The following is a 71,343-nucleotide window of genomic DNA, read 5'->3' as shown; positions in this document are numbered from 1 at the left end:
CAATAAGCTAATCTTGTTGGTTAACAAAGGAAGAAGCACGAAAAGGTACCTTTAGCAGGAGTACGGTCCCTAACTGGAATGTGAAGGCACCATACATCAAAAACCCTACCCAAAGGACAACAACAACAACATCAGTAATGATAAAATGAGGAATATCAAGAAACAGAGAAGCCATGCTCTTGATTTTAGTTTAGGTTTCTCTTTCTACTATAGAAGTTGCAAGCTTCTAAAAAAGTGAAGAATTTGAAGTCACGCACACTCCAAGTTTCTTGTGGTGCCGAATGAGCCCAAGTCCAGTACCATCAATACCTACAAAGGTTTTTAGTTTCTCAAATCTTGTTAGCCTTTTAGTGTTCCATGAAAATGACATTAATTCTAAAAATATTATAGAAACTGGTTACAACTCAACCAAAACGGTATCTTTGGCATCATCAGTCATAATCAGTGCCGTCCTAAACATTTACTAGGCTTAAAGTTTATGTGGTCCTTATAGTTGTAATAAAACTTGCCAATGAAACAACGTATATAAAAAAAATGTGTGTGGTCTAGTTCGAACCAAGTATAAAGATGACTAACATCTGTTGGTTTAGATATAATTTTTTTTAAATGTAGCTTATATATTTTATTCACATAATTTATGGCTTAAAGTCAATGATTGAAGGTGCTGCCATAATCAATAATAAAAGCTGCATTCATGTTGATATTATAACGATATGGCTGGTCTGGTGAGAATCCACCATGTGGGTCAACTCCAGAAACCAAAACCAACCATAGTCTATCATTGGAGATCTTTGATAATGTAGATGTTTTAAAATGACAAAAGTAAACCGGATTTCTTACAGACAGTACCGGAGATAGTTCTGTGATATGGTCCGGTTATCAAAAAACAATGGATAAGACCGAAAAAGATTTAGAGGACGAACCAGGTATGAAAAGGAGTAGAGGAGAGCCTTTAGCCTGAGCTGCACACTCCAACGGTGAGAACCAACGAGGCGGACCATCATCACCTCCGACGAAGTCTCTCGCTTCCTCCAAGAAGTCCGACAAGCACTTCCGCAGATCGGGACTCGCCGTCTCCGCTCCCGAATACGGATTCTCCACCAGCTTTACTACCTTCGCTCCGTCTTCATTCTTTTGTATCCTTCGAACACCTACATGAGTCTTAGATGCTACCGAGTTAATGGCGGTGACTCGATGCGTTTGTCGCCGTGGTTTTGACTTCGAACTGGGGAAAACAGCGTTGCCGACGACTCTTTCTGAGGAGACGGGAGAGAGACCGAAGACGGTGCCAAGTAGTGTAGCCTCCATAGGAGAGAAGCTCGAGAGATTGATGAGATGGTAAGAGTTTATGCGTTTCTCTAGCTCTTGAAAACGAGAATGAGAAGCAGGACAAATGCATCATCCAAGCTAAGAGCCAAGAAAGTGCGCGGAAAGAAACTTTATTATTTCTTTTTTGAAAACAATAATTATTTTGGAAATGATACACGAGGAAAGGACATATTTGTATTTTTATATAATTAAAGAATTAAAAGTTGGTTGAATTATTAGACCATAATTATCGGGAGAATTTCTTAAGGTGGAGTTTTTAGGGGAGTATAAGAAATTGTCTCTTAATTTTTAACTAAAAAAAACTAAGAACCAACTCTTATATAAAATATTTAAGAGCTGGTTCTTAGTTTTTTTAGTTAAAATTTAATAAACGGTTTCTTATATTCAGATAAGAAATCCACCCTAAAAATCCTCATTATCTTAGATTTGTTATAAAGAAATGAATCCAGTCATCATAAACATGATTAAAGCAGAATACAAATCTTAAAAGTAAGGAAAGTAATTTTCTAGTCATAGAAAAGAATATAATATAGAGAGGAGGCTGAATACATTATCATTAGGTATTTGAGAAGTATTTATACAGAGAGATTAGTAGGGTATACTGTACTATATACTAATTACACAAAGAGACATAAAGTATATCATATTTCCTTAACATATAATTATGAACTTGGGATAGCTTACCCAGAGTAATTATAATTAAGAATAATAGCAAACCTTTTTTGAAAGTTGGTTCACTAAACTAATGTTTATCAACTGAAAAAGTTGTTGATTGAGGTTATTAATCGCTACTCACATTTATAAAATCTTTACACTGTTTGATTCGTTTTGCCTTTTATTCTTTAATTCGCTTTACTTTCAGACATTTGAATTATTTGATTCCCAATTTATTTTAAATCAAACAAAAAAAATATTGTTATTTTCTATGTTTCTTCCAAAGGATTTGGTAAAACAAAAATTCCGGTTCAGTTGAACCGTTTAGAAAAAGTAATTGATAGATTTACTGCGGATGGTGGCGATGGATCTTACAGGCTTCAATCGTTGATGATTTTTCATCTAATCGTGATGGAGTTCTTGCTGAAAACTATGGTTAATTCGAAAGGCACCATGAAATTCTAGGGAATAGTAATCTCTTTGACTATGTTATTATCAATAGATAAATATAAAGAGTTGTTTTGTCTCGGTGACTCCTACTGAAGTATTAGGGCATCATTATCGGTAGGGACTTTTCAGGGTTCTTAATTTTTTTTTTTCCTGATTTAAAAAAAAAAAAAAAAAAAACAATCACGGGCCGCCACGAGTCAGTGGGGCCCGCAAACAGTACAATGACCAAATGAAAATGTCTCTTAATTAAGAAACTTCTCTCCTCGGTTTTACAATTTTTGTGGTCCCCCCCTTAAGATCCGACCTAAGATACACCAATAATCTTGCTCTTAAAAAAAAAGTGGCAATCATTCTCAATTCAATCTGAAGCGTGGTGTTTTGGGATTAATACGAAAATTATCTCCTTTAAGATTTAACTATTCCAGAAGAAAATATGACGTTTTTATATGAAAAATCTTTAATCATCCATACGCAAAATAGACGCGTGTTAGTTTACTTTGAATCTCTACTAGTGTATCAATTTTCTACTTTTGTTTTGCTAGTTCTTGTTGTTTAGAATTGTTTGCCTAGAAAGCTTAATAATACAATGTAGTGTAATAAAAAACTTATCCACCTTTGGTGAAAATTTCTATATTATTTTTGATAAAAAAATATATTTAAAATCTTTTCTATAAAATTATATATTTACTTATAATTAAACACAATTAAAGATGGGAATGGGCCGGTGGGAAACTGGAATGAGGCACATTTTAAAATTGGTATGGGATCAGAACTTGGCATGAGACGGCCTCAGAACGTGGCATGAGAAACAATAAGAGATGGATAGGGGCCGGTCTTATGTGCATGAGCAACTTATGAAAACCCAAATAGCAAACTATTTTAATGAGGTTTTTTCTTTAAAAATAAAGGTATATGGACCGATATAATCCACGTATAAGATATTATATTTAAAAAAACATATACTACATTTGATCTTACCTAAAAGGCCGAAAAAAAATTGACTTGGAAGGAGACTCGAGCTTCATGTTTATCCACTAATTTTCAGGCATTGCAGCTTGGGCGAAATAACCAAAAGGAAAATTTCGACTTAAATTTAGTAATGAGAAAAATCAAACGTAGGATCATAGATGTGGCGTAAAATCTTTAACTATCAAGCTTTAGCTCATTCTATTCACAGGATGAAGGTTCAAAGTGGAAATCAGACCACTTTATGGTTTGGTAAGTGGAATCCATTGGGCATACATGATCTCACTGGAAACAGAGGTTGTGTTGATATAGGAATTCAACTAAAGGCCATTGTCGCATCTATTTGTCATCCAAGTTGTCGGAGACAACGACATATATCAGAAACTTGTGCTCTCATAGAGCAGGTTATTGAAGTACAAAAAAAACTCTTTAACGGAAGAAGAAGATATTCCTCTTTGGAACAGAGTATTGATGTCTATAAAGAAGGTTTCAATTCAAAAACTACTTGGAACATGTTTCGATCTTCCTCACCGAGGGTCACCTGGAGACTTGTTCTAAAAATCGGGCGCTTACCCGATTACTCCACCGATTAAACGTGAAGCGGAGTGGAAGCTTAGTGAAATTGTCCAATTCAGTTACATTAGTCGCTGAGCCGCTTAGTGGGCGAGGAGTGCGTGGAAATTAAAAAAGCGTCCGCCTAATTACAAAATCGCCTGGCCCAAAATCGTTTATTCTTCGGTGAAATAAAATTTAGCCCAATTTTGATTCTTTTTCTGATATTATATAATTCTAAATTGCCTGGCCCAATTCGTAATGCTGAAATAAAGTGTCATTCTCAATAAGTGGAATCAGCCAGTTCTGTTTTGGAATGGACACCGCCAATGTGTTGCTCTTTTTCAGAATGGGAAGAATAGATCATCGAACATTAAAAGGCAATATATTTGTTGATCGTCACTGAAGAATAGAAGGATTGAAAGTGCAATCATTAATTTCTTTTGACTGTTCTCAAGATCAAACAATATTTTTGTTGCATCTCTTAAACGTTATTATAATACAAATTTTTGTATTATATAATATAAGTACGATATTATATATAAAAGTATGAAAAATTCTTCCCTACTCCCCGATATTTTCCGCCCTGATGCGCTGGACACGTAGCGAGTTTCCGAACAAGGTGTAGAGTAAAGCGATCTGGTTCACACACTCCACTCCAAAGTATAGTTTTCTCGCAACTGAAGAAAGGATGATCAACTGGAATTCGCTATAAACCCGGAATGCATATTATGCAAAGCTCCCATGGAAATAAGAGATCTTTTTTTTTTCTCGTGTACTTTCTCAAGAGAAGTTGGGGTGAACCTTTCAAAAGGTTTGCTTAATGACAGAATCTGTTGCACCTGGTTTCAGCAGATAGACAGCAAAAGCCAGAATGGTTTTTTCTATGGTATGTATGGCAAACAACAGCTTATACATTTTGGAGGGAAAGAAATGCAAGACGACATGGGGATATTCCGTGTACAACAGGCGGATGTACGTAGCATAAAATTTTGGTGGGGCAAATCATGTATAAATATAAAATATAAAACCAAAATGTAATTTTTAGTAAGAGAGAACATCTAAAATTTGGATATATTACAAAGGATGTGAAGTTTTCATGTGGGCAAGTGCCACCCTCTTATTGCACACAGATCTGCCACTGACAACAGTAGGTTTGATAAAAATTATTGATAAACAAGTCATGAATCGCATCCTTTGTCCCAGCACAAATAAGCCCAGAATTTAGTAGCTTTTGGGTACGGAAATTAAGCATTTTACATAAAATCCGCTCTTGTAAATTGAAATGACATTTTTTATATTATCATTTATCAGTGTTGTTTTAAATAATGTTTTCTTAACACAAATAATGTTTATTGTTTTGTTTGTACCAGTTCATTAATATTGTTCTGCAGTCTATGCTTGTTACAAACTTATCCAAGACGTGCCAGTGAAAAGTATGTGTGACAACGACTTATTGAAACGACAGAATAATGACATTCGAACCAAATCAAATCTCAACAATCGGTAATGAAAAGATATGGGTGATAAAAAGGAGAATCGTGTACTTTAGCAAATGAATGGTATTCTGACTTTAATTTAAAAGGTATTCTAATTCTTTGGCGGTCAAACCTTTTTATATCTTTTTTTTTTTTTTTTTTTTTGGAACAACCTTTTTATATCTAAAAGAGGTGATACAGAGAGATGTAAAGTATCGTAGAAATTTTCTTAATATGGATTCTGAAGGAAAATAAATAGAACTTTAAAATTTTCTAAGTAAGTGAAAAAGTCGAGAACAATTTGCCTATCCCAGAAGGCAGAAGCATCAATTTCAAAGGACCATATTTTCACACAATGCGAGAAGATAGGATGAGAGACCACATGAATTCATGCATATACATTTTTTGCCAATATAGGTGCCATTAAATAGAAAATTACAATGCTCCCACTTTTTCTTCTACTTTAAAATTCATAAGATTTTTGCCTCCAGTAATACCAAGAATGATCGAGAATATAAGCTTAATATATATACCTCTATATTTTCACAAAATATATATGGAAATTGTGTCTTGTAATCTTTCTCTAACAAAACAATTGTGACATATGTAAATCTACTTGTTGGTTTATATCAAGGTGTGGAGCCATTTTGACATCATATACCGACGTACATTTTCAAACCAATATCTAAAAATATGTACACATTTATAAAACCAGCTTCTTTCATGATGAAAGGAAAATATTTATTTGACGCTGTTTCATTCCATTTCCTCCAAGTATATACTTATTGGACTATAGAGTTTTCCTATGATTTAATCATGATCATCACACACACACACACACACACATATACATATATATATATATATATATATAATATTGCATGCTCGCAATATTATTATATTTTAAAAAAAAATTGCAACAAACACATTTTTGGAAGAAATTGTTTACATCGTATGATGACCAATGTGGTTAAGATATGCTAACAAGTGAAAATAACCTATTTGTTTTTCTCCTTTCGGGGCATAATACCATGCGTTAACGTTATTGATCCTAATTAACTTGAAAAGAAAATGAAAATTTCCTAATTGGTTCTTCTGAAACTCCACATCAAAGATCTGTGAAGCAAATGCATGCCAGTCCACAATTCAAACTAGATATGTCGAGTTTGCAATGAAATATGAGCAGTACGAACTATGTGTTGTAGCAGATTCTGCATCGTTAGGCTCTCTAATTCAAAACTAAACGCATACGAATCCTTTTGAACTCCCACTAAATATAGCGTATCGTCTTGTAATTAAGTCTCAAACCCAGACGACTCCATTAATCAGTCCATTCTCCAAGTCTACATATAGTACATTTGAAACCATTTGCTGTTAATGATATCTAACGGTTCTGTCTTCTATGCATCATCATATTCAAACTTAGTTAATGCTATTTAAAATCATATTCAAACAAACTAAAACACAGTTACTTCAAGTCGAGTGAGCCAACCACACCTATATTCGCTTGAATTCCATTGACCTAAGGAAAAATAAAAGCGTACAAAATTGTGAATGAACCGAGAAAAAAAAAAGAATGTTATCTTAATGACCCTAAATGGGTCCATTAAAAGGAACATATTCCGGTGATGGAGAATACAAAGTTGACCATACTTAGCCCATGCAAAAGTAAAGAGATAATTTAAGAAATCAATTGCATATATTATTCCTTCTCAGGGTTATAAAAAGGGAGTAGATGCATGTGAGGAATGAGTACAAACATATAGAGAGTAGTGAAGTGTATAATAAGGAAGAGAGGTCTAACATGGCGAACAGAGTCATGTTTAGTAGCCAAGGATGACTTGCCTGCTCTTTTTCACCCCCATGATTCAATTTTATGTACAGTTTTGGATTACTATGCTTCTAAAGAGTATAGTAATTCAAAATCTTGTTGAATCTTTGTGGGTAACAGTTTCAGGCAGTCTCCTTGGCTATCTTGACATGCTTTTTTCTTCCATGTTATACCTTCTTTCTTTGTATTTTTCGAATCCAAATAATATTTTTTTTTTCTATAAATTTACTACGAAAATCCTTTAAACAATCTCTAACAAAGTATGTTATTAGAAAACTACCACTTTTTGCATCTATTACAAATGCATGTACGTGGTGAATGTATGCATTCTTTAGAAGGAAATGTCAAAGATGAATAGAAGAATCATATTTGGTAGCCAAGGATGACTTGCCTATTTCTTTGAGAAGTAAAATGGGCATGGTGTCATGTTTAAAAGTGACTGTAGGTAGTTTCACTTCTTGACTATTTTGCTTACAGAATGATATTAGGCAGTCTCCTTGGCTATCCTTATATGTTCTTCTCTCTCATTTCAGACATTTACCTTCATCCAAATAATAGAGATTGGGAGACATACACGAAACATGTAATTTCGTGACTTTGAGATTTCTTTATGTATATATGTACGTAAAACCCAACATGTATACACACATAGTACATATATTATATTATATGTAGTCTACACTATAATGTATAATCCATAAGGTTACTGGAATCTTGCAAGACATTGAATTTGTTTATTAGGTCAATATCATATGTGACAACTACCGAATTAGACATTAGTTTTGACTGTTCTGAAAACAACTTACGGAGAATATAGTGCACACGTCTTCTTTGAGGTAAACTTATGAAATAGTTTTCAACCGATTTTTCTAGAAGTACGTACTTATCTACATCAGATCTAGTGTAATTGTTAGTTTGTTACGTTTTTACTTGATATTTAAGATGAAAAGAAAACAGTTTTTTGCTCTAGTGGTAAAAAAAAGTGTATAGTAGACACTCCGTCATTCGGGTTCAATTTTCATTGCAAGAAATTATTTACATTAGAACAAAACTTAGGTTCACCTTTAATTTCACTCCAGACTTTAAGACCAATCAAAATGACACATAAATTATTAATTAAAAAATATTAAATTAAATAAAAAATAGCTACAAAAAATAAAAATGCTAATTTTAACGACGTTAACGCTTCCAGCGAAACCCTAAACTCTAAATCTTAAATTCTAAACCCTATACCCTAAATTCTAAATCCAAATTCAAACTCCTAAACCCAAACCCTATACCCTAATCCTAGACCCTAAACCCAAATTATATACCTTAAACCCAAAAAATAGACTATAATCCTAAATCTTATACCCTAAACCCAAGTCTTAGACCCTAAACTCAAGTCTTAGACCCTAAACCCAAACCGTAAACCTTAACCCAAACCCTATAACATGTAAGTTTGGAGTTTGGGTTTAGGGTTTACCGTTTGGGTTTTAGGATTAGGATTTGGGTTTAGGGTATAGGTTTTGGGTTTAGGATTTACAGTTTGGGAATAGGATTTACCGTTTGGACTTATGGTTAAGGTTTTGGGTTTAGGGTATATAATTTGGGTTTAAGATTTACGGTTTGGGTTTAGGGTCTACGACTTGGGTTTAGGGTATAGAATTTAGGTTTATAGTCTAGTTTTTGGGTTTAGGGTATATAATTTGAGTTTAGGGTCTAGGATTAGGGTTTAGGGTATAGGGTTTGGGTTTAGGAGTTTGGATTTGGGTTTAGAATTTAGGGTATAGGGTTTAGAATTTAAGATTTAAGATTTAGGGTTTAGCTGGAAGCGTTAGCGTCGTTAAAATTAGCGTTTTTATTTTTTTTAGCTATTTTTTATTTAATTTAATGTTTTTTAATTAATAATCTATGTGTCACTTTGATTGGTCATAAAAGGTGGGATGAATTTAAAGGTTAACCCTAATGGTGAACCTAAGTTCTGTCCTTTACGTTATTTAGGTTTTCAATACAGAGATGGAACCACTTTTTTTACAGCAAAAAAAAACATTTTCATATTTGTACTTTTGTATATATTACACCATAAATAGCAAGGTTCGCCTAATTATTATAGGCCCTCCATTTCAATTTAATTGCTGTATAGTAAAATTTTTGGTTCAAAATAAATGATTTTTTAGAATTTCATTGCAAAATTTATTAAAAATATTCTCTAATTTATTTTTGTACTGGTCGCCGAATTGAGATATATTCCGGACAGAGACCATGTTGCAAATATTGTTGTGATATATAAATAGGAACGCGCAGGTCTGCATGAAATGACCACGTCGCACGTTCGATCCATGAACCAAAAGGAAACTTATAATCAAATCGTATAACTTAATATAATTGATACAAATTTGTTTGTCGATATAAAAACATTAAAATATACATTTCATTTTTGGCAATCTAAATATTCATATGTTTTAGTTTATAAGTTATAACTTGTCCATATGTTTTTGTCCATTCCATATATATAGAGGAGTAGAGGACAAGAAGCTCCCGTGACTAAGTGAGTGACCATCGGTGAATTGAAAAAAGAAGATGGAGATGAGAATGAGGAAGCAGCGTTCTGTGTCGGCTCTTGTATTCCTTGCATTGATTTCGGCTTCAATGGCAACCTCGGAATCGGAGTTCCCTTTCATGGTGGTTCACAAGAAGGCGTCTCTCTCTAGCATCAAATCAGGAGTCCAACGCGTCTTCGTCACCGTCGACATATACAATCAAGGATCCTCGTAAGTCTCACTTGCATTTTCTTTCTTAGATCCTCTTAAGGCTCACAAAACTTGTTTGGATGCTCTCGCCGATCGATATTTTTTTATCGACCAGATTCTGAATCTTGGATTTTTAATGTTTTCTCACATGATTCTGGAAATTGTATATGTTCTACGTGTTGCTAAAATATTCAAGGGACACCTAGATGTATCGTCAATCTTATCCATAGTTTGATATTCAAGTCAAATTTGGATTTCTGAATAATATCTGATGATTATGAGTGCTTAAAAGAACGTCCTGGTTGTTTGAAATTTCATAACAAACTATATTAGAAATAAAATTATTTAAAAATTCTGGTTTTGTATTTTTTTTGTTTTTTAACAGATCAGCATATGATGTAAATTTGGTAGATGATACCTGGAATTCAAATCTATTTGAAATTGTTAGTGGCAACACTTCAAAGTCATGGGCAAAGCTTGACGTGTAAGAAGTCTCTCTCATTTATTTATTTTTTTAACAAGAAGTCTCTTTCATTAATTTCGAACAACAAGAAGAAAAATTTATTAACGTATGGTTTTCTTTGTGTGTAGTGGTCAAGTTCTGTCACATTCATTTGAGTTGAAGAGTAAAACAAAGGGTCTCTTCTATGGTTCACCAGCTGTTGTTACTTTCCGTGTCCCATCTAAGGGTGTTCTTCAGGTATTTTATAATTTTTTGCTTCTGGTTTCTAGAGACTATAGTTATGATTCTTCAGAATAAAACCAAAGGAATCTTGTAGTTATAATTTTGTTATCTTTCTTGCAACTTAGGCGTATTCAACTCCAATATTGCCTCTAGATGTACTAGCAGAGACCATCCCTGAAAAGAAGCTTGATTTGGTAATGCGTCTGTCCGTTTAAAAAAATTACTTGATTCATCCACATTCTTGGCTCGTTTTCTGTAGTTAACTAACTTGATTTTTTTTTCTGTTTCTCATGGAACCCATCTTGAACGTGGCTAAAATTCAGGCAAAGGTATGTTAGAATCAGTATCTCTTCTCTCATTCTTTAACGTAGTTTATAAACAGGGGAAGACTTGGTGAAAGTTGCAATAAAATCTTTATGAAGATATATGTTACCATCATCAAAATTTCAAATGTTATACGATTCATGACCCTTTACGAAGATTTTAAGCATCATACATTCATACTTATGTTAATCTTCTGATCTGATAATTGTGGTTTTTTTTATTTGCAGAGATTGGTGGGTAGATTTGGACCTCAAGTCTCAGTGCTTTCGATTATTGTGACGTATATGTATTTGATGGTAACTCCATCAAAGGGAAGCAAGAAGAAGCGTTGAGATTAAATTTTTGATCTGGCCATTTTTCATCTTTTCGTGTTAGTAAAAAGATCCCTCTCTTTTTATTGAACCTTTATCATTTGTAGTTGACTTTTTTTTAATTCTTGTGTCTTTCGAATCAGACCAATAGGACAACCCTTTACCAAAAAAGAAAGTCAGACCAATGACAAGAGCACTTTAATTTCCACATACTAAAAATAATTATCCAAAAGAAAGAAAAAACACAAAAGGTTCAATTTTCATATAAAAACTTAACAAGAAACTAATGATCATTATCATAATGGCAAGTAGGGATCAGTCAAACGCAACTGGTGTTGGGGCTCAGAAGAATAAATTGGTGGTCATACATTGGAGGGAACTAGGGAAGGAAATGGTGATCAAATCATCAAATAAGAGTATCAAAATAATCCATCAAAACATATAGCTTAGTATATGTTGTGTATTACTGTGTGTAAGAGGAATGTTGTTTTTAAGATTGCAGAGTACTATTTCTTTTCATTTTCACATACTTAACCCAAAAACTTATGATTCAATATCTCTCTCTTTTTCTCAAGCTATACATTAATGTGTAGTTCAGGACTACTACACCTGGGTGTTGGAATGAGTCTATAAAGCAATGTATCTGAAACCATTAGTTTAAGGGCAATTTTTTAGTAATTTGAATGCTACTATTTGAAAACAAGAACTTTGGAAAGGCTTCAACTAAATTTGTATTATTTACCAAGAAATATTGGAAAAACATAAGTAGATGTCATATGCATTTTCTTGCATTAGAACCTGTAACACTTTGCATTCCAGAAGGTATTTAAAACACAGTGGTGATGAACTGATGATCAACTTGTCAAGAGGAATAGTAGTTTAATGAAATAGCATAATAACTAAACACGTAAGTAAACACTCAAGCTGAGCAACCGCTTTTAGGTTAGAGTAATCACGAAAAACCGCAATAGACTAATGATTTCATTCTGTGCATCATACTTCGTGATAATCTTTCAAGAACAGCAAATTCAATGGCACATCATTATCATTTTATCACCTACTCTCTTCCTACAAATTGGATAAAGGGAATATGGATACTTATTCAGAACTACAATTGCTTGTAGGCGTGGGCGTTCGGGTATCCATTCGGGTTCGATTCGGTTCTATTCGGGTTTTCGGGTTCAAAGATTTCAGCCTCATTCGGATATTTCTAAATTTCGGTTCAGGTTCGGTTCAGATCTTTACGGGTTCGGGTTCGGATAACTCATTTAAATTATTTTTTAATTTTTTAAATTTATTATATGCTTAAAAATTTTCAAAATTTATAAACAAATTAATATATTACAAATAAATTTGAATAGCATATGTCAAAATACATAAAATTAACATATAAATTGGTTTGGTTTAAATATTTGGATAGAGAATCAATAGATATTTCAAGTTTTTTAGTGGTTTTAGTATATTTTAGTTATTTTAGACATTTACTTTTCACTATTTGTATATATTTTTAAGTATTTTGGATAATTGAAAAATATTTTATATATCTTGGATGTTTTTAATATACACTAAATCTAAAAATAAGTAATATATTTAGGTATACAAATCTATTTCGGATATATTCGGGTACTCGAAATATTTCGGTTCGGGTCGGGGTCGGTTTCGGTTCTCTTGATACCAAAATTTTAAATCCGTTCGGATATTTAATTAATTTCGATTCAAATTCGATTTGGTTCTTCGGATTTTTTGCCCAGCCCTAATTGCTTGTTCAACATTATGTACAATTTTTTCTTTATTTGTATAATAACCTAGCATGGTAAAAACTAGTGTAGTTACTTAATCTAACAAACTAATTAAGAAAAAACAAGCAGTAGAATTGGAAATAACTAAAAAGCAATAAATCACCAGGGGAAAGTCAAAAGAGGAAAGAAAAACAGAAAGGCTTTCACAAAAGAATCAGTTTTTTCGTCTTAAATAAAACAAAAAAAGTACACCTAATTTCGGAAAGGACCACGAACGTAAGCCGACCAATCAGAATCTCAGAAGCATTAAACCAGTTCCATGTTTGGTCGGAACGAAAAAAAAAACTAGAGAATCCACACAAATGGCGGCGCATCAACCCTTGTCCCAACCACAGTCCGGTACAGATACAGTTTATTATCCACCTTCTGTCTTCCCTCATATCCATTCTCCTCCATCCGGTTATTATCGTTCTCGTTAATGATCTCTACATTGAGCCATGGCGCTTTCCGTGCAAGCCTTTTGCATCCCCCAAGAGTGACTTCGCATGACGACATCCAAAGGGATCGCATTGTTTCATACTTGTTCACATCAGCAAGAAGCGCCGCGTCCCCAAACGGACTATCCCTAATCTCTAGCTTCCTCATCTTTTTGCAACCATTCAACACGTACAACATGCCTTTGTCCGTATCCCCAGCAAAAGCTATAGAGAGCATCTCAAGCTGAGTAGCAAACATCCCAATGTAGAGGAAGACTTGGTCTGTGAGGAGACCCGAGACTGAAAGGCGTTTCAGGTTCTTGCATGCTTGCACGATTGCTCCAAAGCCTTCGTCTAGAGGTTGAGATGTGACGTGGTCGGGTTTGTGAGGCTCGAGGATGCAGAGTCTGAACCGGATGAAATTGGGACAGTTCCTGGCAACGGTTATGAGCGCTGCGTTTGTCATCTGCTGGCAGAAGTAGAGAATAGAGTGAAGCTTAGGGCAGCCTGCTGAGATGGCAACTAGACCATCTTCGGTCACAGCTGTGTTGCCTCCACCGTGTAAATCAGTTGGAAAAACCCTAAGCTCTTGTAACTCTTTGCATGTAGAAGCTACCACTTCAAGCCCTTTGTCACCTATACTATCCAGTATCTGCAAGAAAACCATAAAAGGCGATTATTAGTGTTCTAAAAATCGGTCTACGGAACAAATATGATAGAAACGTTTTTCACAGTGATTTTCCAAAAGTCGGTCTAGGCGGCATCCAGGTGTCCGCCTATAATTTAATTCTCTATAGCTCAACTATCGTCTAGCTAATTCTTGAACCAAACCACATTTTTGGGTTCAATTTCGGTTAGGAGTTTGATTTGGTAGATTTTTTTTAAGTTGATTTTCGGTTCGGTTTGGTTCGGCGATCGGTTACTTCGGTTTTCTATAAAAAGAATTATAACCAAACCATACCAAAAACCCAAACCGAACTAACCAAATTTATTTATCAAAATTTTATCGAAATTAAACCAAAATCTAGCTGAAATTCAAAACTTTGATTAAGTTCAGTAGATTTGCAAAAGCCGAACTAACTGAATACCGAAACTAAACTTAATTATTCTGCAAAATTTAGGTCGGACCGAACTAACCAAACCGATTAAACTGAACCCACAAGCCAACTATTTCTATATGCGGATATCTTTCTTATTTTAAAGAAACCAGTATCAACTTACCCATAACCGTTGGAGCTTCTTGCAATGCTCAATAAGCTTAATGAGATGGCTGCCATGGATCTCAGCTGCATAACTAAGATTCAAGGAGGTGAGGTTATGACATACAGGGTGGAACGCTGACAGACAATGAGGAGCAGCCTCTAAAAAGCCAGACAAACTCCGTAACGATGTGCATTTCCTTATAGCGGCCTGGAGCTTCAGACAAGACTCTGAATCTTGCTCATCCTCATAAGACCCTACTCCTAAGTCAACTATCTGCGGCGCACACGCCATCAACCTCGCCAATGCATCAAGCGGCACTGCACGGTTTAGCTTCAGACTCCTCAGGTTTGGAGACCTTGCAACTAGCCTCTCTAATGCCACCAGATTGGTTTCACCTTCTAGACACGCAAAGTTCAACGTGACAAGAGATGTGTAAGTCTCTGGGAAACAGCTTAGCCATTGACCTCTGTGATCATCAATTTCATTCTCTTGCAAGTCCAGATCTCGTAGATGCCTACACAGAACACAAAACTTGTAAAAAAAAAACAGAACCAAGTTTAACGTCATTACAACAAAACTTTACCTGCAGTTGGATGCAATGGAGGCTAAACCATCAGTACTAAACCCTTCACAGCTAACAAGCACCAAAGACTTAAAATTCACAAAGGAACGCGAAAGCAGCTCCAAGCCCTCGTCAGTCACAACCATACGCTTCAACCTCAGCTCCTCTAGCCCCACGCGGCTTCTCGCTAAAGCCTCGATCCAAGGCTGCACAAAGCCTCCCCATCCGTGAGGAACCAAGTTGAAGTCAGCGAAGTGAGGCTTCCCTTTCAAGGTTAAGGACTTGAAACAAGGAAACCTCCTGAGTAGCCTCTCGGGGCTTATCGAGTAACAGTTTCCGATGAACACGTTCTGTCTGCTGTATCTCTCGATCTTGAACCAAGATTTGCATACCAGAGATATTGAGTTCCTGTCTTTATGAGATGTAACGAAGTCGAAGACGTGCTCTATCACTTCATCTGGGAAGTAGTTCATATCTTCTTCTTCTTATTCTTCTCTCTAGCAGCAAGAACCTAATAGAGCGAGATCCAATCAGATCCTGAGCTTGAGATAAGCACCAGATACACAAAAGGTCTAGAAGGAAGGAGATAATATAAATGTACACAACTTCAGTGTCGATATAAAAAAAAAACCTTAATGATGATTACAAAGACGTTGACAATGAACAAGAATCATTAATACATCTATAGAATCTCTCTCAACACAGAGCTATTAATAGAAACTTTCTTCCTCCCTCTGAAAGAAGAAAGAAAAAAAAACAATGATGAAGAGATGATCAGAAGATTGATGAGAGAGAGAGAGAGAGAGAGAGATCACTACGCAAGCAAATCAAAGCAAAAGCCCAGAAACTAAAAACTCTCTTCTCTCTCTATTCTGTGTCTCTCGGTGACTTGGTAATGGAAAAGAAGTCTTTAACCAACGAAGAAGCACATCACAGTCATTAGGGGGGTCCCCACCTGGCTGTCCGAAACAAAACCGTGGTTTACTGATGATCCAACGGTGAGAGATGGTTCGAAAGAGAGATCTTGACCGTTGATGTGAAATGGCATGCATGTGTCCTTATCACTGCTTACGAGGCCATTCACCAAAGAGAAAAGGCAAGGGTGATGCAGTAGTGTCAGACTTAAGAAAACATTTTTAAAATACCCTCGTTTTATGTATTTAATTACGGAGAAATGCCACAATAGTCTTGTAATAATAAAAGAGTTATTATAATGATTAATTATTCAACTGATTTGGATGCCAAAAAAAAATATATATATTCAACTGATGTGTGATTAAAGATTGATTAGTGATTATTTTATCTGCTGTACATACCTATATGTTGGCCATTTTTTTTTGTCAATATATTGGCCATTTATTTTGCCAAAAAATGCCAAGTCTTATATAGTTTACTTTAAACTTGATTTCTAGAGATAGTACAGATATTTAATAAATTACATGCTATTTTTATCTAATCATGATGATTTGTATAATGTTAGTTATTTATTTTCCATCCAAATTTTGCTTTCTTTCTTTTTAAAGATTAGGAAACCAAATTGACTGATCAGCTACCATCAAGTTTATTGAAACTTATTAACTGGCGAATTAAAAAAAAATCTTATTAACACGTTTTAAAAGCATAAATTTCAGAATTAGGTTGGTTAATTTGAGATTTAAAAGAAAAAAATAATAGAAAAGTAAGGCTGGCCGAATTTGTCTGGCATGAGGACATACAGCACCCGTGGAGATACGTAGTCAGTCAGTAGGTGATGACATTAGCAAATTTACTATTAAATTCCTTCTTCTCTTTTTTTCTTTCTTACCAAATAAATCCAAACACCACTCCAAATAAAAATCTACAAAATATTTAAATTTAAGTTTAAAAATGGTGGCAGCAATTGCGGAAGAGTATGTTTGATGCGAAAAATACAGTGTACCTTGGTTGAAAGTTGAAACGGTGGGTTGGAATATTAAATGGTACATGAAAAAAACATGGAGGTATTATACAACTTTTGGTTAATTTTTTAGCGATTAAGGAAACATGAGAAACAATAATTTAAGAGGAGAAAAATGTCATTTTAATCATTGATTTTCAAATTTGGTTTAAATAAAAAACCAACATTTTAGTAAACAAGAAAACATTCAATTTTTATTGACAAATTATTTTAATCATAAATTATCATTAATCATATTATTTTAGTCGTTAATCAATAGTTATACTGACTAATAAGAATTTTTTTCACAAATACCACTTTTCATGTTTATACTAACCATTTTTACCATCACTTTTAATGAAGGATAAAAGATACTTATACCGTTAGGATTAACTAATCTTAACTTAGAGTTTAGAGTTGAGGGGTACGGTAAGTTTTTTGAAATGTGAAATTTAGTATTATAATAAATATATAAATAAATAATTAAACAAACATATTTTTTTTTAATAGTTTCAAACATAATTTTTCGATTTAAAAAAAGATTCAAAATTTTTTTTTTAAAAAAATTATAAAAAAGTTTGAATTTGAAAAAGTATAATTCGTAAACATAAAAAAAAATTATTTATTCTATTTTATTTTTAAATTAAATAATGATTTATTATATATATAGAGAATGGTATAGAAGTCTTTTGCCACTTAATGAAAAAGATATTTTTGAAAACGTCCTTTTAGTGGTGGTAAAGATGAAAAATAGTACTATGAAAGTGGTAAACCTGAAATTTCTCCGACTAACAATATGCCTAAAATAACTTTTAAATATGATAAGTTTTTTTCAAAAATATAAATCTGACATTTTCTCAAAAATTTAAATGTTAACTTTTAGAATAAATTATTTAGTAACTATAACATTTTATAAATATGTATACTGAATAAATAAATTTATAATTTTCATTATTTTCTTCAAAATAAAAGTTATATATTTTAATTTATATTATGAAATAGTTATTTAATATATCGATAGTTTAGTTATTATTTATATAATAATTATCAAGAAATATTATAATTGTTGACAATAATTATGTCACTTTTGTAACTATATGAAATCCTAACTGAATTATGTTTCATAATTATATTGTCAAAATTTTGAATTTTTTATAAAACGTTATTATTCTCAAAAGAATAAAATTAATGATAGATGGATTTTTCATGATTTCATTAATGTAATAAAATTTTGGATCTTAAACATTTTAGATGAAATTTTCATTAAATGCAGAAATAATCTTGTAACACATTTACATAACCAAAATATTTATCGTCAACATAAGAATCATGAAGACTAAAATGGTTTGAATTATTTATTATTTACAATTTTATTTATTAATGTTATATTTATTAAAAATTTATTTGTCAATATTTAAAATTCAGTATTTAGGAAATTGGGAATTTATATTTGTGCCAAAAAGGCATAAATTTTAAAGCTATTCTAAATAATATTAGTCAGCTGTAGTTGTTGTCTAATGATAAGGTTAGAATATTATAGTCAATGAGAATCAATGATTAAAATAATTTGTCGATAAAAATTGAATGTCTTTTTGGTTTACAAAAAAGTTAGTGCTTTATTTCAAATAAATTTGAAAATTATAATTTAAATGACATTTTTCTTATCTTAAGAGATTAAATAATTATATCATTTCAATATTCACACCAACGTGGAACAAAAGAAACACATAAGAGAAAGAACAAACAATTTTAAATCGTGACCAGTTATAGTTATAGTTATTGTTGGAAAAAAACAAGCATCTTAATTTTTGGAGATATTAAACTTTAAAATGACATATATAAGGAAATAAAGAATAAAATATATGGGTATAACTAAAATAAAAAAGGCTTTTTAACCGAACTCAATTATAGACCCACTTGCATATAATTACAAAAGGGAACACACAAAACAAAAGTATACTTGTTGGTTGAAAGAGGAGTCATTTCCTTGCCGCGTTCCACCAAACGTTTGTTTAGTTTTATTTAGGACATGAATGATTCAAACGCAGCGGTTCGGTTGCGGTTGCAGTAGCGGGAGTTTACGGATGCGGGTAATTGCGGTTTCTAACGGTTTTAAGAGATTTGTATGACTGATACTGCGGTTAAAAATTGATGTGTTTGCGGGATACTTATGACTGGTTAACTACCAAATGCAGCAGCGGTTAAATAATAAATTAACAATATTTACCTTTTATATAGATATAAAATATCAAAAATCATAATATTATAATAAATATAAAAATTATATTTAGAAAGTTATAGTTTTAAATTTTTTAAAATTACAGAAAATATTTTTATTTTAAAATTTTATAATATTAATTAAAATATAATCGATATATTTTACTATTTTATAATTCTAATTGTAAATTTTTATTAAATATTATTATTTTTGTATTTATGCTGTTTAAAAAAAAGAAAAAAAAAATTTTCACTCACAACTGCAAACGCTAGTTGGAACCAGCTTTTGAATTTAAGCGGTTTGAAACGGTTCAGAGCGGTTTGAGCGATTGTTACAAAACGCCAACAACCGTTACCAACCGCAAAAATTGCGTTTGCGGATGGTAGCTGGAAAACCAGTAATGCCCTTAGAGTGTAAATTCGGCTAAAGACCTCCTATTTATCTGGGCTATCACTAGTTAAAATCGAATGAACCAGCAAATTGAGTGTAATATACATTGAGTAATACACAGGGTAGTCTCCGGAAATACACAATACTGCATGCTTTTAATGTATAACTATAATTTTATCCACGCTTTTAAAAAACGCATAATTATTTTTGTGGAATATAGAAAGATATCAATACATTTAAAAAACAAAATTGAAGTTTGATAGATTATTTTCGTTTTAAACATAAAATTTTAATAGATTATTAAATTATAATATATTTAATTATTTAAATAATAGAAAATATTATAAGGTTTTGTTACAATTAAAAAAAGAAGATAAATGTAATTGATTTTAAAAGATATTATAAATTATTTCAAAATTAGAAATTAACAACTATAATTTAGTTTTATATTTTTTACTTTTAATGAATATCTAAGCATTCAAATATCTCTAGTGGCACAAATAATTACAACTAAAAATTTATTCCATATAGTAGTTATGTTTTAATAAAAGAAATATTATATAAACATCTTACAAATGACTCACATTGATTGTTAGCTGGATCCATACAATCTAACCCTTGCATTCGTAGTATAGAGTTTAAATGTCACATCTAACATACAAACAATTGGTTACAAGCAAATTTCATCGAAGAAAATCTCTTTATATCTATTGCGCAAGCCTAACTCATTGAATTATTGAATACCATGTATACATGTTCTTAAGTATTTATAGACGTAGCACTTCTATTTGCCCAACTACAAAAATGATAAAATGATAGTAATATGTGATTCCATATTATAAATTTCATTATTGTGAAAAACGTCCCGTGAAAACTGAAAATATATTTGAGAAATTAAGAGCAACTCGAAAGGCAACTTCAAATATAAAGTTTTGCATGCTTTAAAACCAACTTCAGAACATTTCCAAAAGACATTTTATAATTTCGAATATGAAGTTTTTTGTTTCCCAAAAAAGAAATTTAAAACTTCAAATTCGAGGACTGAACTCTATATTTGAAGCTTTACTATTTAAAATTTCAAATTTGAAGTTTCATATTTTTGTTTACATTTTGGTCCCTACAATTACACATCACATTTATGATTCTTGAATATTTTCTCGTTTATCGTTTTAATCCTTAATTTTTTTATATTTCATAAATATTTCAATTTTTTTCATAAATTTAAGTTTTACACATAAAATTAAATAAAACTTTTAAATAATTTAAAACTAGATTTAAACAACAACAATATACAAAAAAACTTATAAAATATTACATGAAGACATAACTATCACACAAATTTAAATATTACAACAACACTAATAGTTAGGTGAATTTGATCTGGAACCTCCAAAATTTCTGAAATATTTTCCAAGATGGTGGTTGTTGTTGTTTTTGATGTCTTTTCGTATAATTCTTTTTTTTGTTCAGATCGAACGTATTCACGAATATTAATATCATCGATAAAAGTTAGTTTTTTAGTAATATTTTATTTTTTTCTTTTACTTTCTTGTTCAGATCCATTATATCTATAAGTATTAATATCACTCGATTTCAATAAATTTTAGCTCGTAATCTATAAATTAAAAATGAAGAGAGTCATTTTTAGCTCGTAATCATATATCCCTTACAAAAATCATTTTATGGAATAATATTGCAATTTACTTGAAGTTTAATATTAATTATGTTATTTAACATAATTAATATTAATATAGAGTTTTGGAAACTTTAAAATAGAGTTTCTTTTTGAAGATGCTTTCAAAACATCAAGTTTTGAAGTTTTATATAGTGGAACTTCATATTTGAAGTTACTTACTTTTAAGTCCTTATACAATTTTATGTTTTTCAAATGATCTTACTAACTTATGTAGCTATCATTTTAGTCTTTATAATTTTTATCTTATTCAAATATAAATATATTAATTACAGTAAAACAAAATTACAATGTATATTTAGTACAAATTATAAAGCGAAAATACAAAAAACATAAAATTATATGAAAATAAAATTATTAGATCAAATAATGAAAGTACAAAATTTTAAGAACTTTAGCTTGTAACCTCCAAATAAAAATAAAAAGACTCGGTCATTATTCCGAAATGCATGTAATATGGTATTAAAATGTATTATCTTACTAATTAATAATGTGTTTGATATTTTTATTTTATGTTTTATTGCTAAAAAAAGTTTTATGATTTTTGTTAACATTTATCAATAAGGAGGACTATACTGTAAAACATAAAAAAATTAAAGTTAAGTTTGAAGTTGTTTTATTGGAGAGGAGCACTCTCAAATTTCAAATTTGAAGTTTTGCTTACTTCAAAAATTAAGTTACTTTCTGAGATGCTCTAAAATATGTCTAATTTTGTCGATACATGTTTTAGCTTCTTCTTTTTTTCTGACGACAAGTCAAGACATGTTTTAGCTTAAACTCTTCAGAAATGTTAATGTAAGAATGTATGGATATAAAACGGAAGAGTGGTGGATGTGCATTGTTGTTTTTGTGGATAGGTCCACTTATCTCTTGTATCTCATCATATTCTAAAAAATGACTGCCATGTGAAGACCACCAGTTCCTTCCTCTCTCTCTCTCTTCCCTTTATATAATCACATGTCAAGATTTTAATTATTACCCCCAAATTACACATAATTACTGTTTTAAGAAATGATTATCTAGCCGTTGATTGCTGGTTTCTTTCTATTGGTTAAAAAAGCAGTTATTAATGTCTTTATTATACTAAAGAAATTGAAGTACATTTTGATAGACCAGAAATCTTGGCTAGAATCAAAGCGACGAAAATATTGAATGATTAGTGTTTGATTAGATGGCCATTTCGTAAGATTTTGTGAATAGCAAGAAATAGGTATCCCATGGTGTAGCCCTTTGGTTTAATGAACCGTTTAATCAAATTACTCATCGAATTCCAAAACGACCGAAGCATAGTGATTTTTATTCTCCTCACCTCTATTCTCTATTAGCAATGATTTTGCTAGGTCGTGTGAAAGCAAAGTTCAAGCCCAAGAAGGCCCAAAGATGCTCTTATCTATATAACTGGTGGTCCTCCATAAACGCCTACTTGGTAGATAAAGGATAAAACTCTCACTGTGCATAGACATAATACACACAGCACACGACATAATAAAGATTGTACATATACATCATATTGAGTATTGACAACATTGTCACTTTTGATTTGTCACCCTACCATTTTTGTCGATCACCCTTATGAAACTTCACCGCCTATGAAACATGATTATTTTTCCAATAGCAGTAGCGGCTATAGAGTATGGATATTGGAATTCACTGTTTTTTTGTGCATTTGTGTGTTTATATACACTATAATGAAAACTAATCTAGTTTATAGCTATCTATCAAATAATACAGCACAAAAGCAAACGAAAAAAAACAATGTTTGCAGAAATATTGCAGCACAGTTCGCGAAGGTGGAAGTTCATAGCGGTTCCTCGACGTTGTTTTGATATGACAGTTGGTCTCTTCATGGAAGACTTATTGAAAAAACTCAAGGTAGAGGAGATATGGGGATTCAACTAAATGATACAGTGGAGAAGGTGGTGAACTCTCACAGAAGGAGAAGACGCAGAGGGGCCATCTGTAATCTAATTGAGGAAGAGATACACAACATGAGAACAAGAGGTCTAGATGAGAGAGACAATACTCGATTATGGAAGGCGGGGGAAAATTTATACAAAGAAAGTTTCAGCTCTAAGAAACTTGGAGACTTACTAGAACAGCCCACCCAAAGGTCGAATGGCACAGAAGTATCTGGTTTCAATTCAACACTCCAAAATACTAGTTCATGGCTTGGATAGCTATCCAGAATAGACTTCCAAAAGGCAACAGAATTTCCAACTGGAACATTGCAACGACAACAACTTGCTGTCTCTGTCCTGCGATGCTTGAAACTAGAAACCACTTGTTCTTCCAATGCTCTTTCTCGGAGGAGATATGGAGAAACCTTACTCATAAGTTACTATCTGGGCAATACACTAGTGAATGGGATAAGGTCACTCGCCTTATAAATGATCAAACACGGCAAAAGGTACATTTGTTCCTCCTCATATACATGTTTCAGGCCACACTATCAACCATCTGGTACGAAAGGAATGGGAGGCGGCATGGAGAGAAGGCTAATTCCCCTGCAGTTCTGATTAAACAGATCGACAAGCTGGTCAGGAACCGCATCTCAAGCTTAAGAATGATGGAAGATCAAAAGTATACAAACGCCATGGAGATATGGTTCCTTTCGATGATCTATTTTTCTTTTTGGATTCTAAGTTTAAGTTTTATTTTCTAAAAACTCTCGCCTAAAATCACAATCATTGTACAAATGTTTTTTTGAATAAATTTAATATTTTTTTTAAAAAAAAAACAATGTTTGGATTTGGTGTTTGTGACTGACATTTCAGCTAATATTTTCAAATTTTGTCGGATTTATTTGATTTTAAACTATATTTCTGTGTTGCTAAAAAAAAACTATATTTCTGTTGTTAAAAAAAAACTACATTTCTAAAATCAACACACATATATGTATATATGAACTATATGTTTGTCTTGCCAAGTTAGATATCGTTTCGACTATTTCTTAGAAGTACCAACTTTATATAAGCATACAAAAGTTTTATCCTGTGTCAAATTAATGTATTTAAAGAAAAAAATTAAGGTAGTTGAAAAGCAGGAACTGAATTTTTTTTTATGTCATCATCTATATTATTAAAGCAGAAACATTGCGTTGGACTTCACATTTATTTTGTAAGTTTTTAAATTAAATGCATCTTTCTACTTTATAGTTAAACCTACATTAAATCACTAATAATACTTTCTTTATACTACTATCAATGTTTCCAAACAATATACTTATTTTTTTATACTACTATCCATGTTTCCAAACAACATTATAATTAATTTTGTGTCCAAACAATATAAAATATTAGAATTCATATTTTTAATATTATTAAAAAATTTCTTTCAAATGATTTAGATAGATTAAATAATTAAAAAAATTCAAATAATTTATAAAATAACGAAAATAAATAGAACTTATTTTTACAGGTTTAAATACTACAAAAACATTTCAATCAATAATAAATTAATTAAATTAACATATTATTTTATTTATAATTACTAAATAATGGTTATATCATTGATTTAAGTAACATAACATTTCAATAATAGCCATTACATAATATATATATATATATAAACATTATAAAATTTACAATAAATTTAATAACAAAAAAATTTATGAAAAATGTTCAAAATATATGTTATCTAAAAAAATGCTTAACACTAATTGTTAACAGCAAATTTAAATCGATTATAATATAAATTATTAACAACATAAATTACACAAAACAATTATTATAAAATTAATTAAGCTATATAAAAAGGAGCAATATGATCAAGACATATTTATAATTGTTAATTATTTTAAATCTATCATTTTTCTCTATCAAAATTTTGTAGAAACGTCATAATTTCATAAAATTAAAAAATAAGGAACTTTAAAATTTGGATTAAAAAGTGACAAATTATGAAACTATAACAATTTAAATCAAATTGGATTATATATTGGTCATCCATCAGTTCAATCGGTTAGTCTCGGGTTTTAGTGATTTTTTAAATATGAATATTTTTACAAATCTAAATCGAATTGTCGGATCAGCGGATTAACCGGTTAGACCGCGGGTTTGGGTCGAATTCAAAAGTATTGATTTAAATGCAATAATATTATAAATACACAAAATTCTTACAAATTAACAAAATATTTGTTAAGTTATTAGTGAAATTATCGTCATAAAATAATCCGCGCTTGCTAAGCGCGGGTCAAGATCTAGTGGTCATTAGATTAGAATCCTACGGGGTTGAATCAAACCGGCACCGCCGTGAGAACCTACAATGAATAAAAACATCCTGATCTCTAGTTCTTTGAGTCAGCTGATTAACTCGACAGTTAAGAGATAAGTGATAAATAAAAAAAAACTTATTAAAAAACCACTAAGAAAGTTGATGTGCCCCAGTCCATGGATCTATACATGGAACCAGCTCCGTATGGAGATTAGGACGTTCTGAACAATTCAACCGAGGTTCATCCATCCAACCGTACCGATCAGACTGACCGAGCCGTGTACCGGATCGACATTGCGTTGGTCCGAAATGGAGCTAAGGCTGGAACCACGTCCAGACAACCGAACTGACCGTACCAGAGCTTGTCTTTCCCGACCATCTCGACATTCTAAGGACAATAGTCGAGCCAGAATTAGCTTGGATCGTGAAGAACCTGAAGACAGACATGGATTCTCACCCGGCGGACCATCCAGACAGTCCCGCAAGAGTCCTTATCGTTACCGCCATGCATCTATCAGGTTCGGATGAACCTGGACAATAGCCGAACGGTTTCCTTGACCAGAACGTGAACTGAAGGGTCATCTTTGATCAATCTGCATGGAAGACTGAGTCTTTGACTCATTAATAATGTTCTAGTCAATGTTTCTATTTTCTATGCCTTGTTTTCCCACAATTCTCTTTAATTCTCTTTGACTACAAGTAGTATAAATATGTAATCTATTCCATGAATAAAATCAGTCTAAGTTTGAGTTTATTTTTGTTTTCTTCTTTTCTCTGAGTGAGAGAGAGAGTTCTTTAGTTAGTTCATTGGTGTGAACCGGTTTCTTGATTTGGTGGTCAGCCAATTCATCTTTGTGTGTTGTTTGGTGGTTAGCCAACGCACTACATTCTTTCTTGGGTGGTTAGCCTTAGATCGTGGGTATATCAAGAGCCATTACGCATCTCTTGACGATTCTTTCAATCCATCTCAGTTCCAGAAGTGTCATTTGCCTTCTCAGATCATATCCAACATCCAGCTAAAGTGATCTTTCAATTCATGACGTATCAAGTGGTATCAGAGCCACTTTGGTTGGTTTGTTTTCATTTCATCTTTTCATCTTCTCATCTCTCCACAAATTCCTTTTATTATTTCTTGTTGGATCCGGGATGTTCCTTTACTCCCTTGTGATCGCCAGTTTAAAAAAATAAGCGAAAAAAAAAGAAAAAATAGTAAAAGATTTGGCTTGAGTCACTTCTGAAAAGAAATCCAGGGGGAGTGGTGGAAGAGAAACCTTGCAGGCTGAAGAGAAACCCAACCTTAAGATAGTTAAGGCGGATCCGTATAAAAATCTCTTCATTTTCTTTCTCTTTTCTTTTACCCATAAAAGGTTGTTTTGGTTTTTGATTGCTGATTTTTGACTGCCTATCATCCTTTGAACTAGTGAAAAGAACTCTGAGTGATCACCTAAAAATTGTGAGCTAAACACTTTGAGAGTGTGAGGATTTTTATTTGCTAACTCTTTGGTTAAGTGTTTTTAAGGATGTTTGGACTTCACAAGAAATCAAACCAGGCTTCAAAACCACAACAAGACGTTTTTTATCCTTTTAAAACCGTGTTTGAAAAAGAGCAATTGATTTTTGGAGTTAAGAAACAGTTTGCTTCTAATGGGTTTGATTTTGTGCAGAAACAAAGAAACCAACAGGTTAGATGATGATGAGAAGAGGGTCAGAAATGGTGATCGTCCCTTCACCAAAGCCAAGAGAAGCAACTGTGATATGCTTGATCGGAACGAGCCTCAGACTTATGCAAGTTTGGAGAAGATGTTGCATAAGACAATTTTTGCTATTCAGCAACTCAAAAAGAAGGGAAACACCAACACTTCTTCTGCACCAAAACAACATAATCTCAGACGAGGTAATCATTCTTCTCTTTCAAATTCCAGTTTGAAAACTAATGAGATCTCTTTTGATAAAAGCAAAGCTGTGAAAACCACAAGCAAAACTCATTCTAACAGGTGCTTCAAATGCCATATGATCAGTCATTATGCTAACAAGTGCCAAAACCAGAAACCGTTGGTGACTTTGGAGAATGACAAAGTTGAAACCGAGCCAGAAAAGGAAGAACTTTCAGTTTCATTGCTGATTTTCGATGACTTCAGAAATAAGCCAATGGATGGGCTAGATGAAGAATAAATTTGTGGTCATCAAGCAAACCAAGAAGGATCTTCTTCCATTCAAAAACTGGACCGAACTCAAGGTGAGCATTGTGCTGATTATAATTCTTTTGCTTATAACCCTTTTCCTTTTAATGTTACAGATTTGAGGACAAATCTTTTTGAAGAAGGAGGGAATGATGTGCCCCAGTCCATGGATTAGTACATGGAACCAGCTCCGCATGGAGATCAGGACGTCCTGAACAATTTAACTGAGGTTCATCCATCCAACTGTACCGATCAGACTGACCGAGCCATGTACCGGATCGACCCGCGTACGTCCGGAATGGAGCTAAGGCTGGAACCACGTCCAGACAACCGAACTGACCGTACCAGAACTTGTCTTTCCCGACCATCTCGACATTCTAAGGACAATAGTCGAGCCAGAATTAGCTTGGATCGTGAAGAACCTGAAGACAGACATGGATTCTCACCCGGTGGACCATCCAGACAGTCCCGCAAGAGTCCTTATCGTTACCGCCATGCATCTATCAGGTTCAGATGAACCTGGACAATAGCCGAACGGTTTCCTTGACCAGAACGTGAACCGAAGGGTCATCTTTGATCAATCTGCATGGAAGACTGAGTCTTTGACTCATTAATAATATTATAGTCAATGTTTCTATTTTCTATGCATTGTTTTCCCACAATTCTCTTTAATTCTCTTTGACTACAAGTAGTATAAATATGTAATCTCTTTCATGAATAAAATCAGTCTAAGTTTGAGTTTATTTTTGTTTTTTTCTTTTCTATGAGTGAGAGAGAGGGTTCTTTAGCTAGTTCATTGGTGTGAACCGACTTGTTGATTTGGTGGTCAGCCAATTCATCTTTGTGTGTTGTTTGGTGGTTAACCAACGCACTACATTCTTTCTTAGGTGGTAAGCCTTAGATCGTTGGTATATCAAGAGCCATTCCGCATCTCTTGATGATCCTTTCAATCCATCTTAGTTCCAGAAGTGTCATTTGCCTTCTCGGATCATATCCAACACCAAACTAAAGTGATCCTTCAATTGAGGACGTATCAAAAGTTAGCCATTCATGTGAAAGGTGGTGATTTGCTTGAAATTCGAACAGTCTCTTTGGAAAAATTTAATGGGTATCTTCAATAAGTTTTCCATAGTATATGTATACATTGATGCTTTCATGCTCCAATCCATCCAGCATTTTCCTTTCGGATCTGCATCCTGAGATTGAGTCGTAGCAAGGACTTGGTGTGTTGCTTCTCTTAATTTCTTAAACTTTAGGCTAGGCTTGCGGATTCGATTTCTTCACTTAGTTCAGGTTGGTTAGTTCGGAGTTCAATTAGTTAGGGTGGTCGAAATCTCACCGAAGTGAGCCGAGAAGAAATCCGCTTCGGTTCAGCCTCGGTTAGTTCGGGTTCAAATTTTCAATGAGAGTTTTTGGTTTTTGGAATATAATTCGAAAGTTTTAGTTAAGTTTGGTTGTTTCAATTTGGATTTTAGTTTGTTTTTTTGTTATAATTGGTACTGTTTCTTTTAAAAAAACCGAACTAACCACCAAATCGAAATTCATATTTTTTTTAGTTGTCGGATTAAACCAACTGAACTGAAAACCAAAATTTTTGGTTCAGCAGGTTTGGTTAATAACTGCATGCCTACATCTGGCTCTTACACGAGGCTTATATTGCGAACATAGTTTTTTTTTTTTGAAAAAATATTGCGAACATAGTTAAGAATATCCCAACCATATTATTTTCATTTTGCTTATTATGAAAGCGCGAGGGAGTATTCTTATTTTAGATTATGCACTTTATTAGATTATTGATTATCTATGATGTTCAAGGTTAAATATTAAAGAAAAGGCCATAAGATTTTCGTTGAACGTTTAGTTTTAATGAGTTTTTATTATATGGAAAAATTGATGTAAGAATTAGTGTTCTAATGGCATCTCCATATTTTTCCACTCCATTTTAGAGTAAAACATGGAATGGGGATAAAGATGCTTGGATTTGATTGATAATTAGTTATTTCGTTTAAAAAAATGTAGATTTAGTTTAGCAAAGTTTGATCAAAAAAAAATTAGTAAAGTTTGGTGATTACTGCAATCAAAGTGAATCTTATATAGAATAATAAAAAAATTTCTTAACACAAGTTCTGAAAATTTACAAGGTGTTACTTTACTTTTGACATATGTGTTTTAAATATCTTTTAATTGATTTACTCATTTATTTTATTATTAATTTATTTTGCAATTACAAATCTCTTTCACCATATTATATGTTTTATTAGGGTGAAATATCAAAGATTATAAATTTTCTAAATCTCTCATATTTCATTAAATAAGTAAGATTTCTTAAAACACAAATTTAGCCACATATCAACTAACTTTTAAAAATTTGTATTTAAAATTTTCAAGATTCTTCTAGCATGATAATATATTTATCATCAGTATCTTGAATATTTAATTATCTTATATTTTCCTTTCTACAAAGTTTTGTTATAATTAAAATTGCATCCTTTGTAACTATATACTTTTATTAATATGTTTAGTTTAATTATTTTTCTATAGTTTTTATATTAAATTTTTGATACGTTAAATTTAGATCATGTAAATTTTCCCTTTTATAATATAAATATATTTAAACTTGATTGGAATTTGTCTTTTACATTATGAAATTTTGATGGACTTTTACATGTCATTAATATTTTAATTAATAATTTTGAGACATAAAACCTCTTCAATAAGGTTTTTACTAAAATTTTTGATAAAATAGCTTGGATAATTTTCAACCCATTTTGATATTTTAAAACGACAATAAACTATGAGCGAGCTTTAAACTGATTTAAAAATAAATAAATAAATAAACTGAATGTTGAAGTTTATAATGGTTGTTTAGGGTGGTTTATGATTCATGAATGGAACTATTAAGAAAACACATATTGACAAACTAATTTAATTAAAATTTTCAAAGTGCGTAAATTAAATGAAGGAAAGACGGACTCTGTTATTAAACTTAAAGGACGGGCGTGCATGGTTGCCACTTGTCCATGCATTTTCTTCTGATTAGAACACAAAATACGTACTTCTTCTCTCACCTACTCACACTACTACCTCACAGAATATCTGTATGCAGTAAAAAAAAACCCATAAAAAATCTTACAGGCATATGTATTTAAATAAATAGTCTAATTAATATCGGATATATTAATTTGATTAGTATATTTACATTTCTCTTGTATTTGTAAATATATACGTGCTTGTATTTCTCCAGAATTGCTTGTAAATTAAGAATCAAATTTGGTCCGAATTGGTATAATGTGATCAAGTAAGCAAATATGATCCTCTCTTCCGAAGCAACCAAAGTCACAACCACCTGTATTGTTTGTCTTTGTATATATACTTGCTCACATTTTTATTTTCTGAAATAGATTGTATACACATACAAATATAAGTAAATTAACAAATCACATGTTGACCACTAAGTCATGAGAGTAATTACAATGTTGACTTAAACTATAATTTCAGTTCTAGAGAGAGAAAGAAGAAGAGGAGAGAGAAGGGGAGAAAGAAGACGCCATTGAATTATGGAAAAGAGGGATGAACAGAACTTTTGCAACACCTGTTCAACATTCACCTTCCACTCGTCTCCTCCTTCTTGGTTCCATTTTTTAACTTAACCTCTCTTGAAACTCTGGTTGAGTTTTACTATAATCAACGTTCATTTAGTGTCACAAGATCTCGCTTCGAACTTTGCTATATCATCATAATCTTTTTCACAATCCTTTTAAATCCCCTCCTCCAAAACCCTAGATCATGAATGTGAGTTATACAAATGTCACCCCTTACCATAAATAGTAGTTCAAAGAAAAAAAAATAAACAAAAGCTTCTTGTTTAGACAAACCAAATCTCTGATTGCCCAGCGTCCATTATAAGCCACTGTTTTGATCTGCACAACACACACAAAAAGTCTCTCTCTCTTCTCTCTTCTCTCTATCTCTATCACTGAAACCCAAAGCCATCCACCATTTGTTCTTTTTTCCTTCACACACTGTTTCCACACTTCCTTTTTACTAGGCAACCAATTGAGTTAAAGATGATGATGGATGAAGTTCATGATGAGGAAACCAAAGCATCTGCTTTAATGGCAAGTGTCCATCATCGTCCAGGGTTTGGATCCGGGTCTGGCCATGTTCATGGGTTATCGGCGTCTGTGCCTCTTCTGGGTGTTAACTGGAAGAGGAGAAGGATGCCCAGACAGAGACGATCTTCTTCTTCCTTTAACCTTCTCTCTTTTCCTACTTTGCCTCCTTCTTCCTCCCACGTGCCAACTCCTCTTCCCGCACGTGTAAGTCCCTCCTCCTCTCTCTTGTTTTTTGAGTTTTATTTTTCCCCTCGATATTATTTATTATTTATTAGTTTTAAAAATAAATTAAGCCTTTAATGATTCTCTTTATATCTGTGTGGATCCAAGTGAAAATATTTAATATTGTGTATATGATCTATGTATATTTCCATTTGACTGATTCTAAAATAGATTCAATGTATCATGTATGTTATGATGTAAAAAATAATAATGATGTCAGAAAATAGACACAAGAAGGCTAAAATTTCTCTTCCAAAAGGAACTGAAGAACAGTGACGTCAGTTCTCTCCGCCGAATGATACTCCCCAAGGTACCATCTCTGATTTGTATGATCATGATAGATTATATATTGAAGATGATGATGATGATGATGGTTGATGCAGAAAGCTGCGGAGGCTCACTTGCCGGCCTTGGAATCCAAGGAAGGGATACCTATAAAAATGGAAGATTTGGATGGTCTTCACGTTTGGACCTTCAAGTACAGGTATGTACTTATAATTTCATAATACCTTCATAATTTAATTAATTATACCTAATTAATTAGTGATATGTCATAATGTCATTGTATAATCGAATCAACTATTCAATTTCATAAGTTACAAATTGGTTTTAGTTTTGATATCTATTGATATACTTGGTTGATCGCTAGTTTGGGTAGTATATTCACTTATTCATGTTTTTTGGTATGAAAAAACAAATGATTACTTATCCATGTTGCTCCTAATATCTTTAATTTGTTATCTATTCAAGTCTCCATAGTCTCTAACTACTACTATCACTAATTCACTCTATATGAGCTTTCAAATTGTCCCTGTGATGGCATATATAATATATTATCACTTATTTAAGGACCGACCTTAATAAGATCTTAACAATTGGATCTTGAGTCTTGGCCTAATGTTGTGATCTTTAGGTACTGGCCAAATAACAATAGCAGAATGTACGTGCTAGAAAACACAGGTACACTTACTTGTAACCCTGAATAATAATCAGATGTAATTCTCTTTCTAACTGTATCATGAATCAACGACTAAATCATTGTTAAAATACTCAATTTGAGCTGGGTTTTATTTCCAGGGGACTTTGTGAATGCTCATGGTTTACAGCAAGGTGACTTCATCATGGTGTACCAAAACTTCTACCCTAACAATTACGTACGTAACACGTCACCAAAATCCAAAATCTTTTGTCATGTATACACTCAAATTTATTTATTTATTTATTTATATATTCAATTCAGGTGATACAAGCAAGAAAGGCATCAGAAGAAGAAAACTTAACAGAGATTGAAGAAGACGACGTTTACACTGACTTAACAAAGATTGAAAACACTGTGGTTAACGATCTTCTCATCCAAGATAATAATCATCATTACAACAGCGACAACGGAAAATGTTCTTACTATTATCCCATCATCGACGACGTCACCGCCACAGCCACTACCGCGTCTTTCGTCTACGACACGACGGCTCTAACCTCCAACGATACGCCTCTCGATTTTTTGGGTGGACTCACGATGAGAACTAATAATTATTACTCCAAGGTTGGATCTTTAGAGGGTTTTGGCTCAGTCGAGAATATCTCTCTCGATGACTTCTAGAAAATCGGATCGAGCTATGGGCTCATGATGAATATTCTTGATGGTGATCAACTTTTTCTTTTACAAGATATATATAAAAATGCAGTGAACAAAAAGGTGTTTTATATTACAGTATGACGAGCATAGGAGCCGTGGAAGTGTTTTGTACTTGATGAATAATGTAACTATGTCTATGTGTCGCGGCTTTAAGTTATTAATCCTTGCCCGATATGAAAAGCAAAACACAGTTTTCATTTTGGGAAATTTGTTGTTTCTTTTTGTAAAAGCAAACCAATTTCGTTATATATATGAACTTGTCTTTTGAAATCGTGTTAAGTCTTAACTATTCATTTAACCATTAACAAATTATTCTTTATTAAACTGTTTTGGAAATTTAATTTTTTAGTTTATAAGGCTTAATCAAATTTAAATAGTGTTAGTGTTTACCCCTGATCAATCAAAACTCCGTGCAACATTCAAAAGTTTGCGATGGATCCAAAATCATATATATATAGGACACAAACCATTTGGATATTTTGCTCAGACTCTTTCAACATTTCCCCCATTCTAATTATCCTTTTACTAACGAAGAGATAAATTTCTAATTTCTAATTTTCTTTTAATTTCTGTAGAAAAATGTGTAAATATATTTTAGGTTTTATGCAGAATGTTTAAGGGATATATAATACATTTATACATTAGGGATTATAATTGTAGTACAATTAACATTAATTTTTTGGATTTTTGATATTTTGTGTGTTGATATATAATTTTAACTATTCTTATTTTAGACACATTTAAGCATTTTAAATAGTTTGAATATATACATTATTTTTTTTAATATATTGGAGAGACTATCTTGAAGATGTAAGAGTTAATGAAATGGTTTAAAGCCTAGGAATCAAAGGAGAACGTGAAACAAGGAGGAAAAGCTTCAAGTCTCACATCGGCTTGGAACGGGTTCACGAAGCCAAGGGCAACTACCAAGTGAAGACCGCTGCACCCTCAAAGGCTCATGTGCATCCTGCTGGGAGGTATCTAAAAGCAATCAAAAGAAAGACTAGGAAAAGACAGTGAGGACACATAACAGTAATATCTTAGCGGTCTACAACAGGGGCGGATACGGAAAACAATTTAATATGTAGCACAATTTATATATTTATATTCTATATTTATTAAAATATTAAATATAATTTACTTCATTAAATTATTATTTTTAAATATACACTAGTCACAACAAGTTTACATTTTATAAATTTCAAAAATAGATCATATAAAAAAAGATAATTAATTTTTATAATTTTAAATGTTCCACACATTAAGTTATATAATTAAATTATATACAGAACATAATATGTTTATTACAAAAAGAATTATTTATTCATTTTAATTTTTTAATATTTAATCTAAGTAAAGAAAATATTAATAAAAATAAATTTTAGAGTGAAATTTAAATAAGTTATATTTTTTATTTGTAAAAAGTTATATTAGAAAAATGAAAGAAAAGAAAACAATTGTAAAAGAAAGAAAAATAAATGTAGGTAGCAAAATAAATGAGAACTATTACCCAGACTTCAGAGTGGATTCTATTTCGCGAACTTGGAATTCACAGGCACTTCGGACATTGGTGGACCCACATGATGTGAAAATTATAGAAAGTATACCACTGGGCAGAACCCAGATGGTAGATAGGGATGAATGACATTTCACAAACAATGGAAAATATACGGTCAAACCAGGATATCATGTAGAACAGGTTTACCCAGACAGGGACAAACTGATGCGCCTCGGATAATAGACCCGGACCAGGATGATGCGACCATGGATGAGCCAGATGATTCTTCCACGAAGGACAAACCATTATGGATTGGTGAGCATACTGATCTAAAACCAGCTGATGAGACTGAAGACGAGCTGGAACCAGCTGAAGAGAGTATGCATGAGCTGAAACCAGCTGAAGTGAGAGTAGATGAGCTGGATGAGCTGAGTGAGCTAAGTGACACTAGCTTGGAGCTGAATGAGCTAAGTGACACTGAAGATGGAGCTGGTTTAGTTGTTGGGCGAAATGAGCCTTTTACACCAAATTCGACCAGACCTTTCCTCAATTTGGATCGGTTTTACACCAATTTGGGTCGGTTTTCCTCAATTTGGGTCGGTTCATAACAAATTCAATTTGGGTCGGTTTTACACCAAATTCGACCAGACCTTTCCTCAGTCTATTTCAAACCCATTCTCATCAAGAATACCAAGAGGGAGTCAGCAAGGAAGTCTTGGTCGTGCATGGGAAAAAGAATTCAACAAAAATCATTAATTTCGGTCTTTAGTCATAGTCTTCATTTCTAGTTTCTATGTCTTGTTTTTAGCACATTCTTCTTTGGATTTCTACAACTTGTAATCCTATAAATATTGACTATGAGCCACGAAATAAAGCAACATTTTCCCCCTTTTATTGAGTTTATCTCCTTTGTTCTTTGTAGAACACTTCTTGTTTCTTGGTGCGGTTAGCTCCAAGTAAACTTCTCTATTTCGTTGGACTTGTGCGTCATATCAAGCAACGTATAGAAACCCTTCTTTTGTTGGACTTGTGCGTCATATTAAGCAACAACTGAAGTTTGGTAGTATCAAAAGATTTTCCGCCCCTCTTGTGTCACCGTTCAATCCATCAGTTCTCCCTTTTGGCGAGTTCATATCCCTTTAGTCCGATTGAGTGATCCTTCCCTAATTTAGGGCGTATCAAGTGGTATCAGAGCCACTTTGGCTGGTTTGTTTTCATTTCATCTTCTCATCTCTCCACAAATTTCTTTTATTATTTCTTGTTGGATCCGGGCTGTACCTTTACTTCCTTGTGATCGCCTTTAAAAAAACGATATAAAAAAAAGAAAAAAAAGTTAACGTTTTAGGCTTGAATCACTTCTGAAGAGAAATCCAGGGGGGGTGCTGGAAGGGAAACTCTGTTGGCTGAAGAGAAACCCAGCCTTAGGACAGTTAAGGCAGATCGACATAAAAATCTTTTCATCTTTCTTTCTCTATTTACCCTTAAAAGTTGTTTTGGGTTTTGATTGATGAATTTTGACTGCCTATCATCCTTTGAACCAGTGAAAAGAACTCTGAGTGATCACCTAAAAATCGTGAGCTAAACACTTTGAGAGTGTGAGGATTTTTATTTGCTAACTCTTTGGTTAAGTATTTTTCAGGAAGTTTGGACTTCACAAGAAACCAAATCAGGCTTCAAAACCACAACAAGTCGTTTTTTATCCTTTTAAAATCATGATTGAAAAAGAACAATTCATTTTTGGAGATAAGAAACAGTTTGCTTCTAATGGATTTGATTTTGTGCAGAAACAAAGAAACCAAAGGAAGAGACAAAACATGTTAGATGATGATGAGAAGAGAGTCAGAAATGGTGATCGTCCCTTCACCAAAGCCAAGAGAAGCAACTGTGATATGCTTGATCGGAACGAGCTTCAGACTTATGCAAGTTTGGAGAAGATGTTGCATAAGGCAATTTTTGCTATTCAACAACTCAAAAAGAAGGGAAACGCCAACACTTCTTCTGCACTAAAACATCATAATCTCAAACGAGGTAATCTTTCTTCTCTTTCAAATTCTGATTTAAAAACTAATGTGTTTTCTTTTGATAAAAGCAAAGCTGTGAAAACCACAAGCAAACTTCATTCTACCAGGTGCTTCAAAGGCCGTATGATCGGTCATTATGCTAACAAGTGCCAAAACCAGAAACCGTTGGTGACTTTGGAGAATGACAAAGTTGAAACCGAGCCAGAAAAGGAAGAACTTTCAGTCTCATTGTCGATTTTCGATGATTTCACAAATGAGCCAATGGAGGGGCTAGATGAAGTACAAATCTGTGGTCATCAAGCAAACCAAAAAGGATCTTCTTCCATTCAAAAGTCAGACCAAACTCAGGGTGAGCATTGTCCTGATTATAATTCTTTTGCTTATAACCCTTTTCCTTTTAATGTTACAGATTTGAGGACAAATCTTTTTGAAGAAGGAGGGAATGATGTGCCCCATTTCATGGATTAGTACATGGAACCAGTTCCGCATGGAGATCATGACGTTCTGAACAATTCAACCGAGGTTCATTCATCCAACCATACCGATCAGACTGACCGAGCCGTGTACCGGATCGACCCGCATACGTCCGAAATGGAGCTAGGGCTGGAACCACGTCCAGACAACCGAACTGACCGTACCAGAGCTCGTCTTTCCCGACCATCTCGACATTCTCAGGACAATAGTCGAGCCAGACTTAGCTTGGGTCGTGAAGAACATGAAGACAGACATGGATTCTCACCCGGCGGACCATCCGGACAGTCCTGCATGAGTCCTTATCGTTACCGCCGTGCATCTATCAGGTTCGGATGAACCTGGACAGTAGCCGAAGGGTTTCCTTGACCAGAACGTGAACCGAAGGGTCATCTTTGACCAATCTGCATGGAAGACTGAGTCTTTGACTCATTAATAATATTCTAGTCAATGTTTCTATTTTCTATGCCTTGTTTTCCCACAATTCTCTTTAATTCTCTTTGACTACAAGTAGTATAAATATGTAATCTCTTTCATGAATAAAATCAGTCTAAGTTTGAGTTTATTTTTGTTTTTTTCTTTTCTCTGAGTGAGAGAGAGAGTTCTTTAGCTAGTTCATTGGTGTGAACTGGCTTGTTGATTTGGTGGTCAGCCAATTCATCTTTGTGTGTTGTTTCGTGGTTAGCCAACGCACTACATTCTTTCTTAGATGGTTAGCCTTAGATCATGGGTATATCAAGAGACATTCCGCATCTCTTGACGATCCTTTCAATCCATCTCAGTTTCAGAAGTGCCATTTGCCTTCTCGGATCATATCCAACACCCATCTAAAGTGATCCTTCAATTCAGGACGTATCACAAACCACTATTAATGTTTGGACCCACAGTGGATGTATTGAAGGCGTTCTGTTGGAAGATACGATGCCCACCAAAGATCAGACATTTTCTATGGCAATTGGTTACGAGGTGTATAGCAGTCAAGAAGAATCTGCAAGTGCGTGTTACACATGAGGATATACGTTGTGCACGGTGTGGAGCTGATGAGGAATCAATAAACTATGTGTTTTTTAATGTCCTCCAGCACTTCAGGTTTGAGCTCTCTCAAAAATACCTTCAAATCCAGCTATTTTTCCAACAAGCTCTCTCTTCACAAACATGGATCATCTCTTCTGGAGAGTTTTCCCGCAGATGGATGATCATCAGTTTGCATGGATACTATGGTATATTTGGAAAGGAAGAAATAATAAAGTTTTTAGTAATGTGGACTTTGATCCTAGAGACACGCTAAATTTGGCAGAAACAGAGTCAACACTTTGGGCTGAGACATATATATTGAACGAACAGAGGAATGTACGACACATAGAGGTTACGATTTTACCGTCAATTATAGGAATATGTTGTTTCACAGATGGTTCCTGGAAAGAGAATGATATTTTCTCCGGACAGGGTTGGTTTAGTACTCTAGAAGGATTTGATGGGTTGTTAGGGGCGAGGAATATCCGGGCTAGTCTTTCTCTTCTTCATGCGGAGATGGAAGCACTACTTTGGGCAATGAAATGCATGAGAAACTTACGTCAATTTCAGGTTATATTTGCAACGGATTACTCTCAATTGATGAATATGGTTTCGGAACCAGAAGAAGGACCAGCTTTTGCAAACTATTTAGAAGATTTAAAGGCCCCGAAAGAAAGTTTTTTCCATTCAGAAATTTAGAAATATGTTCAACATCTAATTATCTAAATCTATTTGGATAACTGTGAAAGCGAAAACTATTTTGAGATTTGTTAAATTTCAAGCAGCTTCTCCTCAACTTCTTTTGCTTTTTTGTATCTCACATTACTATCTTGATTATGCACATAATCAATCATTGGTATCATGAAGACTAGTGTGTAATTATTTTTAAAATTTGGTTTATGTAGATAACAGTAATTATATATTGATTTATGATGTTTAGGATTTAATCTTATATATTAAAACAGAAGTCACAACATTGATTCATGTATGATTTTTTTAAAAAATAGACCTAATAGACCTATTTCTAGAAAATCATGTTACATTTAATCTCTAATCTTATCATTTAAATTTTGGGCATACTAGAAATTTTTATTGGGCTATCAATAATTAGATTTAAACAATAGATGATCCATTAGATTTATAGATAGATATAATTTAATGTTGTAATACTATACCTCCATATGTTAAATATTTAAATATTTGTCGATGTTAACTTTTAAAATTATAAATATTTATTTTAAATAACAAAAATCATATTATCTAATAATGTTAATCTTTACTACCTTAAACCAATGAATTTTTTTTTTTAACTATATAGTTTATTTTAAAAATTAAACAAAAACTAAATGTTTAATTATTTACTTGATAATATAAATCTATGAAGCGAAAAGTTTAATTTTTTAAAAACTTTCTAAATTTGTGAAATGTTACAATATCTTTGAGTATGACAATAAAATAATATTTTACTAATCTTTATATATATAGTTACAATTTTAATAATGAAATAATAATCTGAAAATATATATATATATAGAAGAAGATAGAAATTCATGTGAAAGTTTGAAACAATTTATTTAATGAAAAAATATATCGTAAACTTATTATGTTTTAAAAATTGATAGACACAAATATATTATAATATATACCAATTTAGAATTGAAAACAAAATATTTATATAAAAAAAAATGAAAACAAAACCCGCGCAAGGTTGCGCGGATCGAGATCTAGTTCACATTAATTCTTGCTTATTTGATGTTCTTACGCTAGAGTAGCCTTTACTATTTAATCAAGACGTTCTATACTTGGAACTAGGATAGAATATCTGAATAAATTTTATTAATGCTTTTGAATTTTTAACCAGTAAAATAATGATTAAAATATTTAGTGCAGCAGCTAAAACAAAATTAAAATCCAGTTTATTTTAATATCATCGAGTCTCTCTATCCGTGTAGGTTTAGAACCGAGGTCTGTAAATGAATTTTTGATTATAAAAAAATATTTGAAGACCAAGTGCAAGCAATGCACCCGCCCATGACACATTGCCGGAGGGGACCCCATTATTTTTTTTTATGTAGGTATAAATTTTTTTTGTAAACTATAAATATAATATTTAGTAAAACGAAATTAATTAATACAAATTTAGGAATCTAACTCTATGGAAACAAAATATTATTTCTGTTAATCTGTATAAATTTTTATCAAAATATAGTAAGATAGCATTAAAAAAGTTTCTGTCACGAATATAGACTCTAAATATCAAAATGACTAAAATGTTTCATTAAAGAGGTAAATATACATTTATACCCCTAGAGTTAACTAATCCAAACTTTAGGATTTAGAGTTAAGGGGTGGGGATTTGAGATTTGAGATTTTTTTTTCTTTACAACAAAAAGCTAAAAGAACTAAGCAGATTTCTGATCCAAGAGCCACCTCGTGGGAATCTAATCCACATAAACCATAGCAGCAGGCTGATTTTTAGCACCTCGTGCTAGCTTGCCCGCCATTGTGTTTTGTGCCCTCGGAATATGCTGAATAGTAAAGTGATGAAAAAATTCTTTACATCGCAGAAACTCCTCCATGTGTGTAGTGAACGCTGACCATTCTGTTGGTGTAGACATCATCTTCACCGGTTGAGAGTAGTCAGTTGCAAACACCACTTCTGAGGTTCGTAGGGTCTTCATGCACTCCATCGCCCATATCAAAATTTCACATTCAACATGTAAAGGTGATAGACTTTTGTGAATAGACATTTGGAATTGAGATTTAAAATTTTATAAAAAAAAAAAAAAAAATTTATAAAAATATTCGAATTTGAAAACATATAATCTAAAACTATAATTTTTTTTTTTTTTTTTTTAGTTTTTTTATATATATCTACGGTATTAGAGTTTTTTTACCTATTAAATGAAATATTTTGGTCATTTTTCTCTTTGTGGTCTATTTTTGTGATCAAAACTTGAAAATAGTCTATTTAGGAGAATTACCCAATTATAATTAACTAACAAAATATTATAATCAACAATTAAAGTAGTTACCGTAATGTGAGTTTTTTTGGCATGAGTATACTTTATAAAATAGCTTCAGCAGAGAGGAGCTTTTCAAAATTAAAGTTGTTAACAAATTATTTAAAATCTTCAATGTCTCGAACAAGATTGAATGGTTTAGCTATTTTATGCATCAAAAAAAATATTAGAAAACATTGATTTTGAAACTGTCATACATGATTTTATATGAGTAAAATGAATATCTAGAGTTTGTTGAAAGTGTGAGTTGTTATCCAAATATTTTAAGATTTTTGATTTAGAATTTATTATTTATCCAAAGGTTTAGGGTTCAAAGGTTTAAAATTTAGAGTTTAAAGTTTAGTGTTTTGCTGACGTCGTTAAAAATATTTTTTTTTTTTGCAGTTACTACTATTTTTTATTTATTTTACTTTTTTATTTAAAAAATAAAATATAACTTAACAATATATTTTTTTAAGATATTAAATATAAAATAATAAAATAATATCGGTTGGTGGAGAGTTGGTTAATAGAAGTTCACCTTAAGGGTTAAATCCAACAATAAGGGTTAAATCCAACAATAACTCATATTAATATTAGAAAGTTGGGGAAGCGGGAGGTAGAGCTGGAGAAGGTATGTGTGGGTTAGGTGGTATCTATTGAGAACACAGACAGAGTTCCATGAGAAGACATCTGTCTTGGTGACATATCTGTTGAACAAAGTTGTTCGAGTTTTGTCTATCCATGTGGAGAAGACGAGAAGGAGAACATAGTTATTTTTTACTCGGAACATTCGTTCTTTTTCTCAATTAAGATTTTCCTAATCTCATTCTTAATGTTTGCTTGCAACTATAAAAATCAACGAACAAAAACAAGGAAAAATAACACACAAAGATCAAACTCAATGAATATTTTTTTTTTCATAGTTTCAAAACAAACATTACAAAGAAAAGGACGCGGCATGTCATCTGCATAACTTTCGTTCTTGAACTTACCGCAGATTCATCATTGTATACATATGAAAACTTTTTTTACCAGTAAATAATTTTTTTTTTTCAAACTACAACAATCTAAGATGAGCGGTATCATTCATTCGTTTGATCTGCCACCCATTTCTCCAAGAATGCTGCAACACAGTCACCGAAGAGTCCTCCACACACATCTTATGAGTCATTACCGGACTGCACCCAAGGACTCCGGTCAGAAGACACTTTATAGGCAACGAATGCGTGAAAACCCCAACGCAACTCGAGACCAAGGAAGAAGAAGAAGGATCACTCATGTCAATGTGGTTATGATTAACATCTTCCCTTGGGGATACTCCATCCTCAAGCTCGTGATTGGTCATCACCTGAAGCCTGCTTTTGCCAGATTTCTTCCTTGTAAGACTTGGACGATGCTTGTGAAGCAAGTCCCAGTTGGTCGACGAACCATAACGCTCATGTGTTTCACTGTGATCTGACCTAAGCTTCTCTGCAAGTCCTGAGACTGTACCGTTTAGAAACTGAACCATTCGGAACTCTACTTGTCTAAGTGATTCTCCGGAAGGAGCTGTGAAATCAGGCTGACATCTTTCGATCAAGCTCAGAGTTTCAGGATTGTATATCTCTGATTGATTGCAACCTTCCCAATCTCCTAGACTCATCTCTATAAGTGCGTCTGAGGATTGTACATGCTCCTCTGGAAAACTCATTTCCTGCAAAAACAAAATGCGTTAAAGGCAAAAAGTTTCAGTCTTTAACAACTTAAAAGCTAAACCCAATCATGTTAAAGATAAAGTAAGCTCCTTTAAGCAAACAACAGTGACGAAGACAAGCTCACATCATTACCAAAAGTATTACTTTGAAACAAACTAACACAAGGAGGTGTAATAAGACTATGAGCCGTGTCGGTTAAGACAGCAACAGCCAAGTAATTTCTCAGACAAATGTTGATTCCAATCTCGGACAGCAAAGCCAAGTAATCTCTCTGGCCAATGATTATTCCAATTAAGACAGCAAAAGCCAAGTAATCTCTCAGACAAATGTTGATTCCAATTCAGACAGCAAAAGTCAAGTGATCTTTCAGACCAATGTTGATTCCAATTCAGACAGCAACAGCCAAGTAATTTCTCAGACAAATGTTGATTCCAATCTCAGACAGCAAAAACCAAGTAATTTTTTCAGACCAATGTTGGTTCCAATCTCAGACAGCCTATATATATAGAAGATCTTGTCCGAACATGAGAGACTTTTAAGATTACCTGGCAAACCGAAACGGCCATGGATCTAGCTCGATCCAAAGGCGAGGAGTAAACCGAAGTAAACCGAACACCCTGTGATTTAAAGAACACAGCAAGAGCCCTAGCTTGGCGTTCACCATTAGCGGTGAGGGCAGCGACGTGGCATCTCCCTCCGACGAGATCAGGCCTAAGATTGAGATCGCACTCACCGTGGCTGATGAGATAAACCTCGGTAACAGCACGATCTTCGTCTCCGGAGGCGAGTCGGGAGAAGATAGGAGGAGCGAGGACGTTGTAAGGATCCCAGACTTTGATGGAAGGGCCGATTCGTGGAGTTCCGAGAGATGATAGCTGTGGAGAGAGCGGCGAGGCTGAAGCGTGGCAAGGTAGCATCTCGGGCTCTTGCTCGAGGACTCTCTTCACTAGGAGGTTGTCTAGCTCTCTTGGATTCGATCTGCTGTTGTCGTCTTCCTCTTCTTCTTCACCATCTGTTTGCTCCTCTTCTTCATCGTCTCCCACTTGAGTAGACTGTTGCGCCCCCATCTTTTTTTTTTTTTTTGTTATAGAGTTGGAGTTTCGCAAGAAGCGAAGATGTTTTTCTTGTTTTAGCTTAAAGCGATCACATCATTTACAGCTACTTTCTTTCAGATCTAGCAGCCAGAGCAAGTACCATCCACGTAAGACAGCGTGTAAAATTTTGGACTCGGCCCAATTCGTAAAGAACTCTTAACCGGGTAGGCGAAGCGTGTTGAATTTGGGTTTGATTTGGTTTGGGGTTTTCAGATTTTTGGTTTGCTCTTTCCAAATTCAATGCGGCTCAGTTTGTATTTGGGTTCTAGGATCCAATCCGAATTTAAACTGAACCGAACCAAAAAAATTATGCATAACCGAAAATATTCAAAATATAAACATGTAATCAAAATATTAATTATGTTAATATTTAATTATTTATATGCATCTAAATATTCAAACTGTAAATACAAATTCAAATATATTAGTTGTTTTAAATATTTTGAAGACAATATATTTGAACATAAAATTTGGATTCTATATCTGGATTTTTTAGTTCTTCAAATAAAAATTCTAACCAATTGAACCAAAACTAAAAAAAAATATATGGTGGGTATCACAATCAATAATATTCCAAAGTAAGGTTTACTCGGTTTGTGAATCATGGTTCTTTTATTCGGTAATCCAAATTGCATGAACTTGAATCTCGGTTTCGGTAAATCCAACCTAACCAAACCGGAATTTCATTTTATTTGTTTTAGAGCATTTTTATCGCGTCCATTTTAGCGTCTCTAAAGTGGGCAGAATAAGAGATGTCTGTTGTGTGTTTTTTTTGCACTGTTCGCGGACTCCACCGACACTTGCGCTTTTTAATTTATTTTTTTTTAATCAGAAAAAAAATTTAAAAAATAAAAAATAAAATATAAGAAACCCTCTTAACAGGGTATATGGGATAAAGATGCTCTTAGGCCATCCTCATTGCTAGGACTTTAATTGCATATCTTAGATTAGTTTATTAATATAATTAGATTAAGAGATTTTGTTAAGATACTTGATTAAAAGTGGAGATTATTGGTAGATACTTTTGTAGGTTCTTAGCTAAATAGTAATTTTTTTTTTATTTTGTAAATTTTTTTGGAAGGACTTTATAACAAAACATATAACATTAAACATAAGAAAATAACAAAGTTGAACAAAAATTAAAAAAAAAAGATTACAAAGTTGAAAAAAAAAATGCATAAAAGCATCTTTTTTATTCAATTCATAGAAACTTAAACATGAAATCTTAATTTTCAAACCCAAATTGATCTCATATATGTTCGATCAAATCAAGTTTTAATTGTCTATGGATTGGTCTACCCCGAACTTTTGCCCGACGATCAAGTGTATTGAAAAGCTCGGTAGGCATCTTGACGCAAAAATAAATATCCTCATCTTGAAACGTCTCATCTTGAGTCTGTGTACGTCGTTCATCTTCGACAATCATATTATGGAGTATGATACATGCTCTCATAATATTTGCTATCTTAGATTTATCCCATAAATTAGATGGATTTTTAATAACGGCGAATCTAGCTTGCATGACTCCAAAGGCACGCTCAACATCTTTTCGGACAGATTCTTGGGTTTTAGCAAATAGTGAATGTTTTGGACCTTGTGGTAGTTGGATAGATTGAATAAATGTCGCCCATTCCGGACAAATACCATCCGTGAGATAGTAGGCGAAATCGTACTCCCTTCCGTTGACATTGAAGTTGACTTGAGGAGCTATTCCTTTAATAATGTCATCAAAAACAGGTGATCGATCTAGAATATTAAGATCGTTCATAGTACGTGGAGCTCCAAAAAATGCGTGCCATATCCATAGGTCATAAGAAGCTACGGCCTCCAACACAATTGTTGGTTTATCGGTTCCTCGTGAATACACACCTTTCCAAGCGGTGGGGCAATTCTTCCACTCCCAATGCATACAATCGATGCTTCCAATCATCCCGGGAAATCCACGTTCTTCTCCTTTAGCGAGTAGTCTTTCAAGATCCTCCACTGTTGGACGTCTTAGGTATTCATCTCCAAACAAGTGGATAATTCCCGCGGTAAATTGGTGCAAGCATTTTCGAGCTGTGGTTTCACCAAGTCTTACATATTCGTCAACTGTATCAGCCCCACCACCATATGCTAATTGACGAATGGCTGCAGTGCATTTTTGGAGCGGTGATAGACTTGACCTTCCGACTGCATCTTGTGTTGGAGCAAAATAAGCTACTTCCGTAGAGAGACGATGCACAATACGCAGGAACAATGACTTGCTCATTCGAAACCGTCACCGGAATATATTGGGAGGGTATGTAGGAGTTTCAAAAAAATAATCATTCCACAGGTTGATGTGGCCTTCTTCCCGGTTTCTCTCAATAAATATACGTTTTTTACGCTCTTTCGGTTCGGGAAAAGTATCTGGGATTTCTAATAATTCTTCAAAAAGGGATTCAAATTCAACATCATCATCTTTGTGATAATGATAATGAGAAGAAGAAGCCATTTTAAAAAAAAAAAAAATGAATGGGGAGGAAATGTTTGGAAAGAGAGTTCAAGAGAGATGAGTTGTGGTGAAGGTAATGAGAGAAGATGTTATATTTTTATAGCACACAATGTTTCCCTTCTGATATTTCCCTATAAACTCCTGTGATGTTAATAGTTTTGAAGTCTTGTGACACCAGATTTGTGTTGTTAGTTTCTTCTGACAGTTGCTTGCTTGTTTTGTTGTGTTGTTTCATGTGTTTATATGTTTCTAACTCCCGTGATCACAACACCATACCGACATGAGAGAAGTAAAATACATACAAATACTCTTTATTACAAAACAGCATACGGACAAGTAGTTAACAAATTACAGCTTTCCGACATGAACAACCATTACAGCTAAAATACATAAGCAGTCTACTTAAACATGACCATCATCCCCATTACGACTAAACAACAACCATGAAAGCAACAACCATTTCAAACCGATTGGTAAACACTGGATTCTTGTTACTTAGCTTAGAAACCATCTCCTCTAGTTTAGCCACCTTCTGCTCAGTCACATAGTCACCCATAAGGGTAAGAGAATCTACCTTTTGAGCCAGTTCGAGGGTGTGTAAATCCCTTGCTTTCATCTCTTCCATAACGGCGACATCCCACCACTTCCAAACATGGCAGTCGCCATCATCAACATTTGCGCAGGTGTAGTATAGTCTACCTGGATGATTTCGAGAATGAGAGCTTGCGACAAGGGGTTGACGACCACAGTAACATATATGCGGGATTCCAAACTCCACCTCAGGTTGAGGCGGGTAATGAACCTACTCAGCAATGTTGTCTCTTATTTCTTCTTGATCCCGACGAATAAGATCGGCTGTCTCGTCGTAGCCACTGGATACTGTGTGCCCACCAAACGTATCTGATTGTGATGGCTGACTATAGCTGTAATCAAGTCCCATTGTTACTTAACCTGCAAAAAAAATTGTAAAAAATATTAGTAAATTATACACACTGAAGATACAAAGTAAGAAACAGATTGACCATTAAAAAATTTATTTGAACCACAACTGAAGCTTTAGCATAAATATTAGAAGGGAACAGAGTCAACATACAAATTAAGTAAGCAACAGACATGAAGCAACTACCAGAAACATGAAGCAACGAGCATAAACATATTGAACATACAAACAAAGCAACAGATAAAACCATAGAACACATTATTTGAACACATCATTCTCAGAAATACTGGAGGAGTAGTTTGTTCTTGGCAACATCTTCAGACTCAATTAGGGGTTCTTTTTTCGAAAGGAGAGTGTCTAGTATAGCCAACTTTGACAGTTTTTCCTTCATAGCCAAATCCTCCTTCTTGATCTCCCAAATGGTCTTATAATCATCGAGAGCCTTCCCTGAACCATTATTCCTTCTTGCTTTTGCAGCCTTGATCCCTTCAGGCCGTATCTGATGATCATCGACATTGACACTTGAAGATTGTGCGGATTCGTCACCAGTTTTCCTCTTTGTAGGGCCAGTAGCTTTGGGAGTGTTGAGGTTGATCCATTTCTGTTCATACCTCAACACACACCATGCGTGCTCAAGGTTAAATTTAATGTTGTAATCACTATAGAAAATTTCATGAGCGGCCTTCAGAACATCATTCTCACCCTGACCACTACTTTGTTGTCTCTCTGCAGCTGCAAAGGCCCTACAAAATTTGTTTGTGAGATCATTGATCTTGTGCCACCTCTGCTTACAGTTGAGATGCATCCTCCTGTCACCACTCGCTTTAGCATGCGGAGTTTCTGCAATGTATTCTCCAACGCGCTCCCAGAAAGTCCCTCCCTTTTGGTCATTACCAACTATAGTATCCTTAGAAGTGTTTAACCAGACACTTATTAGAACCTCGTCATCGGCAGAGCTCCATTTTCTTCTCTCCCTATGCTGGGCTGGTGTGTCTTCTTGGGGACTTGGAGCCTCAGATTGTTGTGAACTAAAGGGAGGGATATCTGAAGCTCCAATGTTCATACTAGAAGTAAAACTCTCATAAGGAAAGTTTCCCTGTAGAACACTCTCATTTTGACTGTTGAGAAGTCCTACATAGCTAGAGGAATTACTATATGGATGCATCGAATCGATAAATACAAGAACAGAGAAGGGAGTAATGAAGAGAAGCCGGAATGGTTACTTGTTTTAGGAAAGAAGAGAGAAACAAGATGATGGAGATTATATGACAGAAAGGAGGATGAGTTTCGTTAAATAGGTGAAACTTTAAGTGTAATAAGTTCCAATACTAAAGACTAACCATAAACTACCAATGTCTAATCAAAAGTTATTACACTTTACACAACTACAAAGCTTTCAAGTTTACAGGTTCATTAAACCAAAACGTGATTTGGTTTGAACTTTCAAACAAACTACACTAAGATAAAGCAAAATTTGGTTACAAACAAACTAAACTTCAATTAAATTAAAAGGTGAATTTGGTTTCAAACTAAACAACACTTCGCAAGCATTAACCACCACAGTAAGATGGTACAAAAGCAGAGCTAACATTAAAAACAATAGTCGTCTAGCAATGTATTTTGATAGCAAATGGTACAAAAGCAGAGCTAACATTAAAAACAATAGTCGTCTAGCAATGTATTTTGATAGCAAACAATACGGAAGAGTAATCTATAACAATGTCAGAAAAGACGATTCACTTTATTACAATGTATGCACATATCAATTCATAATCAACACTAAAGTATCATCGCAAATTCATTATATAGTCAGTCTTGCAATGTATTTACAGAAAAAAAAATCAACACTAAAATATCATCGCAAATTCATTATCATCGCAAATTCATTACAATCCTGCAATGTATTCCCAGGAAAAAAAAAATCAACACTAAAGTATCATCGCAAACCGTTTCACAGACGAGAAAGACGAACCATGATCAGATAGCAAACCCTAAATCTAGACTAATTTTCAATTTAAATTACTCATAGACAAACCATACAATCACAAACCGAAATCGTATAATCGCACAAAAATCCTCTAAAATCTCAAAACGGAGGAGGAACACATACCTTGTTTTGGGCTATGCACCGAGAGGATTTCGATTTGGGCTATCACCGAGAGGACATGCACTGAGAGGATTTCGACGCTTGACATGCACGGAGAGGATTTCGATTTGCGCAATCAACGAGAGGACCTAGCAACAGATTGATGTGGAGTGATCAGAATGAAGGAGAGGATGAGGATTTGGGCATGGACGTCTACGGCGAACCTATGGCGATTCTTTCGCCGACGAGCTCTCAACAAGAAGAAGAAGGAAATGAGAAGACCGAAACGCGACTTTCCCTTCCTCGAACCCTAAAGCCAATATGCAGCTGTCACCTGCCACTTAAGGACGTCCGCCCAAACTTCTTAATTAAGGCCCGTTAGTAAACATTTCCCGTGTTTTTGATTTATTATTCGACCCAAAAAGGCTAAGAAGTAGCGATAATGATGCCCTTAGCTTATTATTCCTTATTTATATTATTATATCGTTACAAATCAAACTATAATGATTCATGAATCAGAAGGAAAAGGAAAACCAGCGATTTTGAAAGCAGTCATGCCGCCATCAACGACTAAGTTATGCCCTGTAACATATTTACCGTCGTCGGATGCCAAATACAGAGCAGCTTTAGCCACGTCAGCTTCTTCGCACTCTGCTCCTTTTAACTCACCCATCCCTTTCACTGTTTCCCGGAGCTTTTCCTCCGTCGCCGTGGGGAACACTTTCCGAAGGTAACGGAGAGCGAGCGGCGTCGCCACCGTACCCGGTGAGATACAGTTGATACGCACGCCGTGTTCGCAGAGCTCGCTCGCCGCCGATTTCACTATCCCGGGGATTGTAAATTTGGAGATTGTGTATGAATGTGGAGCCAGCCCTCCAATCACGCCTGCATTATTTGATTTGATGTGTAATAAAAGTCAACAATACTGAGCGTTAACCAGATATTGGTGAGAGAGAAACAAAAACATAACAAAACTGAGCTTAAATCGGGAGTTTTAACTATCTTTAATCATCTCTTAAATACGATAAGCTAAAAATGATACATATCAAGAACATTTTCACTCGTATGTTATCTTATGTGCAGTGAAACTATATGAGATTAAGATCAAACCGAGCTTTGTAACATAACGTCATATATATTGTGCTAGCTGTCATATTATAAACTTGATTCAAACTCAGAAACGTGTCCTAGTTAAACCATTATAATGACACGATTAATAGGTTTAGACCCACTCTACCTATAGTGAATAAATGCTTCCTTTTAGTTTATAATATAACGATATTTCGAAATAATCCAAAGTTTTAATTAATATCAATACCTGCTACGCTTGAAGTGCATAAAATACATCCCGATCCAGCGGGAATCATAACTTTGGCGGCGTGTTTAATGCCGGAGACAACGCCAATAACGTTAATCCTCATCACATTCTCGAACTCCTTCATATCAAGCTCCGATATGCTCGCCGGAATCGTGGGCCCGACAATCCCGGCATTGTTATACATCACGTCAAGCTTTCCATGCCGCTCCACCGTCGTTTCAACGGCTCTGGCTATATCCGCCTCCACCGTGACGTCGCAGACCATAAACTCAGCCGCCACCCCTAGCTCCTTAGCGGCTTTGAAACCGCCCTCCTCATCTGAATCGACGATCACGACTCGAGCACCGTGTCGGATAAACTCGCCGCCGTGGCTTTTCCAAGCCCGCTTGCACCGCCGGTTATGAGAGCTACTTTGCCTTCTAGCTTCTTGCTGCATAAACATGCATATATTTGGATCATTTCTTAGATTCAAGAAAATGGAAAAAAAAACAAGGGGAATTGCCGCTAATACCACTTTTCTAATACCACTTTTCAACATTACACTTTTCAAATTTACCATTAAAATTTTAATGGCTAAAGTACCATTATACCCCTCATTTCATTAATTTAACCTAGATCTATTCTTCTCCAAATGTCTGTCACGAGATGAAAATGAGATCAAATTGAGACGAGCTCCAACGAGATCTCCGGCAAACTCGGTGATCTCCGGCGAATTCGGCGATCTCCGGCGAACTTGGCGATCTCCGGCGAACTCGACGATCTCCGACGAACTCGACCGGATTGGGAGAGCGTGGCGGCGAGTGGACATCCCGCCGTTCCTCCGCCGGCATTATGTAGTCGTAGTAATCCTCTGATGCTAAATCGGTCACGTTCGTCACGAATCGCATGCCGAGAAGTTCTCCGGCAAAGCTGACAGACCCGACAAGCTCAGACGAACGAGACGATCTCTCTCCCAACGCCTAAGAAACACTAACAAAGGTAAGATGATAGTATGGTGATTTTTGCCTCTTTCTGTAATTTTAGCTTGATTTATCAAAATCGATATGTTTCTAAGAAAGAAGACGAAGTTTTTCAAGTGAAGTTTTCAGATCTCAAATTTATAAGATCTTATAAATTGGGTCCTTTCAAATCTTACTGTTGATCTGTTAGCAATCAAAAGACACAAAGCTTAACGTAAGAGTACAATTATTGATTTGGTTGATTTATTGTCATAGTTTTCAGATTTATATAATTATTTAATTCATGAGAAGGTACTAACCTAAGAGTATAATTATTCTATGATTACTTCTTCTCTTGGTTGATTTGGTGATGTTGCAGAGAATTACAAATGTGTGTTGTCAGCTTTTGGATTTAAAGGATGTTGTGGAGAATATGTGTGGTGATATGCATATCTAAGTATCTCACTTCCTTAAGGTAATACAATGCTACTATTTGTAGTTTGACTAGCAATGTTTTAGTATGTACAATATATGAGGTGGAACGTTGGTGTTTTGGTAGTGTAACGTTCTATTTATACTTTGTGAGTTTATTTTTTATGTCTTGTTTTATGTATAATATCTACAGAAGCAGTGGAGATGAATGATGAGTTTGTTGAGTTACGAAAGCATACTATTTTTGAATCTTATTTTTGGAAGTGAATGCTGATGCGTAGAAATAATATGTGACTGGCTTTTGTTCAGATTTTGAAAATTTACGAGGTTGGTGAGCTGTTTGAAGAGGCAAGAGAGACTCTGAAGAAGAATGTGGTTTGTGCTATCAAAGAATTACGTATTTATAACGCTTTATAAAAGTTGCAGAGTTGGCTTCTTAGTATATTCTTTTCTCTCATCTTATTTAGACATCTCTTATACTAAAACAATTGTATCTCTCTTTTAGTAGTTGCATAGTTGAAGATATTAGTTGGACATGTAAGTGAGTTTGGTTTCAATTGTTTCTTTTATAGAAGAGTGAGATATGGAGAAGCCTTGATATTCTCAGACTATGTTAAAGCAATATATCCCTTGTTGAAGGACGTGGCTCTTTCACCAGATATGTCTTTTTTGTGTTGATTGTCTTTTGGAGGGATTTTAGAAAAATTACCTTATAAGCCATTGTAAATAAATTTATAAACGCTTATAAATCACTTTGAGTTTTTTACACTCATTCTGCCTAGCATTCCTCACAAGACTTCTCAAGTTCAAACATTTATGTGTTTTGTATAGACATATACAATCAACTCTTGTTTAAAAACTTCTTAATAAAAACTTATAAATCGTCGAGTTGTACTTTTAACAATAGACTTATAAATAACTTATATGTTCTTGTAAATAGTTTAATACACCCTTTTAAATAGTTTTATAAACCTGTATAAATAGTCATATACTTTTGTAAAGAGATGATGATACGTGGCAGATTGTGAGGCACATGAGGACAGCAAGCAAGACTCCACCGCTTCAGAAATTTTACATAATTTTATAAATTATTTTATAATCCTTTATTATGGTGTATAAACTTTATAAATTATTTTTATAAGCCCTTATAAAATATTTACATACTCTTGTAAACCCTTATATATTATTATACAAACCATTATAAATTATTTTATAAGGCTTTCATAAAGTTTTTATAAACCCTTATTAATAGTATACATACCTCTTATAAATTATTTATAAACTTTCATAACTTTTTTATACACATTTATAAATGATTTATAGATCTTATAACTTGTTTTATATGTCTTTATTAATGGTTTATATACTCTTACAAATAATTTTACAAACCCTTATAAGGCTTTGTAAAGAGATGATGATACGTGACAGATTCTAAGGCACATGTGGACAGCAAGCACGGCTCCACCGCTTCAGAAATTTTACATATCCTTATAAATTGTTTTATTATAATCCTTTATAATGGTGTATAAACTTTATAAATTATTTTTATAAACCCGTATACATTATTATACAAACCACTATAAATTATTTTATACGGCTTTCTAAATGGTTATAGACTCTTTTAGTTGATTTATAAACCTATACAACTCTTATAATACCCCTTATAAATTGAATATAATATTTCATAAAGTTTTTATAAACTCTTATTAATAGTATACATACCCCTTATAAATTATTTATAAACTTTCATAACTTTCTTATAAACATTTATAAATGGTTTATAGATTTTATAACTTGTTTTATATGCATTTATTAATGGTTTATAAACTCTTACAAATAATTTTACAAATCCTTATAAATTTTAAGGAGATGATGATACGTGACAGATTCTGAGGTACATGTGGACAGCAATCAAGATTCCACCGCTTCAGAAATTTTAAATTCCCTTATAAATCATTTTATAATATTTTATAATGGTGTATAAACTTAATAAATTATTTTTATAAACCCGTATACATTATTTACATACCCTTATAAACCCTTATAAATTATTATACAAACCATTATAAATTGTTTTATAAGGCTTTCTAAATGGTTTTAGACTCTTTTAGTGGATTTATAAACCTATACAACTCTTATAATACCTATTATAAATTGAATATAATCTTTTATACAGTTTTTATAAATTCTTATTAATAGTATACTTACCCCTTATAAATTATTTATAAACTTTCATAACTTTCTTATAAACATTTATAAATGGTTTATAGATTTTATAACTTGTTTTATATGCATTTATTAATAGTTTATAAACTCTTACAAATAATTTTACATATCCTTATAAGGATTTGTAAGGAGATGATGATACGTGGCAGATTCTGAGGTACATGTGGACAGCAATCAAGACTCCACCGCTTCAGAAATTTTAAATTCCCTTATAAATCATTTTATAATATTTTATAGTGGTGTATAAACTTAATAAATTATTTTTATAAACCCGTATACATTATTTACATACCCTTATAAAACCTTATAAATTATTATACAAACCATTATAAATTGTTTTATAAGACTTTCTAAATGGTTTTAGACTCTTTTAGTTGATTTATAAACCTATACAACTCTTATAATACCTCTTATAAATTGAATATAATCTTTCATACAGTTTTTATAAACTCTTATTAATAGTATACATACCCCTTATAAATTATTTATAAACTTTCATAACTTTCTTATAAACATTTATAAATGGTTTATAGATTTTATAACTTGTTTTATATGCATTTATTAATAGTTTATAAACTCTTACAAATAATTTTACATATCCTTATAAGGCTTTGTAAAGAGATGATGATACATGGCAGACTCTGAGGTACATGTGGACATCAATCAAGACTCCACCGCTTCAGAAATTTTAAATTCCCATATAAATCATTTTATAATATTTATAATGGTGTATAAACTTAATAAATTATTTTTATAAACCCATATACATTATTTATGTACCCTTATAAACCCTTATAAATTATTATACAAACCATTATAAATTGTTTTATAAGGCTTTCTAAATTGTTATAGACTCTTTTAGTTGATTTATAAACCTATGGAACTCATATAATACCCTTATAAATTGAATGTATGCTTTCATAACGTTTTTTATAAACTTTTATAAATTATTTACATTCATCAATAATCATAGATCTAACCCCATTGGTTGATATGAGAAAGTGAACCATAGATCTACTCCCATTCATCAATAATCTTATTTGCATAAGGTTCTCCTGAAAATTGAATGTTATTCTTTCTAGCTAGTTCTACAACACTTCCGCAAGGTGTGAATTCTCAATTTCACTAAATTCCTCCTTACCTAAAATACAAAAAATCATTTTCAACATAATTCATATTTGAACGTTGGATGATCAGTTTTGGCTTGTCTGGTAGCTCTGTTGAAGTATCACAATACCTCGTAGTTAACTTCAAAATTGTGCAGAATTTATAAACCTTATAAATTATTTAACAAACTTTATAAACTGTCTTATAACTTCAAATGTTGAATCCTCAGCAAGAATCACAACCTGTAAGTATTTTTTCGGATTTTGTTGTTTTGATCTAAGAGAAAGAGTTATCTATTAATATTCTGATATAAGAAAAAAATTTCTAATAGTGAACATTGAGTTTTTGAAAATTTATAACTCTTTATAAATCGAAGTTATTTAGTAATGTAATTGACATGTTCAGTTCCCGACACTCATAAAAGAAGCATATGTTCAAGCTTATATGAGAGCCACAACTCTGCCATCACACATTTTCTTTGATCTACAATGTTAATCATCAAATTCATCATTGTCTCTTGTTTTTTTTTCTAAAGTCTTATTGACCAACCATTGACATTTTTTAGTTTCTTCTTGTGTCTTAGATTGCAGTCTGTTTCTTTTAGCAGCGATAAAAAATATGATATAACGCAAGTGAAGGCTCCACCTCAGCTGCAGAAAACGATGTGTTAAGTAACTCAATCAACTAAAAGACAATTTAGAAAGGCTTATAAGACAGTTTATAAAGTTTGTTAAATAATCAACTGCACCTCGCCTCACCGTCCTCGCCATCTCCTCCACGACCCTCCACGGAAACAGAGCATCATCAAGATGCGCAGTAAACGCGAAATCAAACGCACCGTCGAAAAATGAAGGTTATGAGGATCAGCTCTTCTCTCGAGAGGAAGCGAATCCACCGACTCCACGGCGGTAACGTCAGATAACTCGATCTGGGCCATCGCCATCGGAGCGTGTCCGGTGCCGGCGGAGAGGCAGAGAGCTTTGGTGTGGTTGCGAAGCAATCCGAGATCGCAGAATCGGAGGAAGTAAGAGGAGAAGGAGGAGAGACGCGATATCCAAGCCTTGGTTAGGGACGGAGGAGAAGGAGGAGAGACGGTGGATCTCCGGTGAATCGGAGACAGAGAAGAAGAAAAAAGATCGAGAGAAAGAGAGAGGAAGAAAAGAGGATCGCGAGAGAGAGAGAGAGATAAAGTTAGGGCTAATATGGTCTTTTGGTCTTTAATGAAAAGTGTATTTGTGAAAATATCTCCATACTAGTGGTATACTTGAAATGTGGTACTAAAGAAAGTGTAGAAGTAAAATTTCCCCAAAAAACAATAACTTATGAAGTTTTTAAAAAGAAACTTATTTGCATTTTGATTCTTACAATTACACATCACATTTATAATTCTTAAATATTTTCTCATTTATCGTATTAATTTTTAAAAATTTAATATCTCATAAGAAATTGATTTTTTTTCATAAACTTAAGTCTTACACATAAAATTAAATAAAAATTTAAAATAAGATTTAAAATATTTATTTTCCTCTTTTACTTTCTTGTTCAGATCTAATGTATTTACAAGTTTAAGATCACATGATTTCAATCATTTTTAGTTTCTGATCTACAAATTAAAAATATAAAGATTCATTTTTATTTCGAAATACACTAGTTGATCATATAAACATTACGAAAATAGTTTTATGGAATAATATGGTATTTTTTTTGAAGTTTAATATTAATTATGTTATTTCTATTTTTATTTTTATTTTAATATAACATTTTATTAGTTAATACTATTGTAATATTTTTATATATGTGCTTAGTTATTTACAAAAATTTTATGAATTTAAATTAATTATGACAAATATAAGGACCATAAGATAAAATATAAATAGTTTTTAAGTTAAGTTTGAAGTTTTGTTTTTCGGAGAAGAACCCTTTTAAACTTCAAATATAGAGATTTAGAAACTTCGTAATAGAATGTCTTTCTGAAGATGCTCTAAGTTGACGTACTAATTAGTAATTACCATCAATTGATGAAGACCCATTGAGTTAACTTTTTGCTAATTTTATGCTCTTTTCGATGTGAAATTTGAAAATTATAAATTGATTTTGTCCGAAGAAAATCCATGAATGAGAAACACATATATATAAGAATGAACTTGCCTCGTACAAGTACAACCTCTACCACCACCTGTGGAGTAAGCGGCTGATGCTGTGGCTGGTGGCCGTTTAATGGTTCTGACAAAAGAAAGAAACTAAAAGTTAAGCTGTTTTTTAGATCTTCTAAAAAGCTGATGTAATTAAAATGTTTGAAACAACTTAGTAATTATTAAGTTTACAAAAGAAAAACTTAGTAATTGTAACTGAGAGATGATAGCAGTTCTAATTACCTCGCGATGGATCTGATCAGTAAGGCCGCCATGGATAACTGCTTCTTTTGAGATCCTTAATAATATGAGAGTTTCTAGGATTGGTATTTGACTCGATGACAGAATTGCGGTCCTCGGATACAAGTGGCCACAAACAAAACTAAAATTGGAGGTCCACATTTATTAGAAGAAATACAAAAAAATTAAAAATGGTGAAGGAAATAGGAAAGAAACAATAAAAGTTTATACTAAATTAAAATTTATATTAAATGCAGGTCCAACAATATCACGTGTTTTGTCATTATTGTTGTTTTATATACACTATCTACTTTCCTATAAATACTTCAAAATTTTAATTATATAATATACGAGGAATTTTTAATTAAAATAATTTAGTTATAATGGTTAACTAGTAATATGTTTTTAAAGAAATTAATAAATGAAATACTTTTTGCTGTGGTATTTTAGAAAAATAAGTGTAATAAATATGAGTGTATATTAATAATTTCATGAAAATATATTAGCTTTTTATATATAAGTATTTTGTAATTTTCTGTATTAATCTTTAGTGCTTCAAAATACTTTGTAATAATAGGGTATTACGTTTTACATTTGGGAAAAATATACATATGAATATTTGATAGTAGTATCTCATTTAACTCATCATTACCTTTTGAAAACTGAAATCAAATTTGTTTTTTAATTTTATTTATTTTGAGAACTTTTTTTCTTTGCTTTGAATCTCTAACAGTACATAAACCAAATGACTATTATTTAAAAATATAATCAAATATATAAGAGATCTAATATACTTTAATATTAGTGCAATGGATGCGTTATAATCTAGAACAAAGAGTATATATAAAGCATACTTTGCATATTTTTGACAAAATATTTCTGAAAAAAAACATGCATAAATCATTTTAAATAAACTCATATCCTCAAAAGTGATGTCTCGTAATCAAGAAAAAAAATTATGAAGTATACTTTGCTTATACTTTTTCCGTTTCATTTTACTTGTCGTTCTAGATTTCAACACACAGATTAATAAAACATTTAAGTTTATCTATTTACTATATAAAAACATCATTACCGATACACCTAACCAGATTTCAACCAATAGAAAAATAGATTAGAATAAAAAGTCAATAAATTTTGCATTGAAATCATAAAACGATATTAATTTTGAAACGAAAATTTTACTCTAAAACGACATCTAATTAGAAACGGAGGAGGTACTATTTAGCAACCATTTTTTACAAAGACTTAATTTTATCTCATGTACATATATAATAATTTTATTTTTCATATGCACCATGAAAAGAACTTCTACACAAATTCATTAATTATTTAACTTATGTGGTATTTGAAAGCCTGAAATTACATGAAATACAACTTATTTTGGAAGGTTGTAGTAACAAAAATAATGTTTGATTTTTAATTTTCCACTTGACAATACAATAATTATATTAATAATTCATATTCCTATATGTTTTTATTATGTTGGTTTATGTATATTTTATTATGTTTAGAAATATATAACTTCGATTCAAAACTACACAAAGCTACTCATGTAAGTCTCACGTCACTTGTTATTTGTTATACAGTATACACGATTAAAATGTGTTTTTACATTGTGAATCTTTTGATGTTCCAACGTGAACTCGAGAAATTGATGTTGCACTTTATATAATTTATACAAAAACTAGAAGTATCCCAAACTAAATCAAAACGAACCACCTAAAATCGTACATACTTGTCCTCCTTCTACAACGAAATCGTTGTCCTTCTTTAGAAAAAAACCGTTGTCCTTTTGTGAAATAGTAATATTGGATCCACAACTACCCGTTTTTTTTATAGCAACACATTCTGTTGTTTATGGACTGTGGTTGCCTTTCTCCATTGTTACAGGACGGTTCAACCGAAGCATCTTCCAAGACTAACACACCTTGGCTAAATTCACAATAATCTTTGACACTGTATAGTTCCAGAAGCCACTTGAGAGACCATCCCGGATGCTCCATGTTAGAGCCTCCAGCGTTTACAAATATATCAAGCTCCTGCCCTGTTCTTTTTTTTTTTTTTTGTAACACCTTATTTCATTCAATAGAGACTTAAACTCCAATGTTTATGGGAGCCATTACACAAGCTTCATTCCAGAGGGCTTGCTTTGCCAAAGCATCAGCCTCTCCATTTCTATTTTGTTGGATCCAAGAAAAGGGGATAGAATCAAAAGCTAAGAAAGACAGACTATGTCAGCCACAATGCCATAGATCTCTGTTGCTTGTTGTCCTGAATTGAGTGCTTTGGCCAGCAGGAGTGAGTCCGTTTCACATCGTATTTGTCGGATGTTCTTCTCAATACAGAATTGCAGTGCTTCCCATAGCGCCAGGCCCTTTGCCACCAGGGGGAGTTGACGTAGTGACAGTGTGCTAGGATCGATACCTTCTCTGTTCCTTCTCCCACAATCCAGCCGAGTCCCGCTAGATGAAGGTCTTCTCTCCATGCTGCGTCTGTTTGGAGCAGCGTTGAGTTCGGTGTATTGTTTGAGACTGAGCCTCTCTGTGTTGGTGGTTTAGCGGGTGAGTCGGGTATTTGGCTCCTGCCCTGTTCATTTATAAATTGGTGACTGCAGCTGATCCATTGACACATTTTTCTGTATTGAATCTTCCTTTTACTTAATTCTTCCTCTTTAATACCTTTTTCAAGTGATTCAACTGTTTCTAAAGCTTCTGGTAAAGGGCATCGCAAAGCTGCCATTGGAACAATCTCAGGAATTGTTTTTTTCTTATCAAGGCTTCTGATGAAGAAAAAATTCTGAGGAGTGCCTCTTATTCAACCTCCACAATAAATAAATCACAGTGGACAGAGTTTTCATAAACAATCGCAGGAACTGGTGCATCCTTCAGGCTCTCTTCTGAAACAGATTGACTCTTGAACCGGTGCAAACCAAGTAAGGAATCTTCCCTTATTTCCAAAAGTAAAATTCATGGTTGGCCAATTCCACCTTATACCAATTGAAACCATCACCTTCAGGCTCAAGGATACCTAATTTGTCCTCTTAGGTGGATTTATTAATTCAAAACCGCGTTAAGTCTCATTTAAATTATCTCATGTCTATGGAGTATTATTTATCACAGACTCTATGTGGACTTACACCTCTCACATAATTCTACATTCTCGCACATATATAATAATTAGATACTTCACATCAATGAAACAAAATATGCTCCATCCCACTCTGAAGCGAATGGCTTCGTGGCTCACCTGGCAATAACAAAATCAAAAATATCAACCATCATAGAACGTTTATGACATAAAAGATCCATAGAACAGATATAAAAGAAGATACTCAATAAATTGTTTCCTATACCTTGGAAACGTCACTCATTTGCATGCAAAACCTTTGCAACCAACTCTTGCTAGGGAGATTGACCGGGAGATCCTGAGAGAAGAATCAAAAGGGTGAATTAAAGACTATGTTAGAACAAAATTCGGGAAAATAAGTTTTGATATATATAAACACCAGTCTATGTACATAAAACCGAACATGTATACTTGTGTCCGTAAGGTCAAGGTTTTGCAGAAGGAGTGCACCTGGAACCTTGGGAGGGGAGAAGGAGGCGCCTCTTTTTTTTTTTGATAAGAGGAGGCGCCTTTTTCTCAATTGCATTCTTGTCCTGCTGCAAGAGAAACATAAACATATATCAGCTTCTTGAATAATAAGATCATCATCTAATACTTGGCTAAGACAAAAAAAAATTGGAAACATATTCTATAATATTGGTTCGGTCGGTGTCTGACTCGGCATGTAAATTCATTGAACCTATTATTAGCTAACAATCCAAGATTCATACAACAAAACTTTTCAAGGAAGTGAGAGAAGTATACCTTTAAATATACATTAATAACTCGGCAAAGCTTGATGAAAGATCATAGAGGACGTACGTTGTTCTGTTGACTGATTGTCGTTGCCGTAACCTAATCATCAGAGAACGATAAAGTTAAACAAAAATAGAAACACACAAACAAAAATAGCACAAGAAATGATCTCAGCAAGATAAATGCGAAGATAGAGTAACAAAAACAAAGATGAGATCTCATTTGCTCAGGGAAAATAGAAGACTTAGTCAACTTGTCTAGGGAAATACCTATAAATTTTCAAACGGCAATCTATGAATTTGAAACACTGCACCACCATCATCATCATCATCATCATCATTCCTCACAACCGCATAATCATCCTTTACACTACATTATCATCATCATTAGGTAAACACATATTTTCTGAAAAATCCCTTAATCTATATTCCACCTTGATTTACAAACCAGACAAGACGAATGATCTAGAAAGTCGTCTTGGAAACGTTTCAGAGACTTTACACAATAGGTGTCCTCGAGCTTTATAGCGCGTCACAACTGTCAGTCAAGAATGACCGGACTTCAACTCATAAAGTAAGAGCTGGGAATTGGCCATTGTCATAGCTTGTGTTTGAAACGTAAAGAAAAGAAAGGAAAGGGAGTGGAGCAAACGATAAAATTCATAATAATCTGCATCCATATACCGTAGAACCTGTATAAATTAATACTAAATAAATTAATAATCTCTATAAATTCCTGTTCGAAACTACGCTAGGCGTTATCCGTGCGCTCGGGTTGGGCTTAGCACATAATGAAAAAATCGGAGATTAATGGCCTAGTTTTAAATAATATTTATTTTATTAATATATATATATATATATATATATATATATATATATAAATGGTAGATTGTGTAGTTAGTAACAACGAAATTAGCGTAGTGTGGTGGCAACGGCCTTATTCCTATTCCATAACAACCCGGTTTCGAGCAAGCCCTAGCTTTATTATTATTATTTTTTTAAGTTAATGAATGGAATTTTTGTAATTATCTTGCCGTCTTCCTATTAAGTTATTTAGGGCTCTGCAAGTTCTTACGTAGCCGCCATGGATTTTACTCTTGTAACCTTCATTATTTTTGCGTTTTAATCATGATTAACTCTTTGAACTTGTTAATTGCTTATATACCAATCAATTTTAAACTTAAGAACAAGAAAAACAAAGATTTTTTTGTGCCATTCCGCCTAATTCGCCGAGTTGGAGAAACTCGCCACGTCCGGGAGCCGCGTAGCGTTGAATCGCCGCAAAGCCGGTCACGGCGGCCGCGTTTTTGAACAAGGCTAGAAATTAATAAATTTCGTCGGTTTCAATTTAGGCCGGTTCAAAATCTGACATAAATCGATAAAATAATAAGATAATAATATTTTAAAAAATTCTATATAAATATATCGTCCCATTAAAATTATAAATTAATAATTTATATGTATATATATTTTATATAAGTAAGAACCTATTATTGTATTGTTTGTTTTACATTCACAATGGAATTATCTTTATATTTTTTTAATACTTAATATATTTTTAATGAGATTTATTAATATTATATGTAAAACCACATTTGACTTTTATGTAATATATATTATATACAGAAAATAACATAAATGTAAAATTTCAAAAAATAACGATTAATGTCTATACACTAAAATTAAACATTTTTCTTATCTTAGAATATATATTATATCTTAAAATAATAAATCTAAATAAGGAAACTTTTATAAATTAATATCTTTGTAAATTAATAAAATTTCAAAGTCCCAACATTATTAACCTATAGAGGTTCTACTGTATATAGGTTCAGTAAATCGGAATGAACGAAGAGGTGAGAGGAGGAGAATCAATAATCATGGAGTGGGTGGCATGAATGAAGGACATAATTGAAAGAGTTATTATTTTGGTGTTAAAGCTGAGAGGGAGCTTTTCCATGGAGGTTTAGGAAATCTATAAGATTTAGGGTAGATGAGACGACAACACAATCTAGAAGTAAAGGCAAAAGTTGTTGGGCCTCGAAATTAAGGGTTCTGTTATAAGATAAGCATTGAAATGATCATCCACTTTTTTACCAAACTCAAGCACTATGATCATCCACTCCTTTACCAACTCAAGCACTATGATCATCTACTCATCAAGCACTATGATCACCCACTCATTTACCAAATTAAGCACTATCTTTGTTATTTTATGTATTGTTGTTCACTATAAATATCATCACTCATCTCACTCTTTTGTACACCAAAAACAAGAACAAGAGTTTATAATCAAACACCATTACATCTTCTTCTTCTTCCTTATAATAAACTCTCTCCCTTATATTAGTGTTATTTGCTTCCTACGGGTATTAAATTCTACTCTTATTTAAATTTCTAGATACTATAAATTATAAGTTATTTCATAACACGTTATCAGCACGATCACTCTGCGATTCGGTAAAATTTATTTGTATCATTTATACCCTGTTATAATGGTCGGTATACCGCCTCTACTATTATTTATATCATGTTATAATGGCCGGAATACCGCCTATATTATTTACTAGTAATTTAATTTATTTATTGGTCGGCCGAGCCGCCTTATATCCTGTTTATTATTTATTGGTCGGCCGAGCCGCCTTATATCCTGTTTATTATTTATTGGTCGGCCGAGCCGCCTTATATCCTGTTTATTATTTATTGGTCGGCTGAGCCACCTTATATTCTGTTTATTATTAATTGGTCGGCCGAGCCGCCTTATATCCTGTTTATTATTTATTGGTCGGCTGAGCCGCCTTATATCCTGTTTATTATTTATTGGTCGGCCGAGCCGCCTTATATCCTGTTTATTATTTATTGGTCGGCTGAGCCGCCTTATATTCTGTTTATTATTAATTGGTCGGCCGAGCCGCCATATAATTTATTTGATATTATGCATTGATCGGCTGAGCCGTCGCATGATTTATTGTCATATAACATAAATATTTCATTGTCATAATTTTTCACTTTTATGAAATTTTATAGATTTGATTGACCGTTTAATACGATATTTTCGGACTAATTTTTGGTGCACTCGATTTAACCCCAACGGTCACAAAGAATTTTTTTCAAAAATTTCCCCTTTCTCCAACGGTCATGAACAGTAATTTTCATCTATAAATACAACTCATTTTCACTTCATTTCATCATCCAAAACATTTCATCTTCTCTCAAAAATTTCAAAATCGCTCTCCTCCGATTTTTCAAGAAAGATGATTCGCGCACTTTTGTTTTTATGTGCCATTTTTATTTGTGTTTCTATTTATGGTTTATTCGATGGAGAATTTACTCCGAGTGAATTTAAGATGATTATCGGTTTAATTTTCTTTACATCGCTTCTCCTTGTAATTGCTTGTATGATTAATGTAAACGGTTTTTAAATTATGAAGTTCATAATAAATGGTTCATTTTAAAATTGCGAAATTCTAAATATATATATATATATATATATATATATAGTCATTTAAGGCGATGATATATATATATATATATCAACGCTTGTCTATATGTAAGAATAATAGTTATTTGATGAATTAAATTTTGCTTATTATACTTTAATATGCTTCATGGTTTAATGGTATTAAGGAAACATACTTTATGATTCATGGTCTAACATCATAAAAGAAATTATTTGTAATCGGTTAGTTTTGTGGTCGATTAGTCTTTGGTCTAATATCATAAAAGAATTTGGATTATATGTTGATATTTACTAATGTAATGGCCATGTTTATATGAGCAAAATTTAAAGTTTTCAGGATTGTGTATTCTCTCGGAAAGATATGTACAAGTTATCAGCCAGTTCAGAAACGTGAACAGCTGAAACTTTCATCGCCGATATACTTCTGTTTATAAGATAAGTATTTTTATGCTTTATATACAAACTTGATTAGATAAATCAATTTGCATGAAGTTGGCAGTGATATAAATTTGTTCATTAAAATTGATTGATAGGTTAAACTTTGTTAAAAAGCATGAGAGTAATAATATAGTCTATATAATAATTACTATGAAAGTTTTATTTATTTTCTGATATAATAAGACACCTTTGTTAATACATATTTATATATATTTGAAATATTTTGATTTTATTACCATTTATATTGAGGATTTTAAGTTTAAAGCTTGACTCTAAAAGATCCATAAGTTTTGGAAGATAATATATATAAAAAAGGTATTATCACCTGAAGTGATTACCTAAAGCTCATTTTGTATTTTGCATTTAAAGATTACAAGACCTGAAGTCGGTAAATAAAGCCAACTATGTTGGATGTTAAGTTTAAAAGTAAAATTTCTTCAAGAAATTGTTTTATGATGCATATATATTGAAAAATATCTATTGATAAATCACGTCTAGTTGATTATGATTCATTCTCCTGAAGAGAATATGACATTTAAAAAACTCATAAATAGTGGTTTTAGACGTGAGCATAAATGAGGTCAAAGTCCAAAGAGTTTCTTTATAGAACTCATATTCTCACTTAAAGTTGAGAAAATAAACATGGTAATAAAGAAAAGAAATTATGAATTCATCGGAAGATGAAAGAAAATTTATTGTGTGTACAATACAAAGTAGTAAAAACTTATAGAATGCTTAAAAAGAGGATATATATGATGCTCCAGAAGTATACATAGTATTACTGCACATAAAAATTTAATTTAAAGTTCTTAAGAGTGCAATTTAAAGTTCTTAAGGTATTGTATTTTTATAAGTATCAAAAGTTAAAAGGATCTACGAAAAATACATAACCCATGTAGGATATGTTGTTGATTAAGAAAATGAGATACATTCGAGATTGATAAACCTGTAGTATTATAATCTCGAGGGGAAGAGTTAAAGAATCTCACTTTTTATGATAAGTCAAACATCCAGAAGATTATGTTTACACTAAAACTAAGATTGATGAATTTTTCTCAAAGTAAATCAGTAAGATTTTGAGACACTTATGTTGAGACAATAAGCAAACGAAATGATATATACATTTCAATCAGAAATAATTCTCAAAGCAGTATAAGTATTTTAGAGAAAATATCTACAGCCTCTTATATATTGTACTACACAAAGATTAGTATAATGAAGATAAATGTATAGTAAACTAGAAGTTTACATTTGGCATGAATCAGTTAGACCATTTTGGTTCATTAATAATGCGAATATATAGGTCATATGCATAGTCATATAAGAACCCAAAGATTCTTCCGAATGATTTGACATATGTTGCTTACCCATAAGATAAAAGGGTAATATGGTTTTCACCAGCCAAAATAAGATATTGGCATAAATAACGAAGATGTTAGTGGACTGATCACCCACTATGCATTTTTATAATATTGGTGAATTCACTTCTTAAAGTCTTTAACGACTATAGCACATTCACTGAGATAAGTGCTAAACATTTTGAGCAACACTGGTTCGCATCAAGCCAATAAATATTCACTAGTTCTCCCCCATCATTGGTATAGGATCAGAAACCAATCATTTTCATCTAAGAATGTTGGATGTTGCTCCGCCACAGAGCTTCAAATGAAGATGTGTTTTCAAATGAGGTTGGAAATATATGTTGGATATAAATCTCTATTGACACTTAAGAATCCAGAGCCATCCCCGAAAAATATAAGTAAGGCTATACATGAATTCTAAAAGTGAGTTAGTACTTCCAACATAAGGGGGAGAAAATAAACAGCTGGAAAAGAAAATAAGTTGAAATGAATTATCATTGATCCTCGGGCTAAACACAATGTGAAATAGAAGTCCAAAAGATAATTCATTTCAAAACTTACTAAAGCAGTTGCCAGACACGACCCATATAAATATAGTGATCAAGTCACATATACCAGCTGTAAATGCTCCAATAAGAATAAATGTTCTACAAGAACAATATCAAACTGCTAGTCACGCCTGCAGCGTGGTAACAGATTGGTTCCCAAGATAAATCCTCGTAAATGAAAAGGAGCATATATTGATAATGGTCAAAACGAGGCAATATAGTTTTGTATGATCTCCAGAAGAGAAATTAAACATGACTGACGAAAATTCAGGTACCTGAGACAAATGAAGAGATCTCAATAAGTTATGTCATGTATGAAACAAAATGGAACCGATAAGAAAATTGACGTCGATGATATTATACATGCAAAGTAGCAGTTGATATAATAAATGAGAAAGAGGATCATGAAAGAAAGTCTATTGAAAAGTGTACACAAAGAAATGATTGGCCAAATCAGAAAGATGCAATAGACAAAGATATAAACTTCTTGTGAAATAGAGAAGTATTTGGACCAGTAGTCCATACACTAAAAGGTGTAAAACAAGTGAGATGTAAATGAACCGTTGCACACAAAGAAGGATCAATATGAAATTGATTGTGAAGAGACATAATTTCATATGGTAGATGCAACTAGTTTCAAGTTCCTTATAGTCTGGTAATAAAGGAAGAACTTGAATAAAACAATCCACTTGAAAAATGTTAATCCCTGAAAGTATAATCCATGAAGGATTGATGATATCAAAATCATGTTCCCGGGAACTCTGCATATTCGATCGAATTGAAACAAACTATTTTATGGGATATATGAAATATTATAAGGTTAACAAATGTATCCATTTGTATTTATCAAGAGATTATAAATCAATAGAATCATGATTTGAATATAATCAAAACTCCTGAAGAGTTATAGAAAAATTATATTTTGGAAGAAAACTCTTGACAATACTATATTGTTTTTATGTATTCTAAACTGGAGATCTAAAACTGAGATGTTATCATAAAGATCCTTAAAGTATTTTATTTAAGACGCTCGTATATGTTTGGTCCTGAAATACCATACGTAAGAGTGTTATTTAAGAAAATTATTAATCTTTTTCATTACTGAAAGATGTAATTTCATATGAAAAGAAAGAAAATCATAATAGTAACTTCTATAGTTACAAATGAATAATTCGTATGTACGAGACGAATTTCTATACGATTATATGTAAGAAATTTGGTTTGAAATCCAAATAGACCAATAAACTATTGTCTAAGTCAAAAGAGAATTATGGACAAGAAGTCTAAAGGCCCTAGATATCATAATAGAAATGAATAGAGTTTATTCTCTTAAGCTTAATTCTCTGAAGAGAGTTGATTGGAATGCATATCCTGAAGATATTGTTTCCAGAGAAAGAAATATGATAGTAAGTGTGGTTGTACTCTTTTTCCTTATCATGGTTTTTTTTTATCCCATTGGGTTTTTCCATGACAAGGTTTTAACGAGGCAACAAAGAACATACAAAAGATAGACACCCAAAGAGAATGTTACAATTTGAGAGATGAAAATCTATCATTGTTCTAAAGGTTCTATGACTACTCATTCGAGGGGGAGCTTACGTAGTTGTACTCTTTTTACTTTTACTACGGTTTTTCCCATTGGGTTTTCCATGACTAGGTTTTTAACGAGGCACCACGTAATACAAGATGGATGATCAAGGGGGAGTGTTATAAGATAAGCATTGAAATGATCATCCACTTCTTTACCAAACTCAAGCACTATGATCATCCACTCCTTTACCAACTCAAGCACTATGATCATCTACTCATCAAGCACTATGATCACCCACTCATTTACCAAATTAAGCACCATCTTTGTTATTTTATGTATTGTTGTTCACTATAAATACCATCACTCATCTCACTCTTTTGTACACCAAAAACAAGAACAAGAGTTTATAATCAAACACCATTACATCTTCTTCTTCTTCCTTATAATAAACTCTCTCCCTTATATTAGTGTTATTTACTTCCTACGGATATTAAATTCTACTCTTATTTAAATTTCTAGATATTATAAATTATAAGTTATTTCATAACAGGTTCAATATTATTTAAATTAAGAATGCTATTTGTATTTGAAAAGCCATACGATGCACACATGTAAAATTCAATAGGTTAGCATAAGAAAAAAGAAATAGTTGATGGAAGGAGTAATTTTATTGTAATAGATTTTTTACAAAAATTGAGCCTTTGAAAATAGAAACCTCAGGTTCATGTTTCATTTTCCTCTGTTCAAGGATGCCCCTGGAGCCTTGCTAGGTGGTGGCCTGTAGAGCAGCGAAACTCACCTATGATTAACCTGAATTCTTAATTTGGAGTTTTAAGAGTTGATATGACACTTTTTTTTTACTTCGTTTTTATTATTTTACAGAATTAAAAAATATAATTAAAAAATAATTAAAAATATTTAATTTATTAATAAAATTATAATTTAAAATAAAAATAAATCTATACGAAAATATTTTATATATAAATAAGTTTTTAATTTATAATACAACAACCGGAAAAAAAAAACTAAGGATCGTTCATCGCCCGGTAGAATTCATCACTCCTCCTCGCAACATCCGTCTCGTTATGTATGTCGGATAACTCGCCTCGAATGGGATGTTGTTGTCGCATGTTCCTCAACATGGACTCCCATTCCGGATTTGTGGCCGCTATAACGTCCAAGAAGCCCTCGACTTCACCCATACGAGATTTTGTCGCAGCCAACTCGTTACGCAGCTCAGTGAGTTCATCATCCCGTCGCTGACCATAAGACGATGTCGCTCTCGAAACATTGTTGACGGAACCAATCCCCAACGTCCGTCCCTTTTTTTAGGGACAAACTTAAAAACAAAAAATAAATATTGTTAGTAAAAATTTAAAGTTAAATTAAATGAATAATAAAAAATTAAAATTTTAGAAAATTTACCTCCTCGTAAATCTTATCCACTTCAAGTGTGGATAAGGTGACGGGTAATCCGTCGGTAGACTGCTGGGTCAGCTGGGTCTGGCGGTCTTCAACCCGAGCAACCACGTCGTTGTAGATTTGCTCGGACTTGCCATCTACAAATACGCCCGCCT

General features: G+C 33.0%; 8 protein-coding genes, 2 long non-coding RNA genes and 1 pseudogene across 14 annotated transcripts in view; 3 read left to right on the top strand and 8 right to left on the bottom strand.

Moving 5' to 3' along the window:
* Positions 1-1,625, bottom strand: part of LOC106347729 (phytyl ester synthase 2, chloroplastic) — a 4,684-nt gene extending 3,059 nt beyond the window's left edge. The window contains exons 1-3 of the mRNA XM_013787321.3: positions 924-1,625; positions 258-309; positions 50-105 (exon numbers count right to left, since the gene is read on the bottom strand). Of these exons, the coding sequence (XP_013642775.2) occupies positions 50-105; positions 258-309; positions 924-1,308 (493 nt within the window). The 5' untranslated portion in view covers positions 1,309-1,625. The remainder of the gene's footprint in view (positions 1-49; positions 106-257; positions 310-923) is intronic.
* A 1,629-nt stretch (positions 1,626-3,254) lies between these two features.
* LOC125582831 lies at positions 3,255-3,431 on the bottom strand (annotated as a pseudogene).
* Positions 3,432-9,031: 5,600 nt separating this feature from the next.
* LOC106347728 lies at positions 9,032-11,964 on the top strand. Of its 3 annotated transcripts, none has more exons than XM_048746941.1 (7): positions 9,032-10,013; positions 10,378-10,476; positions 10,584-10,692; positions 10,803-10,871; positions 11,001-11,006; positions 11,229-11,371; positions 11,632-11,964. In XM_048746941.1, the coding sequence occupies exons 1-6, from the start codon at positions 9,823-9,825 to the stop codon at positions 11,331-11,333; spliced, it is 579 nt and encodes a 192-aa protein (XP_048602898.1). In that variant the 5' UTR covers positions 9,032-9,822; the 3' UTR covers positions 11,334-11,371; positions 11,632-11,964. The 3 variants fall into 3 exon arrangements, with proteins under 3 accessions (XP_048602898.1, XP_048602897.1, XP_022552802.2); XM_048746940.1 differs by having other exon boundaries at positions 9,033-10,013; positions 11,625-11,964; XM_022697081.2 differs by lacking the exon at positions 11,632-11,964 and having other exon boundaries at positions 9,038-10,013; positions 11,229-11,520.
* Positions 11,965-13,185: 1,221 nt separating this feature from the next.
* Positions 13,186-16,184, bottom strand: LOC106347727 (protein AUXIN SIGNALING F-BOX 2). Of its 2 annotated transcripts, XM_013787317.3 has the most exons (4): positions 15,924-16,180; positions 15,314-15,803; positions 14,749-15,244; positions 13,186-14,179 (listed from the first exon to the last, which is right to left on the bottom strand). In XM_013787317.3, the coding sequence occupies exons 2-4, from the start codon at positions 15,763-15,765 to the stop codon at positions 13,397-13,399; spliced, it is 1,731 nt and encodes a 576-aa protein (XP_013642771.2). In that variant the 5' UTR covers positions 15,766-15,803; positions 15,924-16,180; the 3' UTR covers positions 13,186-13,396. The 2 variants fall into 2 exon arrangements, with proteins under 2 accessions (XP_013642771.2, XP_013642770.2); XM_013787316.3 differs by having other exon boundaries at positions 15,314-16,184.
* Positions 16,185-23,142: 6,958 nt separating this feature from the next.
* On the bottom strand, positions 23,143-28,690 carry LOC125581462. Its single transcript, XR_007319067.1, has 2 exons — positions 23,600-28,690; positions 23,143-23,472 (listed from the first exon to the last, which is right to left on the bottom strand). It is a non-coding gene; the product is annotated as an uncharacterized LOC125581462 (long non-coding RNA).
* Positions 28,691-31,238: 2,548 nt separating this feature from the next.
* Positions 31,239-34,143, top strand: LOC106347726 (B3 domain-containing transcription factor FUS3-like). The gene is made up of 6 exons (XM_048746939.1): positions 31,239-32,219; positions 32,458-32,547; positions 32,621-32,721; positions 33,151-33,197; positions 33,315-33,391; positions 33,478-34,143. The coding sequence occupies exons 1-6, from the start codon at positions 31,968-31,970 to the stop codon at positions 33,835-33,837; spliced, it is 927 nt and encodes a 308-aa protein (XP_048602896.1). The 5' UTR covers positions 31,239-31,967; the 3' UTR covers positions 33,838-34,143.
* An 8,631-nt stretch (positions 34,144-42,774) lies between these two features.
* Positions 42,775-44,736, bottom strand: BNAC02G36340D. Its single transcript, XM_048746936.1, has 2 exons — positions 44,122-44,736; positions 42,775-43,575 (listed from the first exon to the last, which is right to left on the bottom strand). The coding sequence occupies exons 1-2, from the start codon at positions 44,641-44,643 to the stop codon at positions 42,940-42,942; spliced, it is 1,158 nt and encodes a 385-aa protein (XP_048602893.1). The 5' UTR covers positions 44,644-44,736; the 3' UTR covers positions 42,775-42,939.
* A 550-nt stretch (positions 44,737-45,286) lies between these two features.
* LOC106386918 lies at positions 45,287-50,639 on the bottom strand. Of its 2 annotated transcripts, XM_048746938.1 has the most exons (3): positions 50,397-50,639; positions 50,197-50,321; positions 45,287-48,097 (listed from the first exon to the last, which is right to left on the bottom strand). In XM_048746938.1, exon 3 carries the CDS (start codon positions 46,919-46,921, stop codon positions 45,920-45,922), a length of 1,002 nt encoding a protein of 333 aa, XP_048602895.1. In that variant the 5' UTR covers positions 46,922-48,097; positions 50,197-50,321; positions 50,397-50,639; the 3' UTR covers positions 45,287-45,919. The 2 variants fall into 2 exon arrangements, with proteins under 2 accessions (XP_048602895.1, XP_048602894.1); XM_048746937.1 differs by having other exon boundaries at positions 50,197-50,471.
* On the bottom strand, positions 48,364-49,251 carry LOC111203546 (glutathione S-transferase T3-like). Its single transcript, XM_022697415.2, has one exon. The coding sequence runs from the start codon at positions 49,249-49,251 to the stop codon at positions 48,364-48,366; it is 888 nt and encodes a 295-aa protein (XP_022553136.2).
* LOC106347724 (momilactone A synthase) lies at positions 50,623-58,764 on the bottom strand. The gene is given in 5 exon segments (XM_013787312.3): positions 50,623-51,057; positions 51,491-51,853; positions 51,856-51,920; positions 58,342-58,416; positions 58,569-58,764. Coding segments are annotated over 5 exon segments (912 nt in total). The 5' UTR covers positions 58,601-58,764; the 3' UTR covers positions 50,623-50,680.
* Positions 51,928-53,521, top strand: LOC106417879. The gene is made up of 3 exons (XR_001283502.3): positions 51,928-52,468; positions 52,808-52,903; positions 53,054-53,521. It is a non-coding gene; the product is annotated as an uncharacterized LOC106417879 (long non-coding RNA).
* Positions 58,765-71,343: the final 12,579 nt, after the last annotated feature.

This window comes from Brassica napus, chromosome C2 (genome assembly GCF_020379485.1).
Source record: "Brassica napus cultivar Da-Ae chromosome C2, Da-Ae, whole genome shotgun sequence".
Classification (NCBI taxonomy): Eukaryota; Viridiplantae; Streptophyta; class Magnoliopsida; order Brassicales; family Brassicaceae; genus Brassica; species Brassica napus.
This window is presented reverse-complemented; position numbering and strand designations above follow the sequence as displayed.

Coding starts and splice junctions, on each gene's coding strand:
- LOC106347728 (XM_048746941.1), top strand. CDS start 9,823: ATGGAGATGAGAATGAGGAAGCAGCGTTCTGTGTCGGCTCTTGTATTC. Junction 10,014..10,377: donor ATATACAATCAAGGATCCTC/GTAAGTCTCACT, acceptor GTTTTTTAACAG/ATCAGCATATGATGTAAATT. Junction 10,693..10,802: donor CATCTAAGGGTGTTCTTCAG/GTATTTTATAAT, acceptor CTTGCAACTTAG/GCGTATTCAACTCCAATATT.
- LOC106347727 (XM_013787316.3), bottom strand. CDS start 15,765: ATGAACTACTTCCCAGATGAAGTGATAGAGCACGTCTTCGACTTCGTT. Junction 15,245..15,313: donor TCCATTGCATCCAACTGCAG/GTAAAGTTTTGT, acceptor TGTTCTGTGTAG/GCATCTACGAGATCTGGACT. Junction 14,180..14,748: donor AGAAGCTCCAACGGTTATGG/GTAAGTTGATAC, acceptor GTTTTCTTGCAG/ATACTGGATAGTATAGGTGA.
- BNAC02G36340D (XM_048746936.1), bottom strand. CDS start 44,643: ATGGGGGCGCAACAGTCTACTCAAGTGGGAGACGATGAAGAAGAGGAG. Junction 43,576..44,121: donor TGGCCGTTTCGGTTTGCCAG/GTAATCTTAAAA, acceptor TTGTTTTTGCAG/GAAATGAGTTTTCCAGAGGA.
- LOC111203546 (XM_022697415.2), bottom strand. CDS start 49,251: ATGCATCCATATAGTAATTCCTCTAGCTATGTAGGACTTCTCAACAGT.
- LOC106386918 (XM_048746938.1), bottom strand. CDS start 46,921: ATGAGCAAGTCATTGTTCCTGCGTATTGTGCATCGTCTCTCTACGGAA.
- LOC106347726 (XM_048746939.1), top strand. CDS start 31,968: ATGATGATGGATGAAGTTCATGATGAGGAAACCAAAGCATCTGCTTTA. Junction 32,548..32,620: donor GCCGAATGATACTCCCCAAG/GTACCATCTCTG, acceptor TGGTTGATGCAG/AAAGCTGCGGAGGCTCACTT. Junction 33,392..33,477: donor ACTTCTACCCTAACAATTAC/GTACGTAACACG, acceptor TATTCAATTCAG/GTGATACAAGCAAGAAAGGC.